At 36.8% G+C, this 72,089-nt stretch overlaps 2 protein-coding genes across 3 annotated transcripts; one reads left to right on the top strand and one right to left on the bottom strand.

The window, feature by feature from the left end:
- Positions 1-12,897: 12,897 nt before the first annotated feature.
- On the bottom strand, positions 12,898-34,185 carry LOC139141547 (neuralized-like protein 4). Its single transcript, XM_070711140.1, has 5 exons — positions 32,120-34,185; positions 18,822-18,966; positions 16,522-16,640; positions 13,755-13,896; positions 12,898-13,162 (listed from the first exon to the last, which is right to left on the bottom strand). Exons 1-5 carry the CDS (start codon positions 32,181-32,183, stop codon positions 12,898-12,900), a joined length of 735 nt encoding a protein of 244 aa, XP_070567241.1. The 5' UTR covers positions 32,184-34,185.
- Positions 34,186-37,641: 3,456 nt separating this feature from the next.
- On the top strand, positions 37,642-40,719 carry LOC139142234 (neuralized-like protein 4). 2 transcript variants are annotated; one of them, XM_070712114.1, is made up of 3 exons: positions 37,642-37,744; positions 39,369-39,481; positions 40,416-40,719. In XM_070712114.1, exons 1-3 carry the CDS (start codon positions 37,671-37,673, stop codon positions 40,568-40,570), a joined length of 342 nt encoding a protein of 113 aa, XP_070568215.1. In that variant the 5' UTR covers positions 37,642-37,670; the 3' UTR covers positions 40,571-40,719. The 2 variants fall into 2 exon arrangements, with proteins under 2 accessions (XP_070568215.1, XP_070568214.1); XM_070712113.1 differs by having other exon boundaries at positions 37,642-37,783; positions 40,416-40,710.
- Positions 40,720-72,089: the final 31,370 nt, after the last annotated feature.

Raw genomic sequence — 72,089 nt, 5'->3', positions numbered from 1 at the left:
CTTGTCAAATCAGTCTTACACTACTTACCGTGGTAAAAGATAAATCTCAACCTATTATTAGCTCACGTGTGTAAACACGTGGGCTATTGTCATAGCGATGTCTGTCTGTCTGTCCGTGTGTGTGTGTGTGTGTGTGTGTGTGTCTGTCTGTCTGTCTGTCTGTTTACACGATAACTCAAAAACGCCTGAACGAATTCAAGTCAGATTTGGTACACAGGTACCATGTGCTACTTGCAAGAACTGATTAGATTTTGGTTAGTGTGGCTTGCATATTAATGAAGTTATGCAATATCGTTTTTTTTCCATACAATGGTTTCCCTATGGAGACGGTAATGACAGTGTAGACATATATCAAGAAATACTGCACAAAATTTCATGTAACTTTTCACAGATGACAATCTAAGAACATTATGATGATACTGTGAGTGTCATGTCAATTATCTTCTCATTTGCATATTTAATGAACTTTTGTTATTAGTGAGATAACTCTGAAATTCCTACACCAAACGTGATGATACTTGCAACAAATATTGATCTGATATATATCTCATTATACTTGGAAGCATTAGGCAGTGTGAAGTTAATAAATAGCTCATTTGCATATTTTATGAAGGTTTGTAATTAGTCATATAACTCCGATATAACTTCACCAAATGTGATGCAATCTGCTGCAGATACTGATCCGACTGATATCTAACTGTAGTGTAAAGCATTAAGTAGTGTGAAATTAATTAAGGGTTCATTTGCATATTTAATAAACTTTGTAATTAGTGATATTACTCCAAAATTACAGCGTTAAATTTGATGAAACTTGCTACAGATGTGGATCTGATAAATATCCAATTGTACTGAGAAGCATTGAGCAGTGTCAAGTTAATAATTAGCTCATTTGCATATTCCATGAAGTCTTATATTTAGTCATATAACTCCGAAATAACTGCATCAAATGTGATGAAAACTGCTGCACATACTGATGTAAAGAATTTAGTAGTATAAAGTTAATTAAGGGTTCATTTGCATATTTAATAAACTTTGTAATTAGGTATATAACTCTGAAATTTCGGCACTAAAATTTGGTGAAACGTGCTACAGATATTGATTTGATAAATATTTAGTTGTGCTATGAATCACTGAACAGTGTCAAGTTAATGTAGGGTTATTTGCATATTTAATGAACTTTCTAATAAGTGACATTACTCTAAAATTACAGCATTAAATAAAATAAAACGTGCTACAAATATTGATATGATGGATATCTAATTGTCCCATAAAGCATTGAGCAGTGTCAAGTTAATTGACAGCTCATTTGCATATCAAATAAAGTTTTGTAATTAGTGATTAAACTCTGAGAGTACTGTGCGAAGTTTAAAAAAGCCTGCTACATATAGTGATAACATATATCTCATGGTTCTGTGAAGCGTACTACTATTAATTAACCTGTTGTAAAACACGTGAGCATATTCAGTTCATATCTGGTTCAAGTTGGCAATACACAAGAACAGGAAACAACGCTGTTTGCAAGAAAAGAGCAATTGAGTCATCGTCCGGTAAACACGGCTTGGTTAGGTCGGTTAAGGTAATATGCACCTCGAAAGTGAAAGACTTAAACTTTTGCTCAAACTTTCCCCAATGAAACTTTCAACCATTCTCTTACCAAATCAAGAATAAAAATCACGGGTCACCGTGCAAACTTCTGTACTAGAGAGACAAATAACTTGCGATTTCTCGATATTTGAAATCCAAAATGGCCGCCATCCCTGTGTTAACTCTATGAGAAAAATAAAATTTTCGATCTTCGAAAAACTAAGACGGTGAAAACTTTTTTTTCGCCGAGAGCTTCAAAATGAGCCCCCACAAGTGGTAGGTCAGAAGAAAATTGATAAAATTTGAAGGCCTGAATTTCTGTCCCCGAGGTGCGTTCTACCGTAAGAGGGAAGGTCTGTATTCAAGTAAACACCCTTGGCCAAGCGAAGAAAAGAGAAAGGATTTTCAAATATTAGCAGTACGTCTATGACAAACAGATCTCACTTTCCAATCAAAAGTTTACGTCAGTACAAAATAACTTGGGTAGCAAGAACACGCGCTAGTTGAAAGTTCTACAGGAGAGAGATGTTAGTGGCACAAACAGCTGAGACATCGTAAGGTTTCCTGGTACTGCAAAGTATATCCTGTTTACCCTTCATTGCTACCAATCCGAAACACTTTCACTATGCACTTGTTTACAGTCATGCCGTCGAAATGCACGCACTGCCATCTTTGTGTCAGTGGGCAATATTTATTACTAATACAAAATCGCTGACTTGTACTGGTTGATAAGCCATTGACTTCCGTAACAAGCCACTTTAATTGTAGTTGACGTCACCTGGCAGAAATTGACCCATTGCAATTATTTCGAAGGATCCCGATTACGTCCTGCTTACTTCAAAAGAATCACAATCTCTGCTTATTTGTATAATGACCTACATGTGTGTACCTTTGGTAGCAATGACAATCAACAACAAGAAGCGTACCGGTGACAACCTCCGGTCAGAAATGCAAAAGAAGACTTAAAGAAATTTCTTATGTGACTGGATATAAACAACAGTTTTCAGTACAACTTAAAGACATGCCACGTCGGGATAGTGAGAGGTACGTCGTGAGCTAGTTTCAATGACATCGAAACCTGCCATATCAGGACAGCAGTATGCATGAATAACAAACATACCGAGTTTGAATAGTTAAGGTTTCAGGACAACAGAAAGGTAAATCGTGACCTGCCATATCAGGACAGTAAAAGGAGGACAATGAAACAGGACAATAAGGTTCCGGGTACTGCAATTTTAGGCAGTTAGCCGAACGTCTTTTCTATTACACGGGGTTACAATAACCCCAAAGTACGAACAACAACTACTCTCTAACGTCAATGACCTAATATTAAAACCGACAGTGAAATTGCGAGCTGCCATATCAGGACACCAATATGCATGAGGAGCAGACAAAGTTGTTGACAACCAAAAAGCACTATTTTTCTTGTATTTGCGAAAGGGTAAAATGAATCTGAAGCAGTCAATCAATTAGGGCGGTTGCAAATGCAAAAATCAATTGTGTGACAAAAAAAGCGCAGTTTGGAAAGATGGAGGCCGAATGACTTGATTTAAGGGAGGAACGAAAAGGAAAAACACACTTTCATGTACTTTCGAGACACGGTTACTCTAGAGTAACCGTGATCGAGAGGACCATAGCGAAAATTGTCATTTTTCCTTATTTCACTTAAGTCCCAGATAACTTAAATAGTGTACACAAACACCTATGCTTTAAATATCAGCAATTTTGCTGCACAATAATTCCCGTGAATTAGGTGGAACTTTGTCGCATACACACTGGATGTTGTAGATTTTCCGGGTATTGCGTGGTAAATCATTCAGCCGAAACATCTTTCACTTCTAACTGGTTTACACCTATGCACTAGCCCCAGCCCCCAGTGAGATGCGCCGATGCTCATTGTAGGTCGGCGTGTACCGATTAGGCGAACACGTCATCGATGAATGGGTAACTGTTCATCCCACACCATGACAACGACAGGACGGATAATGGTAATATCAACTTCAAGTATAGATTTCGCACTTCCTTGACGAAAACTACTGTAGGAGCAATTCCTGATGTTTGATGTATTCATAGCTGCTTACAGACAGGTCCTTAAGAAATTGCCTCTCTCGTATTTGGATGTGACGAATATGACGTGCCTCTTTAAGCATGCAAACAGATTTAACGGAAAAAAGAGTTAAATTTACCAATTTTAAGGGACAGGATACAGAGACCGATTCATTTTGATACAACTGTGGTTACGCAAAGAATATCTCTCAGTAAGACATGCTGCTGGGTATCGTTTGGAGAAATGGACCATTTTATAGCGTGAGGGGGTATCTGACCCGAAAGATCGTTTTTTGGCAGGCACTTTTTGATTATTTTGCTACCCGACGGAATCCATATTTCCAAACCCGGAAATATTTCAAGGATTCACTTTCCAGCCTTCGACATGTGGTGGATGACTGTTATTTAAAAACACGTATACTGTAGTAGTGCGTCGATCTGTAAGTGATTCCCCTACACTCGGCTGACTAACAGTCTCTTCAAAACCTTGGTAGACTCGGAGACTGGTTGAGGTACGCATAGGGTAGAATTTGGTCGCAGAAACTTATGCATAGTCTATTCATTTGTTGGCCAGGACAACCTTGCCCTCGAGTAAGTTTGAAAGTATATGCTACAAAGCTTTGCCCTTTTATCGACATGAATCAGCAATTTGCATTTGTTTTCTTCGTAATTCAATGCATTTAATTGGCCAATTTTGCTAATGCCGCCATTCAATTAAGGTTCCAAGACAAGAAATTGACCATTTTAAACTAACAATTCTCTAGTGTTTAATAAGCTCAGAACCCCCGCAAATCATATATTTTCAGAATGCGTAGATATAGGGGAACATTTTGAGTACCATAGTGTCACCATTGTTGACATAGCTATCACGTGACAGGTAATTTGCATAACCTTTCAAAAATCGGTTTTCCCTATGTTTTGTTTCAATGCTTTGAGGTATGTGACTGAAATTTGTGTGAGCGCAAGCTGTCCTAAGGGTCTTCAAAAGTTTGTCTTAGAATTTATTTAAACCTTCTTAAAAAAATTTTATGCCAGAAAAACTTCCAGAGCGGTGAATTTAACCGTAGTTGATTTCTTTAAAATTGTGCTCCAAAAAAAGTAAGAAAGATATAAAAAAATCTGAGACACACTTTGGAAGAGCGTTGTGACAGCCTGCATTCCGACAAATTTGAGTCAGATATTTTGAAGTATTAAGACAAAAACCGATTTTTGAAAGGTTATGCAAATTACCTGCCACGTGATAGTTATGTTATCAATGGTGACACGGAGGTTACCAGAATGTTCACTTTATCTAGGCTTTCAGAAAAGGTATACTTAACGGGTGTCCTGAGCTTATTTATCATTAGAAAGTTGTTAGATTAGAAAGGCGAAAATTCTTGTCTTGGAACCTCAAGCCAGCAACAGCGTCGAGACATAATGCTCAGCAATGAAATTAGGACGTTTTAAATGCCGTTTGCGGGCGAAATTGTTGATTTGGCCAAAAAAAAAACCAATAGGTTTGTTTCTGGTCATGGACATGTGGTAAAAATGATGCGTTGACGCGATTTTTTTCAGTCTTTTTTGTGGAATTTGATACATTTTTCCTTTTAGCTATAGTGGCAAATGAAAATTGGGGGAAAAAACAGTTGACGCGCACACTTTGAAGTGACGCGGGCGGTGACCAGAAACAAATCATTTCACTTATCAGACGATTAAGAGAACTAAGAAAAGATATGGGATTGCAATCGTTGTGATGAAGGACATCGCTTGCGTTTGATATGGTAAGCCAAGTGTTGCAGAATTCGTGAATTTTATTTTTATGTTCATAAAAAGCATTTTTGTGTTCATTAAAACCATGCTTATATTCATGAAAACAATTTTTTATGTTCATAAAAAACATTTTTGTGTTCATGAAACACATTTTTGTGTTCATGAATTTTATGTTTATGTTTATAAAAACCATTTTTATGTTGATGAAAACCATGTATATGTCCATGAATTTCATGTTTATGTTCATAAATTTCATGTTTATGTTCATAAATTTCATGTTTATGTTCATAAAAAACATTTTTGTGTATAAAAAACCATTTTTGAGTTCATGAATATATGTTTTTGTTCATAAAATCCGTTTTTGTGTTCATAAAATTTTTGTGTTCTTGAAATTATGTTTATGTTCATAATGTTTATGTTTATGTTCATGAAAACATTTTTGTGTTCTTGAATTTTATGTTTATTTTCAAGGAACCCATTTTTGTGTCTATGAACCATATTTTTGTGTTAATAGTTTGTTTTTATGTTCTTAAAATCTCATGTTTGTGTTCATGAAAACAAATTTTTTTCAGGAATTCGATGTTTATGTTCAGTGAAAAACATTCATTTGTTCATAGATGTTATGTTTTTGTTCATGAAAAACAAATTGTGGTTGTAGATTTCACGTTTACGTGTATGAACCATATGTTTTTTCGTAAAATCATGTTTGCATTCTAAAAAAACATGTTTATATGCATGCACTTTTTCAGCGCTAGGTGGCGCTCTGCAGTTCTCAGAGGTGGCCATATTATGACAGACTGTTTGTGGCCGCGGTGTTTTACCCTTCAACCCCGAACACCCAGCCCACAACACCGTCCGCGCAGCATATCCCAAAATCCTAAAACGACTCGATCATGAACCATTTTCTCTAGAGCAGATCCGTCTTAAGGCGGAAATCGCACCCTTGGCATACAATGTACAAAAAACTCTCTTGGAGTGTGCATCCGCCCATTGATCCTCGAGAAAAACTGGGGTCTATGATCCGCCATGGTAAGACAACCATTGATCATCGCGGTTAGAGACAAACTTGGACTTTGCTTAGCCTACAGGTTGTACCGCCTGTTTCTGGGCATGTCTGGCGAATTTGAGGGCCCGACAGTGTAAATTACTTCAGTGTGCACAATCCCCTTTCACGAGTCCCAATCCACTTTGGCCAATTCAATTCAAATGAGAGATTGCATTAAATCGGGTAGGAACCTTACGGTTTACATAAGTTTCCTGGATGAAATACAAGGGAAGTGTAATAAGCTCAAGCTGCGCATGGAATTTATCATCGGCCTTATCCTTCTCAAACAAAAACTCTCTTTGTTGCACTTTGCTATTTCTGGTGGCATTTTCGACAGAGACTGAAATTCGCAACTGACAGTGCGTTTCTGTGTCATAGTTTTATATATCTGCGAGCACAGGTCGCGCGCTGATTGCCCGGCTGCCAGGTTTATTCGTCCGGTTTTGCTGTGCTAGTCTCGTATCACCAAGATACCGCGGAGATTACAGGTGCAGCCAACGGAGCTTTTCGTCGTAAAAGGTATTCCGGAAGCATTTTTGAGGGCCGGGGAAGGCAGGGGACATATTTTTAGGTGGCAGTGGAGCAAATTTTATGAACATAAACGTGGATTTCATGAACACAAAAATAGCTTTTATGAACACAAAATGGTTTTGATGAACATAAACATAAAATTCATGAACACAAAAATAATTTTTATGAACACAAAAATAGTTTTCATGAACATAAAAATGGTTTTGATGAACATAAACATAAAATTCATGAACAAAAAATGGTTTTCATGAACATAAGTATGGAATTCATGAACACAAAAATGATTTTCATGAACACAAAAATAGTTTTCATGAACATAAAAATGGTTTTGATGAAAATAAACAAAATTCATGAACACAAAATTGATTTTCATGAACATAAACATGGAATTCATGAACAAAAAATGATTTTTATGAACATAAACATAATATTCATGAACACAAAAATGGTTTTGATGAACATAAACTTCAAATTCATGAACACAAAAATGGTTTTAATGAACATAAACATGGAATTCATGAACACAAAAATGATTTTTATGAACACAAAAATAGTTTTCATGAACATAAAAATGGTTTTGATGAACATAAACATAAAATTCATGAACACAAAAATGTGGTTTTTTTTATGAACATAAAAATAGTTGTCACGAGTTTTGCAACACTTGGCTTGCCATAGTTCGACGCTGAAAGCTCATTTGAGTTTAAATATTTCAAATCCCGCAATCTGAGATTATGTCCGGCATCTGCGCCCCATGAACAACCACAGATCCTAGTACTGAACTTCGCAAGTAAAAGTTTGATTTTAGTTATGTTAGATAAGCCATACTCAGAAGACGAACGATGGTCATTGGTATCACACGATGAATCACTCAGTTTGTGTTTATAAGTTGAGAGGTCACCGATCACGTCACTGTAGTGACGTGCTGCATTGAGCCTTGACCAACAGTTTTACGCTAGAAAAATGGCGGTCTCAGCGTAGTCATGTCTGGTAAAGCTTGAAAAAAGGTGGGTGAATTTTGAGCGGATTCCTGGTCATGGTGAGTCCCTAATATCCAAACTGTAAATGAGTGTTGGTACTTTGTAATTTGGATAGACACTTTTCGAAATATCATCGAACAAACTTGTGCAAAGGGTGCTTGCGGGAGGATTTGGGCATTAGTCTATAGAATTCGAAGTTCCCATAACTGTGGTGTCGGGGTTAAAATTCAATAAAGTGAAAACGAGTCAGTCAAAGGCAGGAATTCCGTTTGTACCCACCATAGCTATGGACCCACTACTAGTACTCAATCGAAATTAACATTTTTATCGGTCCTAATCCTGTTCGTAGCAATACAAAATGATTTACCATTATTTTGCCTTTATTGCTTTTGATATAACTCAACGTGAATAAATTCAATATGTCTTAACCTAAAAGTCGCCTGTACTTCACGATAACCAACATGGTATAACATTAATTAAAATGTTAATCTCTTCCTCCTAGGCCCCAGTTTTGAGACTGTTAATGGTGGAGTGTTTGATTGTTCAAGCATTGTTACAGAAATATAAAAATGCACACTTCAAAGGGACTACCGAATTTATTATACAGATATACATGTAGATTTTTACAACATATTTCATGCATTATTTTGTATACTTTTTCAATGCAATGTCACTTTTGTCAGTGAGTTAGTATCCAGGGAGATTTTCAATACAACAAATATTTCGTTGAAATTTATTATAGAAAACTACATTGACAATCTGAATACTGGAGTTTTTTCATTAAAAAATCAATTAGGGAATACAAGAAACTAGTTACAGCACAGATGAAAAATATTGAAAAAATCATGTGATAATGTTAGAGCCTTATTCACTTTTCGTTATACATATTATTGTAAACTTTCAATAGAAACAGCAATATTTCTATCAAAATTACTTTTCGTGATTTTGTAAAATTATCTTGAATAAAAAGTAAGTACTTCCCCATATATTTCTTGGTAGGATTTGTTCTTTTGAGTGTAATGGTGATGTTTGAGGGTGATACTGGTGCACCTCTAACCAATCCAAATGCTACTGTGCACCTGTGTGTTCTGCCGGGGCTTTAAAGGTGCACATATAACCAACCTGCAACTTTTACGGGTGCACCCAGGTGGTGGCGAAATCAAGGTACTCACGGATAGGTTGCGTGTGATTTTTAGGGTTGTTACAGGTGCACCTATAACCTACATGCAATTTTCGGGTGCGCCTAGGGGATGGCGAAATCATGATACTTTCGAGCGGGTTGCAGGTACACCAAAACTGTGACAAAGAAGTCCTTGCCCGTTACCTAATATACACCCGGTTCAGGTGAAAGGGACAAAGTCAGCCATCTTCTGCAATTTTTCGATGACTAAAATTCCCTGTCAAATCAATAGGCGAGCCAAATGGTGGCCATAGATGAAGTAAAGGATATATAAAACCACGTTATTGCTCTTTACGGCAATTTCAATATTTGTGAGAGCGTCTGCGTGATTTGATTTAACCACCATGTTTAAAATCAGCAGATAACAAATATTACGGTATATACTGCTTTACGACAATGTAGAGCTAGCGCATGAGCGGCCTGTGGCCTGAATACCAATGTCAGCACAATGAATATCGAGGAGAACACGCATAAACAAATGCACGTCTTGCAAACTACTGTAAAATAGTAAAACTAAACAGGACATTTGCTTGTAAGATTGATTCCACTATCTAATGACACGGACTGTGAAACTGAAATAAAACCATAAACCCAATGGGTCTATGAAATTAAAACGATGTAAGTTTCTGTGGTGATTGTGAAACAGGTACAGAGTAATTCATTGTCTTTGTATTTTATAGTGAGTAAATCCTGATTTACCTAAATCTTTCGTCGACTTTTGACATTTTTAGGGCACTTTTCTCGCTATTCCTCTGTTTTCAAACATGAGGTGATCACTTGTTGAACTTAGAAACAACCCACTCATACGGTAGCGTAAGTGACATGACATCATCTTGATACCTTGTCAGGTACTGCTGCAGGTTGTGATTGTTAGTTACCTCTCACAAGATCTGTTTGGAGGTTATTGAACGGGGAATTTCTCTGTGCATTGTGTAATTATTTGAATCAGTAGAATGGCATTTCGAACCAAAAATTAGTACATCGCAATGATGGTGACTTGAGACGGCAGCAGTCGCCTTTGTCTTCCTGTCACTCGTATGGCATTCTTTGCTAACTGACAGTGCTTAATCAAAGTCCAATACTGCTAAACAAACACGAACAACGATTACAGGAAATCAGCCGTGATCAATGATTGCCGTGAAAACTTTAGAATTCATGTCATGGACTCGAACATATCGTTTATCTGTACTATTTGTGTTCGTACGGTTGAAAATACAAAACTGTACATTTCCTGAGACATGCACCCTACTGGCATTGCTGAACATTTTTGTTTGAACGAAGCCCGAGTTTAGATATATACCCTGGAGTGAAACACATATCTGTGGGCGAAGTTCCCTGTCTCACCGTTGTTCCATTTAGATATGCTTTAGAACAAATAAGAAAATCTTAGAGTGGAAGTGATGTCTCTGGGACGAAACAGTATCGTAGGACTTCTTCACGCTGTTCTGATTCTGAGTAGAGTACCGTGCCAGTCGATTAAAAACTTTGCAACCTGATATCATTTCTGTTCAACGGTGAATGTCTGCGAATATATTTATCTGACCAGCACTCTTTCAGACTCATACATGCTTTTGTACCAATAGAGTGACTTGCGATAGACCACGCATACATACCGGACAATGGATGTGAGACTATGTGCATGTAACCATAGACAATTTTTATTTTTTTATTTTCTTTTCTGATTGTATATATATACTGTATACAGGTACTATAAGTACCTACCTAATACGAATGAGTAACCTGTTAGCGAGAGTGGGTACAGCGCCACTAGTGTCAGACTTTCACTGCTGAGAATCTCGCGATATCTGACGAGATTCATTAAAGAGTTTGACTTGCAGACAACTGCACATTTTCTGTGTCTGCCTCATCGATATTTCTTTTCAAGCTTTTGACAGCAGTGAACGTTGTGGTCGAGTAAACTGTAGATGTATACTCTCCTTTATTTTAACAGGTATGTTTGGTATAATTTCAGTGATTTTGCCGAGTTTTGCTCAGTTGAAAGTTTGGATGAGATCGCCGCCCATGAGGAGACGCGCCATGTGTTTCATGAGCTATTTTTAGCCACTGTGCAAGTGAACTGATGATGTGTCGATCGATGCGTCTAAAAGACATATATAGTTCTCAGTCATTGAAACGGGACAAGTGGCTCCGGCGATAGATGTAAACAAATCGTCTCCAGTGTTGTTAAAGTATCATAGCTCATTTCTGCTAGTTATTGAGAAAAGGCCTTGTAGTTTAGTGTAGTAGTGAACGTCGATTCTGATCAGCTGTTTAGTTTTTCATGCATGTGTTGAAACAGTACGCCAAAGTTTTCATGGCGTTGCCTTGTTGTAAGAGATCGTTGATTTTCGAGATTCATTAAAGAGTTTGACTTGCAGACAACTGCACATTTTCTGTGTCTGCCTCATCGATATTTCTTTTCAAGCTTTTGACAGCAGTGAACGTTGTGGTCGAGTAAACTGTAGATGTATACTCTCCTTTATTTTAACAGGTATGTTTGGTATAATATTTCAGTGATTTTGCCGAGTTTTGCTCAGTTGAAAGTTTGGGATGAGATCGCCGCCCATGAGGAGACGCGCCATGTGTTTCATGAGCTATTTTTAGCCACTGTGCAAGTGAACTGATGATGTGTCGATCGATGCGTCTAAAAGACATATATAGTTCTCAGTCATTGAAACGGGACAAGTGGCTCCGGCGATAGATGTAAACAAATCGTCTCCAGTGTTGTTAAAGTATCATAGCTCATTTCTGCTCGTTATTGAGAAAAGGCCTTGTAGTTTAGTGTAGTATAGTGAGCGTCGATTCTGATCAGCTGTTCAGTTTTTCATGCATGTGTTGAAACAGTACGCCAAAGTTTTCATGGCGTTGCCTTGTTGTAAGAGATCATTTATTTTCGAGATTCATTAAAGAGTTTGACTTGCAGACAACTGCACATTTTCTGTGTCTGCCTCATCGATATTTCTTTTCAAGCTTTTGACAGCAGTGAACGTTGTGGTCGAGTAAACTGTAGATGTATACTCTCCTTTATTTTAACAGGGTTTCCCCTTACACTGGCTACGTGCACGTTGGGCTTTTTTCGGGCGTACGCAGCATGCAGTTACTGGTGTTCACTCTATAATGTTCGAGTCTGTCGCCAAAGTATATTGCTTTCGCGATCACTTCAACACTAACGTAACAGACTGCTGAAGTTTATTCCTTCATTTTACTGTTTTGATATCCTTGCTCACAGACTTTGGACTAGTCTACATGGCGGTACAAACCAGACGAAATCAAGTTTGGCATTAAGCCCTGGGTACTGTCGCCTGCTCCGCGACTGTTGCATCTTGTAAGCATTCGAAATGCCCTACTTACGAAAATATGTCCTTTTGCAGCAAAGACTGGGACATAAGAGAACAAAATTGGTCGTCGAAGTCTGCATGCAAAGCTGACCGTGAAAATGTAACTGGAGCAAACGTCATCGGTAGTAGAGAGTCCCGAAACTCCAACGCTGCGTTCACGAGCTACAGCCACATAATTATATGCATGACCTTTCACCTTTGTGTTTTTTTTACAGATGGGTGCTTACTGCGGTAGGCAGTCAAATTAATGATACAGACCTTTAAACCATTTCTTTCAATGTTTTCGTATTTTGTCCAAAACTAGAAGTTATGCATTTTCACCTATTAATTCAGTATCTTTCAAATTAAAAAACGATATAAACAGTACTTCGAATCAAATAAAATTAATCAAAAAATGCCAAAAATGACCGACTTTGTCCTTTTCAAACAGGTAGGTCACGATTTTTATGTGAACCAAAATAAGTGAAATTTTGGTAAGAACCTGGACCAGTGTTTTTGTTTACTATCAAGTTTGATCAGGAGGCCGTAAAGTACTGTGGCTGGCCTTTCTTTGGTAAACCATTCCAAAGAATCGTTGCGGAAGTATTCATCGATTCTTTCTGAGCCAGCCTCGAGAGTTTGGCCATGAATCTCGTAGGAGCCTGGTCGTATCCACACTTCAAAAGCCACCTTTGCATCGTACTCCGTTGATGTGTGCTCGTCTATCCAACTGGAAAAAGAAAGAATTTAATTATGCGTAAGATGGTTCAAGTATGGTTATCAGGCTTAAGTAAAACTTAAAAACCCGATAAATAATCGACGACGAGATGCTACAGTACATGACAAGACATGAGTTGTTCTTTTCAAGGGAAGATCACGTCATTATCTGATAATCTTGATAAATGTTATGAGCATGGTGACATGGCGATGATGTCCAACCTTTAAATATCTACCCTTCCAAGTCATATTGTCGAAATTTAAAGGTATGCAAGTATACAGCAATTAGACTTGTAATCAAACGCACTCATCTATGACACTAATTTCTTAATTAGGAAGAGGATCACCTGACCAGAGCCCAGGCCATAACCACGTAATTTTCCGTTTTATGTCCGTAAAATTAACGCCGACATTAGTAATTGAGAGAGACATAGCATCTCGCTATTGAGAGAGACATTGACATTTCTTTTCGGAATGCGACAGTGTTTAGGGCATTCATTTCAAGCAGTTCAATGCGAATCGAAACTAACGAGCATTCTCTATCACAATCTGACACTGTAATACCTCAGCATTGAATACTTCACAGCCCTAGTAGAAATATTTACCTTACGCTTTTAGCGTACGACTTTTGTTCAACATACTTAATGCTTGGTGATACAAATATGTTTTTTGGGTCAAACTTTTCGTCGTGTTCTTCCGTGTGTTCTTTCCTTTGTTCCAATTTATCTCCTCCAAGTACTATGTCACCTGAGAGAATATCAACAAACATATTACTTAGTGAGATTACAGGAATCTTAAATACATTTTATAAACCGCTTTGATGTAATTCTTCCTTTTAGGCTATTATAGTTCACTATGAACTTAAATTCACACTTTTATACCTGCTGGCGTGTGCCTGTCATGGAATCCGATACATACGGAAACTTTAATCTTAGTAAGCAGAACCATGCCTTTATGTTCATTGCTATCATGTGTAATTTTCTTCATACATGCTATCATGTGTAATTTTCTTCATAGCAATGCATTTTGCCATCGACTGTTAAGTGGGCATATCCATCTACAAGTCCATTTGAAAGTAAAAAAAAATTTCAAAATAAATATATATTTCAAAATATATGTCCAAATACCAAATATTCGACTGGACAAAGACAGCCTCGATTTGTAGACAGCAATACAATAGTGCCCAAACAAGGAACTATGTGCCCCAGAGTAGTTAACATTTAACTCGACGTCAGGAGGGCAAACAGTCTCCTGCCTCGAGGGCAGGCCTACATCGTCCCTTGTTTGTATCAAATGTGTTTTTTTATCACATGCCCCTCTTACATATTTCACTCCAAGCTTTTAGATTCACTTGCATAAGACAATCATATGTGGAATGATTTGTAATCATCAAATGCCGCATTGATTCAAATAACTGATATGTGGTTTATCGAATCGTCTTGAAAATATTGGCCGTGTTGTGACTGAGGCAAAAACGTGCACGTGGTTTTACTCTGGAGACCTTGTTTCACCACGTTTGACCTCAAACCGCAGCCGATATATTCAAGACAATGCGAGTAACCTGTTCGTCGGCGTGATTTTCGAGAAGATCGTTGAATGTTTGATCCAACAAGGTATACGAAAGTGTAATTCTGAATATCTTGTGTGAGCGCACGATCAAAGTAAATATTTAGAAAAGCTGTAATTAATTTTGTCACAAGCCTCAATCTTGTGCACATCACTTAAAAACTTCCCTTTATAGGCAATGTATATTTTTTAAAAACACCATCCATAAATCTTGTTACTTCTGTCACAAGGCCAAATCCTATGCAACTGAGCGTATCGAATACCAGCAAGAAGTATTACTTCAAAACAGTACCTTTGTAGGGGAGGTATTTAAAAACACTGCTTCCTTGTTAACTCTGTACCGTGGCCGTATCTTGTATTTTTGTTTCGGAATTTGAAAAATAAAATAGCAGTAATAAATATGACTTCAAAAATGTCCATATGACCACAAATGTTTCCCCTAATTTTATGGTAGGTATATGCTTTGAAAAACACTAGACCAACCCTAATTAATTCTGTCCAAGGCCATAATCTTGTATTTTTAATCAAGTTTCAGAAGTAAATAGCAGCAACTAGTATGACTATTTACATGTTCTTGTCTTCAACAGCATCTCTTTATAGGATAGGTAATATTTGCAAAAACATAAGGCATCCTCTTTGTCGATTCTAATTTGTTGATCCAATAACTTATCTCGTATTTTCTATTCCAAACTTAACTATTTTATAAAAGCAATCAGTATTTCATTCGTGTCCCTTGATTTTTGTGTTGGTAGATATTGAAAAACACAAGCCCCCCTGCATTAATCCTCTTCCAAGCCCTACCTGATATGGTATTCCTGAATCCAACTTCAAAAATTAAATAGCAGTAACGAGTATAACTTTAAAACATCGATATGACTTCAAATGTTTCCCTCCATTTATGATAGCTATATTTTTTAAAAACCCTCTGGCCCTCGCCCTTAATTATTCCGTTTATAGCCCTTTTCTTGTATTTTTATATCTAACTTAAGATGTCAAACAGGAGCAAGTATTATGGCTTTCTAAAATGTCTATATCACTTCAAAAGCGCCCCATTGTAGGGTAGGTAATATCAAACTTGTGTGCAACGTCTTAACTTACTGCACTTTTAACACCGGGACCTGTTTTAGGTAAGGAACACTTTTGAGGTCTAATATTTTTATACTGAATTTTCGCTCTTGTATAAATTCAGTTGTTGACTAGAACAATGTGTTTTACGATTAAACGGAGAACAAGGAAAACAGGTTACAAAAGTAAAATATTCTTTCACTAAGTAATGGCGACTGCTTAACAAACCTCAGTTAATGGTCGCTCTTTTTACATGCCCCCGAGGATTCAATGGTAACTCGACGATAACGTTGCGGGCCGCATTGCCATCATTTGACTGAAAGTGAACCGGAATCATTTTCAACTGACAACTTCGGGATTTAAAAATTATAAAATTTAATGTTTTATAGTATAAAATACAGTGTTTTTTAGAAAATTCAGTATGAAATGAAACCGATAAACCGCATAACAGTGATTTAAATATAACAACGCGCTATTCAACGACGAAAATAGTTAAAAAAATATTTTTCACAGTAAAGATTTTCGCTTGGCTTGGAAATAAGCATATAATTGTTATATCCAAATTAAACAAACATTTTGAGTGAAAAATATGTACGAGGGGCATGCAAAATACATTATAGCCAAAACAAGGGATTTATCATCGGGGTAGGAGACTATTTGCCTTCCCAGCTTCGGGCAAGTGGTCACCTTCCCTTTGGCACATAGTTTCTTGTTTGGGTTATCTTATACGAAACTACTTACCCGGAAGAAGAAGCATGTTTGCGTCAAGTATTGGTTTGACTGTGTCAGCTTCTGTGCCGTGGAAGGCAACGTGCCACTTTTGGTGTATCTTCATATACACAATTTTATGATCGTGAACACTGAAAGAAAGTATTTTAGCGATTATAAAAAAGAGGACAAATTTATTTTATGTCCGTTAGAAGTTGTCAATTTAAAAAAACAGAGTGCGCAGTTAGGTCAGTAGCTCCTTAAGCTTATAACTGTTTTTCTCTTAGTACCCTTTGTGTTCCTGAACCTTTTTAATGTGATAACATGTAATAGAGGTAATGTATCTTGAATGCCAGGCCCTGATTGTAATACAACAACGTCGTAATATACTGTCTGCAACTTAAGACGTAAAACGTATTTCCGTTAACAATCTCTCAGAAAATAAGGTAGGTTGTTGGAACTTTTTATTTATCTTTCATTTTTATTTCTGTGTGACCCATAAAAACAGCAAATTCGGATTTTTCGACAAATGAGAAAAAAGCGTTGATCAGAGGGTTTTCTATAGAGTAGGTCGAGTTACCGGAAACGCACATATTTATTGGCCTTATCAAAATGACATATAGATATATTGTTTTCCTTTACTTTTGTTTAGATATTGTTGGATGGTATCGTCTGTGCAAACATTGTATTGCTCCCGTGCATTTTTATCCATCGTAGATACTGAGAAAAATTCAGCTCTGCGCGTAGTGTTGTCGTCTGCATAAGTAATGAGGTCACGCGCTGTTCCGTTCGTGAAGAAATAGCATATAAGGCCAATCACAGGTACAATTACATCAAGGGGGATATTGGAAAAGATGTTTGAGGAAAATTGGATGACATTTATAAGCAAAAATTACATCAAAAGCGCATAGCTTGTACATTGTAATACCCGGTTCTATCGCTTTTTCTTGTTATGACACACAAAAATAACAAACAGGTTTGTCTGAGCGACAGCTCGCTTTTTCGACTTTAGATCTAAAGTTAATAACAGTTTTTTGCAAGTTAAAGTGCGTTTCAATTCGGTACCACAACTCAGTGTATGGGACGGACACATTGCATGTACAGAACAGACGGTTAGCTTTGGTTTCACGACACATTTCATAGTCACTGACTCATTGATTCACAACAGTAAACCAGCATGGGGCAGCCTGAGAGATGGTAAAACAGTCGATTACACGTAATCTACAATGTTACAGTTTCGGCTTAGACTTGAAGAGCTAAAGAGGTTTCCTCAGCTTAAAATAAAATACCACACATTTTCCTGTTTAAGCTTTAAAGGCCTGTACTGGCGTCAGATTGTCTCACAGGGAAATCTTCTTATTAGATTACAATTTCAATGGAAAATAAAGGGCTATGACACGCCATAATCCTCTTATAGACTAAAACAAACTTTATCCCGGGGATCAAGTCGCTGGCCTTTAAATGTAACTGTAAAAACCTTTCTACTAGGCTATATGACAAGAGAGACGATTTCAACTTTAGTATTATCAGTTGTCCACTCCTCATCAGTAATATTCCACTCTCACCAGCTTATGGAGTATACATTTCCCAGCTTATTCGATACGCAAGAGCATGCAGTTCATATGGTGATTTTGTAGAGAGACATAGCCATCTCTCTTACAAACTGTTAAATCAAGGTTACACCAGAGAAGGACTTGTCTCTACATTCAAACGTTTTTTTTTGGCAGGTATCACAAGCTGGTATAAATACAGCATCTCTCTTCAACAAATGATCGCTGATGGCATCTCTGACATTGGGCCTTAGTTGGTGACCACCACCTTTTTGACTTTACAGATTGATATGAGGCAGATGCCACATGTGGCAGGATGCGCTATTTTCGAAATACCTGACATCACTTCTTGGCCTTTTTGGCCAGAGGTCCATGTGCTTTACTGTCTGCTCTGTGCTGTTTTGTGTCCATGTTTATAACTAGTGTATTACGAATTTTGACGTAGTGTTATGGATTACGGATGGGCATGATTGTCTAATGTATTTAATCATTATGTGATACCCAAGCTAATCCTTGATATCGTAGTGTCCGTCTCACATACCGAGTTGAGCTTTTGGGCCCGAAATGAAAGTGTAGTGGCAATTGTCAATGGTGATAAAATATTAATAGAAACACGTCGGTATTCTCGATATCATCGGACCTGGAGAGTTAGTCATTATGGTCGATAACATAGGCTTCAAACATCTCCTACATTGCTATTTAAAGTGAAGTTTGGCGAACAAATATCACGTGCAATCGTACACGCGAAATTTTGCATGATGAATTCATAATACGTTTACATACTCCAGCTCAAAGCGGGCCCATCCGATTTGATGGACGGCATTTTGCTCAGGATTGCCTGTTCTATAAGCATTGGGACGACCACTTCGTTCATGACAGTCTTTACAAAAACACTCATCGTATTTGTTCTCTTCAGAGAATACGGTACCTGAAAGAAAAAAAGAAATGTAGAATTGTGATTATGTGGAAAGAAGTCATAGTCACATAATACTTGCACATAATTGATATTCTTTAAAACATTGTCATTTTAATAGACAGAAAATGGACATGAAGTTGATACTGAAAATTTTGTTATCAGTGCAATTCACAGCCATAGTTTCAAAACAATCGCTACCATGTAATATGTACTGTAAGGGTGATTTCCCTGAAAGTGAAAGTGACAATAGTATTAATGTAACAATAATCTGTGATTTCCATATTAAACACCATAGGCAGAAACGATTACCAGACCTAATAATCTCAATATTTTAGATTACGCGATAATATAATCGAGATGACGAGGATACGTTTTTGGTTTTCTTTGATTTGGCCAAGATTTTTTTTTGTTTTACTAAGACAAAGTATACTTACATATCAACACTGGTGAGAGTGTACTCCCTTAGAAACTTGGGTATTTGCCGCCAAAAATAAGTCACTTTTCACAAAAAAATCCATAAACATAGATCAAATTTACTCGACGTAAACCAAAACATATGTTGATAACATATGAAGAAAGGTAGATGACCTGTAAATATTCCCGAAAGTTGTCAAGAACCCCGGTCGATGTGATATGCATGACGTCATTCAACTCTAGCTAATTTGTGACCCAGATGATCGGAGGTGACCCCGCTGAATAGCCACAGATTCGAGGTGTGATTTTCACTAGAAATCGCTTACAACGGGTCAAGTTTTTGAGAATGCGGGGCTGTTTTCTGCTCGGTCGCACGTGTATGAAAATATCAAAAGTACCACCCCTCTCCTCCAGGCTGAGGCATATAAAAATGTAACGACTAAAATCATTTAAATCAATTTAAAGTCACATACCTTTCAACAAAATACGGCTTTATACAATACTTCTCTTTCACAACTTATACAGCACAGAAAGAACAGTGTCTTCAAGATTACAGATGTAATGATATTTATGTTTAGCTATGACCCTGGTCCTCGATTCAAAATTATTTATGAAACCCTCTCATCACGTTAGAAACATTTCATTTGCAAGATAGTCATCATTAGTTCGTTGGAGAAACTCTATTTTGGGTGATATCTGAATACATTCCCAAAATCTATGTTTGAAAGTATAATGGACTTTGCAACTGTCGTTTACAAAAGATTGCAATTGCTTTGGATGTCTAACAGTTAGAAATTTCCTGAAGAATATGAACTACAAATATTGCAGCTGCAGACTACTGATGTGTACATAAATTAGAGACCGAGCACAATTAACGGCAGGGGGCCGGAAGAGAAAATGGGGGGGGGGGGGGGCATGAAAAAAATGAGTGTTCTTGGGGTGGGCCATGAAATTTCCAGGGAAGGTAAGGGGTGGGCCACCAAAATTTTTACACCATGACAGACAGAGAATATTTTTCAGCAATTTTTTCCTTGTTGAAGCTGGAGTTCCTTGTCAAACTTCTTGTTGCATGATGAAATACCAAGTCTTAAACCTCACAATGCAGTTGTTGTGTGTAAAATGAGCAATATTATTATTGAAAATTAACTTCATTTGTCAACAATAATAATGGTTGGTAATGATACAAAGGCTAGGTTGAAACTTATTATTTCACCATGCTATAGGAAGAACTAGAATACGTGATGGACACGCAGGAAAAAATACTAAAAAAGGAGAAAAAATGGCATTAATGGGTCTTTTATAGTTAGCCCTTGAAGGACTATTCCATGGCAGACTTTCATTACAGTGGAGTAACATTGACTATCTTGGGTAGTCATAGAAAGGCAGACACTGGGTTATGGAAAGTGCATTGAAATCACAATGGTCATGTTATACATTTTTCCCCAACATCTTTGTACTTGGTATCTGCTTTTATGCGGTGTACTATGGTGTCCAATCCATGCCAAAATTACTACTTTGATTTTACAACACAACATGCATTCCGAATTCTATTTTACAATTCAACATGCTATTTCACAACACAACATGCCATTCCGAATTCTATTTTACAATTCAACATGCTATTTCACAACACAACATGCCATTCCGAATTCTATTTTACAATTCAACATGCTCTTCTGAATTTCATTTGACAACACAACATGCTCTTCCGAATTTCATTTGACAACACAACATGCCATTCCAAATCCTATTTTACAACTCAACATGCTCTTCCGAATTTCATTTGACAACACATCATGCCATTCCAAATCCTATTTTACAACTCAACATGCTCTTCCGAATTTCATTTGACAACACAACATGCCATTCCAAATCCCTTTTTACAACACAACATGCTCTTCCGAATTTCATTGACACACAACATGCCATTTCAAATCCTATTTTACAACTCAACATTCTCTTCTGAATTTCACTTGAAAACACATCATGCCATTCCAAATCCTATTTCACAATTCAACATCCCATTCTAAACCTAGCTCTGCGGAGCAGGGCAGTGTTACTGGCTATCGAACAAGATTCAAAATGGCGGACGTGAAATGGTCCCCTCGCACAGAGAGAGAAAATAATGCGAACTTTGCACAAGTCTAAAAACGCAGCTTAGCACATTGTGTATCTAAACAAGATGAGCGTACTCGAAAACTAGGATCGATCACGATTTTAAATTACAAATTGGCTGTTTTGGAAAAGAAACTGCGCGCTGCAATCAGCAGTTTTGTCTATTGTGCACCGTGCGTGGGAGGCTTATCGTGAAAGACCGAGATTTACTATATGGCGCATCTGATACGGATATGGTACCATCGCATAGAGCACAGGCGTACAGAACGTTTCCTAGATCGTCGTCGGATGGGAAGTGACGGACACTGCACTGTGAGGCCGGAGGCCGAACCTCGGTACTGTATAACAATACAGTACCGAGGTTCGGCCTTCGGCCTCACAGTGTCAGTCACTTCCCATCCGACGACGATCTAGGAAACGTTCCGTACGCCTGTGGCATAGAGAGATGAAAGTGGACTTTGTGTAAGTTCAAAAGCACAGCTTAGCTCATCGTGCATCTAGACAAGTTGAGCGTGCTCAAAATAGGAGATCGATCACGATTTTGGGTGAAAAAAAAACGATTGTTTTCGGTGAAGAAACTGCGCGTAGCAACCAGTGGTTGGTTTTGCCTATGGCGGTCAGCAGGGCTGTGGTGGGAGGCCTTTAGCCGGCAAGGGGTGGACCATTGGGGAGTGGAAAATTTTCGAAAAAAAAAAATTCCCCCCAAATTTCAATAAAATAATCAGCCAAAGAAACTTGAGAAAAACAGATGACGCACTTAGGTAAAAGAAAAAAAACCGTCAAAAGTTACTTTCTGAAACATTTTTATTTTAGTCTGCATCAGATATACTATGATTCTTTGGCCAAGGGGGGGGGGGCGAGGGGAGATCTGAAGGGTATAATCGTTTCCAGTAAATGAAGTAACTTTTTTATTTTATAACTTTTTGTTCTGTTTATCATATTTTTTCTTTCACTGAAGTTTGGCATCGTAAAGTAATTCGAGCTATAAGATAATATAAAAATCATATCTGTGATATCGATTGTTAACAACTGTATTGTGGGTCTTTACACTATGATTAATTAACAAGAATTCAACAATTTAGGCAGCTTGCATCGGTACATAAAATGGAAAATATTCGCCAACCATATGACAAACAATCAGTTTCTTTGTATTTCGCTATTCAACGAAACTGATTTCCATTGTAATGTTCTAAACTTTATTTTACAATTAAACATTACAAATCTGTATTTTTCTTTTCAAAATTTCATCAGCTGGGAAATTAACTCGCTGAGAGGTAACACAAAATGCTAATACACAGAGGCGTCGTAGGTTGAAGTGGACTGTGTTTATTGCAAACGCTGTCAGCTTGACCGACCAGAAAGTCATGCTCTTATTTCTCAAAACTTCACACTAAATAGACAATTTTTCAGGGCGTAACCTGAACATGTAAAATACATTACAGGAAGTGACTGTACATTGGCTAAAAAGTATTAAAGAAACTTGATGGGTAAAAGATAAAAATACAAGTACTTGATTGGAAAGAAGTTTCTAAAATATTCAGAATTATTCTGCTGAGTTGGCATCTCAACTAACGCTTTTTAATATTTATAATGTTCTTTTGACAAATGCCGACTTCTAAAAATAATAGTAACTACCGCTCCATGGTCAAGACTTGTGGAGCCAGAATTTGATTATGTATGTATGAGCCATTGTTTCATGCCGAAGTCAATTAAATGATGACCACCGCGATGTAGCCACATCGGTGTCATACTTCATTGTTTTAGCTTAATTGTCCGTTCGAGTACCAGTATCAATGTCAATGTCAGTAAACATCTTTTGTTCGTATTCATCTGACCGGTAGTGGCATTGTTCGTTAATTAACACCTTGGCAATGATACTTGAGGTAATAAAAGAACTACCAGTAATAATACTCCAGTAAACAAAAGAAAAGACCCTCCACGTTGTACCGTGTGACATTGTTTATCTCCGTGAACGTTCGTTATGAGTTCAACAAAATTGTACATATTTCCTATAATACTTTTACTTTAAAAATTACAATCGTAACACTCCCCTTCTTTAAAGAAATCGTCCCGATTTTCAATAACCACTTCAAGTTTTTTTGTTTTGTTGTGTTTTTTTTGTATGTTTTTTTTTTCATTTGTGAAAATGAAAGAAAATAATGAAATAAAAAGCTTAAAGTGAATGTAAAATACAATAAAACGAAATAATAAAATGCTTAGCTAAAAACCCATACTAACTGTAAAATACAATAAAGTGGACGTAAAATGTCAAAATACACTCAAAAGCTTTAACTACTCCATTGCCAAAATACAGTAAATTCAAAACAACTGTAACTCTATAACTTTTCAAAACTGAAAATGCGAAGTCTGTAAAAATTGCGGAATGATAAAAGTGTGAGCTATACCTTTAAAACCCTCCAAAAATACCATCACACAAATAAAACACTCCCCTCTTCTTATGGGGTAGTACCATAATGCATAAAACTCGTACTCTTCATGAAAGGTATCTATGTTACCACTTTGTAAATCTTCATTCTTATTACGGCCTACAGTGGCCTTCATCAACATATTATCATCTTCGATAGCGCTATCGTTTACTATTTCTCCTTTCTCTATTTCAATATCTATTATTATTTGTCCTTTCTCTATTTCAATATCTCAATATCTTTTATTATTTTTCCTTACTCTATTTCAATATCTCTTATATCATCATTCACAAACAGACGTATCGTCTTTGGATTTGCTGACTTTGATAAAGTCTTAGGCTTAACTGCAGTATCCTTTAAATCTAACTCCTTTATTTTCACTTATAAATCTAACTTTATTCTCTTCAAGCTTATTACCCTTTATTCCACACACGGAATATTGATTTGCCCCAATTGATTACATTCGAGCACCTTTGTGGATTCTTTCTATTTACTTAGACTTTGAAAATTAAGGACCCGAACGAGGAAGGGCGGAACATCATAATCTACCGAAGTTCTCACAGGAGAGGGGGAACGTCATAATCTCCGATAGTTTATTGAAGAGGGGAAAGGAACTAATCGTACCTCAATTAAGTAAATCACTTAATTAAGTGATTATGAATCAGGCTAAATTTGAATCAAATTAATCAACAATTCTCTATTCACATCAACACTCACACACACTTACATTGTACCGGTACTTCCTCACACTCTTCACATTCACACATGCATTAGACACTAAAACATTAAATATTGAATTGTTGGTTAACTTGATGCAACAAATTATTATATTGATTATTATATTATGCAAGGCTTTTAGGAGACTGTCTCCCAATTATTCGCACTGGATTTTTCTTTAAATATTCTTTAGCTACTTCATTTAAATTATCTTCATCCTCCCAGGTGTTATGTTTGCTAGCAAAGTTTTTCCACTTTACCAAGAATTGTAATTTTCCATTTCTATAGCGCCCTTTAAGAATTTTTTCTACCTCATAATATTCATTTGTGTCTGATTCACCTCCGCTTGTTTCATCAGTCTGATTAGTCAGAGTCGTCCTAGGAGTAAAAGATTTTGAGTTCGAACTATTTTCTGTCAGTCTATGGTATGAACTCTCAGGTCGATTATCACCGGAATTTTCGGAATTTTGGGGATCTACATTTTGGTCTACATCAGGGCTGGTATTAGCCGTTTCATCTTCATTGACAGTTGTATGTTCATCATTCATTAATTCATTTTCATTATTCGATTCAGAGGTGTTAGAATCGAATTCAGATGGCCGTAAATGAGCTCTCTTAAGCCGGTTAAAATGAACAATCCTTTTGTAGTTCCTATCACTATTGTAAAATCGGAGCTTATAATTAACTGGGCCTATTCTCTCTGTGACAATGTATGGGCCGGTCCATTTATGTACAAATTTCCGATTAACTCCAGGTTTAATTGATGGTTTATACAGATAAACTGGGTCGCCAACCTCGAAATTCTGTTTTGCAGTGGCTCTCCGATCATATCTTTTCTTCATTGCTTTCTGATTCTGAGTAATATTTTTCTTAGCTATCTAAATGCTATATTACATTTTGCTGCCATTACTTTCAAATGAGTATCAATATTACGTGTTCTACCTTCTACAGGCTGAATTTCAACATCTAAAGGGAGCACTGCTTCTCTGCCAAAGAGTAAAAAGTATGGACTGTACCCAGTTGATTCCTGGGGACTCACTCTATATGCAAATAATACTGAAGTTATGAATCTATCCCAATCTTTCTGTTTTTCGTCAACAAACATTGATAACATGTTAACTAACGTTCCATAAACTTTTCAGTGAGGCCCGACGTCTGAGCCTGTACGGACTGCTTGTTCTTCTTTCAACATTAAAATATCGACAAGTTTCTTGAACAACTTGAGATAAGAAATTAGATCCCATGTCGCTCATTAAGACCCTGGGACTCCCATACACGGCTATGACCTCATCAAATAGTATCCTCGCTACTGTTTCAGCTCTAGCATTTCTTAATGGATAAGCAAGGGGAAACTTAGAAAAGTAATCAGTAAAAACCAGTATAAATTTGTGCCCATCATAAGTACGAGGAAGTGGCCCAACTATGTCACAACCAACTCTTTCCCATGGTCCCGATACTGCAATTGGCAACAACTTCGCTTTCATGGCGATGTTTGGACGTTTACGGGTGTGACAATGAGCGCAAGTTTTAACATATGTATTTACATCCCTAGCCATTCTTTCCCAATAATACCTTGCTCGTAAAACTCCTAAAGTTTTAGAATATCCTAAATGACCTCCTAAAACACAGTCATGTGCCCTTTTAATTACATAATTCCTTAAAGATTTAGGAATTACTACTTGTCTTACACAATCTCCTTTAAATGTAGCTTTCCCAGTTGGTTTCCAAAAATGAAATAAAATCCCATCGACTATGTCAAAGTTTGGAGCTATACTGGTAATTTTACGCGCTAATTTAGTGTCATCTGGTATATTTCCATGCTCTAGGTAATTAAACAATTTAATTAAATAAGCGTCTTGTCTTTGTTTCTCACCAATATTATTTATAACAGTCTCATCTATCTCAACATTACTATTATCGTTACTTTCATTTTCAGTATTACTAATAAAACTTTCATCGTTAGTCTCAACAGAATTATTTTCCTGTGTCTCACTTTGAATAGATTGACTATCTGTGCTCGGCTGATTGACATTACCTTCAGAGAGTAAATTGGGCTCAATTAACATAACATCTCATTAACATCTGTATTGACTGATTTGTCAATTAAGGTCTCCCTATTGTTTAACGTTTTACTCATTTCAGGGGTATTGTCTAAGTCAGTAACATCAGACTTGTGTCCCTGACATGATAAATAGGGGCATCTAGACAAAGCGTCGGCATTCATGTGTTTCCTTCCCTGTCGATATACAATTTCATAATCATATTGTTGTAAAGTCATTATCCATCTCCCAATGCGTCCCTTTGGTATTTTCTGTTTAAACATGAATGTCAAGTTTGAATGATCAGTAATTATTGTTATGTGATTAGATCTAACATGATGATCGCAACTTCGTATAGCATGTATTACGGCAAGAGCTTCTAATTCCGTGACAGTGTAATTTCGTTCGTGACAATTTAAACTTGTCCCCCATACATAATCACTCGTTCTTTCCCATTCTGAATTTGTGCCAAAACAAAGCCTAAAGCGTAAGTAGAACTGTCAGTGTATATAATAAAATCCTTGGACAGGTCCGGAAAACCCAAAATAGGGGCCTCGCATAATAATTGTTTAATTCTATTAAAGGCTTCTTCACATCTATCTGTCCAAAGAAATCGACAATTCTTCCCTAACAATTTGTGTAATGGCCTCGCTATTTTCGAGAAATCCTTAACAAATTTGCGATAATAGTTAGCCAATCCTAGGAATGATTTCAACTGGGTTACTGTTACTGGTCTGGGGTATTCTTTTACAGCAGTGACTTTAGTTTCGTCAGTAGCAATTCCATCTTTAGAAATTATGAGTCCCAGAAATTTCACACTTTTACGAACAAATTGACATTTACTGGGCTTCAATTTTAGTCCCGCCTGTTTCAATTGTTCTAGAATAATATTCAGGTGAGCTAAATGATCTTCGAAAGTATTACTATAAATAATTATATCATCAATATAACATAAAGCAAATTCCCACAAGATATTACGTAAAACAAATTGCATGGTTCGCTGAAAGCAACTTGGTGAATTCCTCAAACCCTGTGCCAGCCGTCGATATTGAAACAACCCCTGATGTGTAACAAATGCAGTCTTAGGTCGACTTTCTTCATCTAACTCTAATTGGAAGAATCCTGATTGTAAGTCTAGTGTTGAAAAATACTGCGGTTTATTCCTACCAAGCATTTCTAGGGACTCATCGGTTCGTGGCAATGGAAATGAGTCGGGCTCTGTTATATTATTCAAAAATCTAAAATCTGTGCAGAATCTCCAACTTTGATCTGGCTTTTTTACGAGAACCACAGGGCTAGCGAAGGGTGACACCGAAGGTTCGATTACACCTTGTCTCTGTAAGTCATCAACCTGTCTCTTTATTTCCTCCCTCTTCTCGGGGTTACCCTATACGGTGCTCTACGAAATGGAATCGCTCCATCTTTTAACTTAATTTGGTGTTTAATTAAATCACAATGGCCTAATTGACCACAATAAGAATCCACAAAGGCATCAAAATGTTGTACCAATACCTGCTGTAATTGACTCTTTTCTTTGTTATTCAAATCAAGCTCATTGATCTTTAGTTGCTCAATTAAATAGTTTTCTTGTTCAACTTAGGACTGTAATTTGGAGTTTGACTACCCGACAACTCAGATAAATTTAAAATATGACAATCATTCGATAGAGGAGAAAATGCACCTATAGTTGTATTTCGCCTAATTTTAACTTCAGAATCTAAAGTATTAGCTATTCTCATCGGTATTATTTTACGGTTAGAATGTACTAACCCCTCGCTACCAAGATACCAGGTGTTACCCGTGATTTCCTTTGATTAGTACAGCCAACAATACCCTCTGGATAATTATACGGCACTCTAACTGGAGCGATAAATTCACATTTTGGTGGCACTGTTATATCCTTAGCTACTCTTAAAGTTACCTCACCTCGCAATTTTATCCTCCGAGAGCTGAAATCAATTACTACTTGATATCGTTTCAAGAAATCCATACCCAATATCAAATTTCTTTGTAAACCCTTAACAATATAAATACGCAATGCAACTTGACATATTTATCAGCAATAAGCGCTGGTACCTCCAATACCCCAATTACGTCTAATTTTTCATTCCCCGCTGTTAAAATTTTAGACACCTCCGATTTCTGAAATTTTGCTCTATGTAATTCAGGAATCAAATTAAATAATTCCTCTGACCTGACAGTTAAATGAGCCCCTGTGTCAATCAACCCCTGCACTTTTCGATCATGGATAGACACTGAAATAATATTATTATCAATTAATTCGTCATTTGAAGAACCCAAAATTTCTACAGTGTCTTGTTTTCCGTAATTATTCCCATATTGTTGAGCCTTAAATAATATTTTGTCACCATTCATTTTGCCCTTGCCGTAATGTGGCTCTCTTACAAAATTACGACTCGGCCTTAGGCGTTTAAATTAGGCCTTTGATTGCCACGTATATTCCTACAATTTCGTGCTATATGACCTATACGGCCGCATGAATAACAAGTTCGTTCATCAACTCTTTGAGTTCGTACAGTTCGACAATTAGCGGCACTATGGCCAATTCTAAAACATCTAGTACACTGTACCTTTGCATCCTGAACTGTTCTTCCTCCATAGACTGGTGGGGGCCTTCGAGTAGTGTCTTTGCCTTGTTTTCCTGATTCTTTTAGAGTTCTCAGTTCCTTGTTCATGGCGACCATCTGCTCTGTCAGAGTCGCTATATTGTCCTTTAAAGCTCGGTTACTTGCCTCCATAGCCTCGTTGTTATCAGGTGTAATTCGGGAAACCACTTCTGCCGTCTTTGCATGATGGTAAGCAGAAGTATAGTCCTGTGGGGACCTACTCACGACAAAAGTTTTAATCGGTGGCAAGAGCCCATTGATGAAAAACGAAAGCAGTTCCTTTTCATTTCGGCTGGCCTTCTCTCCGAGTTCTTTCAACGAAATTGCGTACTGCTCCACGGTCTGGCCCACTTGTTGCCGATGATTATGCAACATTTGATCATGGAGCCACAAAGGTCCCGTCTTCCCAAACCGCTCAATGAACTTTTTCTCAAATACCTTCAGGTCTTGGCGAGTGTCCCCTTCTTTCGGTTGGTTTTGAAACCATCTTTCTGCCTCCCCCGTCAGATACAAGCTAACGCCTCTTACCTGACGTTCTTGGTTCCATTTCTTGAAGTCGGCGAAGTCTTTGTATCGCCGCCACCATCGATGAGCGTTTTCGTTCTCGCGGCCGGAAAATTTTCCCGGCCCGATACCATTGGTGCCAGTTTCGTCCTTGACCTCCTCGTTGAGTTGTTTCAATTTTTCTAAGACGCTCAAAGTGGACTCCAACTGGAGGTCCACTTTCCTTTGCCACTCTTGGTCGGCGTTTTGTTGAGGTGATCCTGCTGGGTAACCATCGGGAACCTCTTCTAATTGCAGTTCTGGCATGTCGTCCTCGACGACAGGTACTTCAGGATGATCGTACACTTGCTCTTCAGCCATTGGATTATATCTCTGTCCACTTCTCGTTGTCATACAAGTTGCTACGGTGCTTGTGTAGTGCCCGGTCGTTCTCCACCACGTGTTGCCGGCTATTTTAACGGTTGAAGACTTCAGCTGGGAAATTAACTCGCTGAGAGGTAACACAAAATGCTACTACACAGAGGCGTCGTAGGTTGAAGTGGACGATGTTTATTGCAAACGCTGTCAGCTTGACCGACCAGAAAGTCATGCTCTTATTTCTCAAAACTTCACATTAAATAGACAATTTTTCAGGGCGTAACCTGAACATGTAAAATACATTACAGGAAGTGACTGTACATTGGCTAAAAAGTATTAAAGAAACTTGATTGGGTAAAGATAAAATACAAGTACTTGATTGGAAAGAAGTTTCTAAAATATTCAGAATTATTCTGCTGAGTTGGCATCTCAACTAACGCTTTTTAATATTTATAATGTTCTTTTGACAAATGCCGACTTCTAAAAATAATAGTAACTACCGCTCCATGGTCAAGACTTGTGGAGCCAGAATTTGATTATGTATGTATGAGCCATTGTTTCATGCCGAAGTCAATTAAACGATGACCACCGCGATGTAGCCACATCGGTGTCATACTTCATTGTTTTAGCTTAATTGTCCGTTCGTGTACCAGTATCAATGTCAATGTCAGTAAACATCTTTTGTTCGTGTTCATCTGACCGGTAGCGGCATTGTTCGTTAATTAACACCTTGGCAATGATACTTGAGGTAATAAAAGAACTACCAGTAATAATACTCCAGTAAACAAAAGAAAAGACCCTCCACGTTGTACCGTGTGACATTGTTTATCTCCGTGAACGTTCGTTATGAGTTCAACAAAATTGTACATATTTCCTATAATAGTTTTACTTTAAAAATTACAATCGTAACAACATCATGTCGTCCACTAAGTAATTTCATGTCCCAGGCTTTGGTAGTCCATGTGGGCTACCATTTTATGGTTTTGGTAACCCCAGGGAAAAGTTGGTAGTCTGTGGACGCGGGACTACCACTAATTTCGAGCCCTGGAAGAGCATGTTGTGTTGTCAAATGAAATTCAGAAGAGCATGTTGAATTGTAAAATAGAATTCGGAATGGCATGTTGTGTTGTGAAATAGCATGTTGAATTGTAAAATAGAATTCGGTATGGCATGTTGTGTTGTAAAATCAAAGTAGTAATTTTGGCATGGATTGGACACCATAGGTGTACCTCTTCCAGACCATTTATGTTTATATTTGCTTTCATGACAAATGTTGCTCTTTTTGTTCAAAGTGTGTTCTATTTTGATCTCCTGCCTTGGAGTATGCATCATTTGGAAAGGTATTGAGGGTCAGTAGCTGTACATAATTTGGCTATTTTTAGTATTTTGTGTTCTGTGTGTTTCACTAAAAGTTCTTATTTTACTCAGAGTATGATGAAATGCACAATATTGAGCTTGTTAGACTAACTTGGAGATGTGCAGTGAACACTGTCTTCATTAAAAATAATTCATGTCTAAATCAATGCTTCAACTATAATAACTATAACAGCACTGAATGAACTTGTAGATAGTTTATGAGGTATTTGGTAATTTCATCATTCTTTGAGATTAAAATAGCACAACACAATACTGAAAAGTAGCTGTAGGTGTTACAAGTAGTAAAGCTTGAACATATGTTATTTTGTTTGTTTTATTTAATATATTTATATATATTAAGAATGCAGAATGTTGTTTTCACTAAAGCATATATTAAAAGTTATAAGGATTATATATATGTGTACAACTTTGTACCTATGTAATCTTTCTTTTTTGGGGAGGGGGCCACAAAAAAGTTTTTGCTGGTGATAGGGGGCCACTAAAATTTTGCTGGTGTTAGGGGGCGGGGGCCTGTAAAAAATGCACCACATATTTTCTCTTCCAGCCCCCCCCGCCGTTAATTGTGCTCGTTCCCCAATTGAGTACCCACCTAAGAGATTTAATTTTGCCTTGATAAAGCGGCGACATCGTTCGTAATATTCGCAGCCCGTCATTATACGAGCTGAAAACAAAATAAATGCCAACAGGATATCAATACGCCGATTTTTTCGGTGAATGAAATAGCTTTCAAGATTAACAGAAAATATAACCTTTGAACGACCCTTATCTGACTATCCATTAACCAGTCATTGATGAGCTATCAACGCCATACCATACAAGCCACTGGTACTCCACACAAATCCAGCAAGTCGTTCACTTTGACGGAAGAAGTGCGGGGAAGTGGATAGAAGACTCTTGTTATTACTTGTGTAGGCCATTGGTGTCAATCTCAAGCAATACTTGAGCAAAGTAATTCCAGTAAATATAACGCGGACTCAGAAGCGCAGTAACAGTCAAGTCAACATTAATTCGTCACTATATTACGCACACTACTTCCACTACACCAGTAGGTTCAAGAAATACCCGCCAGTCACACTGAACATGTGCATATGCCATTTATTACAGGGCAAAAGCATAAGTTAGTAAAAGCTTCTCGATACAGAGAGCTCTAAACAGCTTAGTACACCGTCGCGATACTTCCCCGTTTGACTTTAATGCAGATAGAGTGACATAAATACAAACATTAAACCAGGCTTGCAAATTTTGAAGTCCTGTATATAATTGTGTTGCACACTTATGGAGTTGATAAGAATGAGATGCAAATACCAGGTCATAGACAATGCCGCTTCACTGCTCTCGAACAATAGCTCAATGTGTATGTTTGGCAGAGCCCTATAATCAGAATATACGTGCACTTCTTCCATGTCCACGGAAATTTTGAATTTGTACGGCTTTGATACAGAAAGGGATCATCGGAAATGGTCTACCGTCCGGCATAGCTTTAAATGGGACCAAGCCGAGCGATGAATGCCCATGTAGACATTTTATGAGATTACATACTGGTTCTTGACTCATTCTGTGATTGCTAATACATTATTATTACTATTTAAGTTAACAAATTCGTAGACTATTGTCTATATAAAACATTTTTACTTCGGGAATTCGGGAATTATAAAACGCATAGATTGTATCGATTAGTTCACTCACCGTAGGTTTTGCTCCACTTCTCTTCAATATTGTGGTCGACTTGTAGTTTCTGTAGAATTCTGATGTCATCAAATCACATGTTCATGCATCTTATTATCTTGTGACCTAAGGAGCTGAAGGGGCCTTGGTTTATTTACTTTTTGTTTTTCGCATATGTGATTACACTAATGCACCAATTCACATACATGTTTGAATACGTCGTCAGGTTGAGCATGTATGCCTGTCATTTCATGTAGCATTTAAAGGATTCGGAAAAATTACCATGAGATGCCCTCAGTTGACATCGCACCCAGCCAGACATACTTACATATATACATACATAATATAAACGAGGAAGTATCAACAAACTCGAGTAGCTCACCGAGTACCCGAACAATGAAGCCTCGTTCTGAACCTTTTCGACGAAAATCGTGATCATCAGTTTTATTGAATGTCCCTTTTGATCTCAACTATTTGCTATTTGATCCGAACAAATGTTTCGCTAAACTCCACACAAGGAAATAGGGCTCAAGCTCAAGAGACATCGAAAACGATCAATGCCTGCAGGGAGACGAATATGTTCAGCTTTTGGGTTAGTGTGTATTCCGCCTATTCATTATATACATAGATTTTATGTGAGTGTTTCATTTTCATACTCGGTTATCATGACATCGTCCGAAATGTGGGAAATGTGGTTGATGGTTTATTGCCGTTTACTGAATGTGATAATCCTGGAGAGCATTGTCCGACTATGAGAAGAAAGAACAAGGGATATTTTCTTCTTTTAAACAACGCTCACTACCGCTTGTTTGCCAAGTAAACAGCTATGCTCATTGTATCAGAGATTGCTGAGCAGCCAATGGAGGGACAACCATTTGATTTGTGGGGGAATGGGAAAAATGGGTTTGTAAACATTTTTCCTGTCACTGTGACATCATTTTTTTTCTATTGCAAGTCCTGCATCAAATTCGTTTTCCTTATGCAGAAGCAATGTACCTTTTTACGAGGCGACAAATGTAAAAATTACAATCACGCTTATTTCACAGATAGAACAGGTGGAAAATGTATACAGAGAGGAATTATATCTATCTATCTATCTATCTACATACATACATACATACATACATACATACATACATACATACATACATACATACATACATACATACATACATAATTATTACATACATACCAACATTGGCAACACATATATATGCATACATATACATACACATAAACATACACGCACTAGCCTTGTGTATTTATTCATATTGTAACGTGGCTTGTTTGTGTGGCGGCTAGTTACAGTCGGTTTTGATACGTACACGCCGGGGTAAAACGCCAGATTATAAGAGATGGAAACAGGTACACAGAAATACTCTAGAAGTCGTAGTACTTTATTCAGCTGAGTAACAGAAGTTACACTGTAAATTTCTATGACCTAAATTAGTCTAACCATATATTAGTCGGGTCACGGTCGAGCGTCGTCTAAGGGCGTCGCTGGCATTCTTCCAAAGTTCTCCTAAAAGGATGTCTGTCGTTCTCCGTCTAACATACACCCCGCACAGTTTATACTGAGTCAGAATCTGCAAAGTCATGCGTCTATAATTAACTACGAACAATCGGCAGGTAAAACCGCTCTTGGCTGAGCACAATGTCAATCTGCCTGAGGGATAAAGGTCGTCCAGGCATTGATAATGACTTCAGGAGTTGAAATCTCAGATCGGCTATCTAAAAGGTCACAAAAATGAGCACAGGGGTTACTGTCGGTCGTTACAGTTAAATTCACAGGTTAAATTCTAAGCAATCGGCAATCGTCAAGCTATGTCACAATATATATAGAATACATACATACACGCACATCATACGTACGCAGTTACATACTCACATACATGAATGATACTTTGTTGTATCCTTTGAGTAAACGCACTGTGCAACGAAGTCGTCGGTTTATCTGCTCTGCTCAAAAACGGTCAAATTTTGACTCATTTCAGTCCAATTTTGATCTAAGTCACTTACAATATCTAAAACGTTCATTCGATCCAGCGTTTGCATGTATGAGAATGCAATTTATTGTGACGATAGCTCAAGTTGAGCCGTCGACGGAATGGCACAAGCTCCTAAAAGGCGTTTACTGTGCAATTCATCTAAATCAGACTTTTGTATCATAAATACTGGCAGAAACGTATGACTTGCTGACAAATATTGAATCAGATTTTCAAAACTTGCTGATTTCCCCATGGTGGCGACAAAATATTTTATTTCTGTCGGTTTGAACATTTTTTCCTCAAGCCATTAAAGGATCTCATAATTTTTTTCTCTCTCACCTTCCGACAATTATTCCCAAATATTCCTTCACTCCCCGGAAATCAAAATGTCCTCCCTTTACCTTCTCTCGCATTTCAGACCTCGAACCTGCGTCTGCGCTTTATTGTTTGGAGCATGAATAGCGCCACAAGCGGCCAAGCCCCGGAGCTGTGAGTAACCGCTCGACCATGTGCTCATACACATATGCACATGATGCAAGAGGAAATTAAGACAGAGCATGACGCACTCCTCACAATAAATCAGTTTAAACTGTAGTACATGTACTACGTGTTGTATAGAAAGACACGGAGGCCTCTGTTCACACCAGTCTCAAGTATGAGGAGAGTCTACTTTATCCTGCACATGCGCACTACAATAATACGTCACTACATGGGTATATTAGCATATATCATACAGACATTCAATTCATATCATGCATATACAGATATTCTAGACTAACATAACTATATTCTGACAAAGAGTGACGTCAAAACCAAGTTACGTCATCGAAATTAATTGATAAGAAATGACATGAAGTCAAAGGTCAAATTGATCAAAAACGGGTTGAGAATCTTACTCTCACCAACAATTACAAATCTTCTTTATTCAGTCGTCTTTATTCAATAGCAATAGTAAGCAATTCAGTACATGGTTTAAAGTAGAAGATATTTCACAGAGGACTATACAGAAAGTATTGCCAAGGTTACACCATCGATCCCAAATATTTGAGGGGAAAAACTGGTTGTAAAAACTGAGAAAAACAGTATTACAGGGATCATACACAGAGTGAACAATAAACTTGTTTCAGTTAGTCAATAATGCGCTTAAATAGCCACTTAAAACAGTGCATGCTGTGTCAACTTTGAAAAAAAAACGTATGTATTAAACAAAATGTGAACTTTGACATGTCCAGGGTTTCAATTCCAGGATATATTATCTGCACTATTGTACACTGCATTGTGAAAATGCAAATAGCAGAAACATAACATCTACATATGAATTCATGTTATGGATCATGTTCAATAAATGTTGTGAAATGTTCCTCGGGTTTGTTTCTTTTTCTGGCAGCCATTTTACTTTATGGCAGCCAAGTTTGAATTCCCCAGACAGGGAAATTGGTGGATTTTTATCCCCTGCCCCCCAAATTAACATGTCCGCACAATTTTTTGAACCGCTGAAAGATGACAAACATTTTTTGGCCTAATTTACATGAAAATGTTACCTAAGTGAAGTATTCTGTTTCTCATAATACGTTGCCTTTCATTTCCTATGCCCAGCCTTGGACGACCGCGCATCGAACGAATACTGATTGTCCCTACCATAAGCATTGCAGACGATTTTTAAGGTCAGAAGTAGGCGTTCCAGGTAAGCACATATCTTCTTCAATTTTAAAATCAAATACGCGGGACACATAGCACTTCCATTTAAAATAGTAATAAAAGAGGGCAAATTCAGGCAGCCTCCTGCAATTTTCAGAGACTGTACGTTGTTACCTTTGCGAAGAATTTGGACAAAGGTTATGCCACTTTTTTTGTTCCTTTCATCTCCAAATGACCCATCTTGAAATTTTCATAACAAAGCAATCGAGAAAAAACATATTTATTAAACCCCTAAATAATAATAATAAATAGTTTTCAAGGAAACATATAGCCTAAAATGGACAAAAATTGATTATTTGCCCTAAGAAAACCGTTTTGTAAAGTTTTCGTAACAATTCAAGCTATTTTCAATTGACGTGGGGAAAATTGCACTTTAGACCCAAAAGTGATTGCCATGGAAACATGGGTCATCAAAACGGACATTACTTTTGAATATTTGAACCTAATATATCCACAAAAGAGTTTAGAGGAAAATCAAAGTTCTTATTTTTCGGATTATGATTTTCATATAATTCTTTAAAATTCTCATCATTATCATCATCATCATCACGTGAGGCACTCGAAACGTCACTTCCTGTGATACAAATGCATTTGTTGATTTCTCTCTCTCTCTCTCTCTCTCTCTCTCTCTCTCTCTCTCTCCCCCCGTGTCACTGAGCCAATAAAATGCACATCATTACATGTATACAATAACGTGACGATTCAATTTTTGGCGAGAATCGGCCAACCGGTATTTCATTTTTCATCATTGCATAAGATGCTGCACTTCGTGACGACTTTATATTTGACATGTGCTACTGTGAAAAATGTCACAAACATCGTGGTGACAAAGAAGTTTACCCACGTGGTATACCTCCTACCAAGTATGTTCTACCGCTGGGCTGGGCACGATTTAGTCTTCGGTAAGTAGAGGTGATACTTTCCTTGATTGGCTTTTAAGTTTAACATTCGTCGTCCCTGCCAGCTTGGGCAAAAATGAGCTAAACAATCTTCGTTTAGGACAAGTTTAGAAATTTTACCTGACTTGATATTTTAAAACTACAGTTTAGGCTGCATTCACGAATACCTTGGTGGGGTGGGGGAGATTCCAAAAACAATTCTAAGGTTTTTGAAATACCCTCTAACTCACAATTTGTTCAAGTCTTTCCCCTTTCTGACTTGCTATAATTATAAAGTCCCCCAACGGAAGGAAAAATGTGGCCGATACGATAGTGCTTCGTCCAAAAATATCAAATCATAATACATGAGAGTCTACTGGGCAAACTATTAACATCTTTTCCATTAAAACAAGCTATATCTCTATATTAATATGTGTGTGATAATTCAAGTAAAATGTACTTTGCTTGAAGTGACAGGTAAAAAGTCTATGTGTGAACAAAAAATTGACTTTTGGATTTCATCAATGTTGATTCACTATATATGGTAGTCTATGAGAAAACTATGAAGGTATATTTTCCAATATAAAAAGCTACCAATTTCCGTTGATCTATAGAGATATGATAGTGATATAATTGTACTTGACTAGCATTGGGTGGCTTCATGTGCATGTGTGTACAAGAAATTTGATTTTTGAATTTCGCCCAAAATGTTGATCCACTATAAATTGTAGTCTGTGAGGAAACTCTGAATATTTTTTACAGTACAAAAATTGCTAAATCCGTGCGTGTATTTATAGACATTTGATAACTAATATTAATGTACTTGAATAAAATAAGGTTGTTACGTGTGCATGTTGTCATTTTCCCCCACACTCATCATAACCTGAGTTTAATTAGTCTAGAACATTCTCAAGGTCACTGTCCTTCACGACCTCATGACCTTGAATTCAATTAGTCATGTTTGGAATGTTCTGGAAATTTAATTAGTTGTGTATAATTTAAGATCAGTAATTAGCATACCAATAGGAGTTCTAGATTGTTCTTATATTCCCTTATATAACCACTTGCACAGCTTGCAGTCAGACATTTGAGATCGTGTCTCGGAAATGACAGGTATTGAAATTTAAGAGGAATTTGATATTCGATCCGATCCCCATGTTATAACATTTTTCAAGTCTCCCCTTAAATTCCCATCCAGAGGTGTTTGTGAATGCCGCCTTAGCGAAGTTTTCATTATAAAATTGCCAATATCATTGTGAAAAAAGGTATTTTGCTCTACAATGTGACCAGCTGCGCACAATCAGAAATGTTTCATTACAAATTTATATGTAGATACCCCCTTTTTTGGCAGTATTTTCATTTTCTCGAGACAACACACTCTGCATACGAGAACAGGTTTTCGTAAGACGTCAGCAGCTTTATACTCGTAACTTTACAGAACTTTATGTGGCATATTTTAATCTTTGCTCCATCGTACATGCATCATCTTTTCCCTTCACGTGGGAAAGTCTAAGGCACTGATACAGCCAACGAAACACACAATTATGCTTGAAACATCGTTACTTGTTGTTCTACCAGAATAAAAGGTCGACACTTTCTTTCTCTCCAGAATTTTGAAACACAAACTTTACAGCCTTGCAAATGATTGGCACGTTGCCTTCCACGGAACGCTGGTAGAAAATGTAATGCCTATACTGGATGCTGGAATGCTTCTCTGCCCAGGTGAGTGTTTTTTCATTTGGGCTAATCGATTAATTTGATAAGGTCAAATATACTCTCAAAATTTTAAAAATATAGTTTTGGCCTGCCATGCACTTGTTGAGGCTCATTTTGAAGCTCATGGAGTTAAAAAAGGTTTTTGCCGGCCTTTTTGCTGGAAATCGAGAATTTTATCTCCCGCATATAGACTTAAAAGCACAGGGATGGTGGCCATTTTAAATTTCAAAAATCGGTAAATAACGAGTAACCTGTCTCCCTCGTACCAAAGTTGTGCAAACTTTGGTACGAGACGAGGGCGTCACCTTGCACGGACGAGGTGACGCCCAATAGTTATAATGAAAGAGAATCATGATTATGGGTTTGCTTGACGAAAGTTTGAACAAAAGTTTAAGTCTTTCAATATAGAAGCGCGAACTACCGTAATAGTGACAAATTATTTTGGAATAAATTGAAATAGCCTGTTGAACTTTTGTCCGTCGACATTCTTTTTCCGATGACACAGCAATGCGAACGTAAGCTGTATTCGCACATAAGTTATCTCAACTTCCACAACAGTGTACCAGAAGCCCTAAGGATTAAATTTGTAACATTTGATGAACAATTTAAGTGATCCATCACGATATCTTAAGTTGACATGATCACGTTAATCCGTCAAAGAACAAGCCTGGAAGTAGATATATGTTTTTAATTGCTTCTGTACACAGCTTTACGTTTAAATGTTGTTTTAAGAGTATCGTTTAACATCTATTTTTTTTCTTATTTTGTAAATTTCTTCACGTGTAATAAAAATGACAAAAAATAGGGGAAAGTTGACGTACAAAATATTTTTGGGTTCAGTTCACTTTGAAGAAGATTACTGTGAAATTAGTGGCATTCCCTAGCAAGTGTTGTGGTGAAACAGCATAATTAAGTTCTTTATTGTTGTTTCATCTTTTAGAAGACGTCATTCTTGGAGGGGACGCATTATCACAGAGACCCGGACACTTCGACGAACACAGAAAACCATCAAGCGACTTCGACACTCTACAGATCTTTGTATCTCCCAGCATCAAATACGTCGAAAGTCGTGCATATGCTTCACCAATTCAGTAAGATGCAGTTTGTGCTATAACAGACAAAAACACATATATTCTCGGATGGGTGTAAAACTAGTATGCCAATATCTGTGTTTATTACATGCCTCATATTGGTAACTTGTTGATGATGTAGCGGGCAGCAAAGTCATCATTTGATGATTGAAAGTGAACCGGAACTATTTTCAACTTGGCAACTTCGGGATTTATAAAATAATAAAATTACATGTTGTACAAATGCCGTTTTTTACAAAATTTGCGAAAAAATCAATAAACCGAATAACAATGATTTAAATATATCAATGCGTTTTATTTTTTTCAACAGATATCCGCCTAACATGGAAATAAAGCATAAGATTATCATTTGTATATAAACCAAAAATTTGGAGTGAAAACTATGTAAGAGAAGCCTGTAATAAAAACATTATAGCCCAACAAAATGAGACTATGTACCCTCGAGACCATTTACCTGACGTATAAAGGAGGGCAACTGGTCACCTACCCTCAAGCCAATAGTCACATGTTTGATCAATAATATGTAACATACATGCAGATTTTGTTCCATTTGAGTACATTGCTCTTTGCAAAAATACAAATGAGACTCAATTGAAAAATAAATTACTTCAAATATAAAGAAACGATATTCATACACCAATTTACGCATTGAAGAGATTGTCAGATGTTGATGGTCAGCCTGTGAATAAAACTTAAGTTGAGTACTCGTTATCATTTACGCCTGTTACATTCATTTTAGGTGTTTTTAGATAATGTTTGATGAATCCAGAATAACAAACAAAATTTTGCATTTCTATAACAAGAACAAGTACCATGGTGAAACGACAACAAAATCGTGTAAGCTCAAGAGAATTATCGACCTAGATCTTGGAGCAAATGTAGAATGATGACACCAATTCAGATTTATTTAAATAACCAATTATCATTATCATGCATTTCACACACAATTTCATGATATCATACTTCAAGTGTGATATGCTTCAGAGTGATTTGTTACAGGTAAGATGTACTAAGCATGGACATTGCATACAGATGATCTCGCTCTCACGGCATTTATATCTTTTCAAGGTGGAATGATGGCGGTACGCAATACGAGGCAAGGGTTGCTTTTCAAGTATGGGTTCGACCAGGGTCATACAAAGTTGGACCACAGACACTTGGGGCGACTGACCCAATAGATCCAGAGTTCGACAACGACAAGCTGGAGTGGTTCACCAAGGAAAGACCAGCAGTTGTTTTGTACGGATTGTTGGTAAAACTGGATCAAACGTAATGTTCATATATTGTACCAGCATACTATACACAAGGTAGTCGTCTCACGAAGCTGTACTCAGCTAATATTACAGAGGCTGACCAGTTACATCGGCACTTTATCTATCAAAGAAGAATTATTTAGCCATTCGAATTTAATTGTGAAGACAATTACTTTCGATCCTCATGATCTCACGGTTTTTATGAGGATAAGTCAAATGATACTGCAATAATAATGATAAATAGACGAAATTGAGCTTTCAGAACGTAAAAACAATGTCAAGTAAAAGTTCATCTTCTCAAAACAGTGTGTCCAGAATTGAAAGCTGGTTGTTGCGGCATTGAAAGATTTTGGAACACGCGAACCTAGTTTTCAGTGTAGAGATATGAACTATTTTGATTGGTATGGATTTCTACACTAAAAGTATATAGAAAAGAAATATAAAAAAACTTTGAAAATGGGAAAATCGGTGACGAAACTTTTCACAAACATTTTCCACAGTTTTTAAAAGTTATAAGGATTATAGAAGTGGTACGAATTACAGATTTATTTCAATTTTGTTTCGTATTACGAGGGTGATGTAAAAACCATCTTCATAGTATTTTTACGATATTTTGTCAGGTAAAGGTATGCTTCATACACATGGTCAAATTTCGGGAAAGAACCATTCTTGTAAAAACTGCCTTATCACGTATACGTTATGACATTTTAGAGCATGAATAGATTGGTGTCGTTTTGGCGCCTTCTTCATAATCGTCTGAGGCGTTTCATCCAACTGACCATTGTGTTCTCTCCATGAGAGACTCATTGCATGGACGACCAAGGAAATATTTATACGGGTTCAAATCGTCCAGTTCTGATACTGTTCAAAAATCATTTGTTTCATCGGAAAAATCTCTAATTTCAAAAAGTAAACGTTTATAATGAAGTACAACAAGGATCAATACGTGATCGTCTGTTCGTGTTTTTACTACATGTACTATCAATATAACAATTTCCTTGTCGTGTAGTCTCCTTAGACACTATGTTGATTATTATATTTTAACGATTTTAACGTCTCATGTTCAAGTTGATTATTCGATTTAGAGAGGGCATAGCCGTTGGCTGAAAAGCAATGGCGTAGTAAATCGATGAAACAAGACCAACGATAGGTTCGGCAGCCTGAATACGATTGGAGCTAATTAGGGATAATTGGATCTTTATATTTTTCATATTCAAAATATGCACAAATATAACACAAAAGTGTTAGGTGATCTATACCTTAATGTTGCGATATTACAAATTACTCATAAAAACGAGCGAGTAACTTAAAAAGAAAAGCAGATGAGGTTACATTATTGCATATTTAATTGACACTTCTTCCCCATCCAATTATCCCAAATTATCAGGTTTCTTCGTAAAGTTAAAGCTGCCGACGTCCTAGGGGAAATACCTCAACCATGCCAACGAGTGAGGGTGCGAGCCGCATCACACTCGTCTTCGACTCGTGTGATGCGGCGCGCACCCTCACGAGTGGCAATACGTCCCAACCAAGCGCTGATATCGTGGGTAACCGATTTATCATATGCCCATGATCGTATATTTATGTAAAAGGTAATTAGAAATAAAAAAAAATTATTAGTTTTTGTCAGTCTTTCGAAGGGACTATCTTTTTATATTCTGCCGCTGGTCTGAGCGCATTGATACATGTTTGTTTACGACAGCTGATCAAGTCGTCGATCGCATCGTGTCGAGTGTATACAGTCTAAACAGGATTATTTTAGCGCCATTTACCGCAGTTCAGAAAAGGAATGGAGCCAATTTACTTATTCTGGTCACCGTCCCGGTGTTCTGGTGGATAATTATTACACGGACAATATTGTAAGTTTAAATTCACTTTAATAACTCTTGCTGAAACATGGCTGACGTGAACAGGAACGACGAAGTAGCGCGAAATACAACAGATTGTAAACATCAACTTTTAATTTTCTACAACAACCTGTCATGTAACTCTCTTTAGATCTGAAATAAAGGAACGTTAAATTCATATGTACTAGTAATAAATATGTTTCGTTTTATATTGGTAAATTTTTATTGAAGCATTACGGAAAGGCTACGCTAATTCAAAGCACCTTCCAAACCCGACCGGCTCCTTTATGAAGTCGGGTCGTAAATATTGACATTCCATCTACTAATCTGTGTACACTTGATCAGTCCTAATCAAGATTTTGTGTGATACGAACTCACGTCTGTGACTAGTCACTCATGCAAAAGCTTGCACAGAGAACTATATACCCGGGGTTGGACAGAAAATTGGTCTAAATGATATAAAAATAAGTCATCTTTCTTAAAATGTTTGTGTATTATCAATCTATGGCAACTATTGTGAATATACCATGATAATTTTGAAGTTTGATAATCTCACATTCTGGCGATCGACCTCTTCACTGCGGACTGACTACCGTATGCATATGTGACCTTTGACCATAAGGGCATGCGGCAAGTGACCACCTGTGTCTTAACAGAAGGCACACTCACTGAGTCTTCCTTACAACACATGTACTGCTAGTGTTTTCGTCGACTTTATCAATATCACGTTTCCCAGTTGGAGCAACAAGTTCAACCTGGTGCTTTCTCCAGACAACCATTATTTCCAACAGTAAGTAGATATTTCTGTATTTTTTGTATTTTCGTGTTGATTTATCAATGGACTGCTACCTCCATGATTTATCTGACACCATACCAACATGCGGATAGGGCATTCACTTGACCCCAGCTGACTCTAGCTGACCCTGACAATAGTATTAGTAGCCTGCTTTGTGACTGTGTAATCACATCAAACCTTGCATGGTAGGATTGTGCATATTCTTAATCCCGAGCTTGTTTGTAAATTTAGTAAGTATTGAAATGCAAAATTGACTCCATTTATCGCCTCGTGTGTCGATCCTATTAATGTTGGACTAGTTATGTAATCGGTGTGGCAATGTTGAATATTGCGCCTGACCATATGGCATTGGCCTGACTCAGTGGTTGCAGTTTGCCTTTCAAAAATGAGTTTGTAACTCATATACTGGTTATTTTAGTCACGGTATTCTTGGCCTAAGTGGAAAACCTTCATTCCCTAACTGACTGCCGTAAGTGTAGTGACCCCGGATAGTGACAATGTAAAGAACGTGTTGGCAGTCTTATTTATTCAATGGTAGTTTGACATTCAACAGCTGGTTAGTACTATTTTCTTAGAGGGGTGGAGGTGGTTGAAATTTCTGGTGGGGATGTGTTTAATTTCACATAAGCTTATTTCTAACTGGTATGATTCAATTTACTATAAATTACTTTGAGTTACCTCTTTGGGGGGGTCGTTATTATTGCATAATTAGTCATTCTCATCAAACATTACAATTATTACATCATATATTTTTACCTATATGCTATACCTATATATCTTAGTGGAACTGCACCAGCCCTTACTAAGTTGAACTGAAAACTTTTTTCTTGATGAAACAAACATGTACACTAACTGTATACATGAAGAGCATACTTGAATGTATACTGGTTGAAAGTCTTTCAGACCCGAGTACTGAGTAGAGAACTAGACTTGCTTGTTTATAGAATGACCCAGAACATCACTTCATGTTAATCTCTGTGTTTGATATGTATGAAAATAAACACCTATATTACTCGCAATACTGGCTTACATACTGTATGACTGTACAATTCTAATTGTTTATGATCAATAAGTTGAATAACAATTTCTGTACACTTTACAATTTGCAGTGGCTGCAGAGCAACTGACCCAAAAGAAAGTGCTGATGTTTTCCCTGGCAAGCACAGGGCTGTATGCAACAACATTGCAAATCAGTCTCCTAGGGTCACAGAGGTCGTCCAAGATGGTCTACCCTTAGAGGCAGTAATCAGTGAAAATGGCACAGTGACCAAGTGTGGCAAGCTCTACACTACGGTAGGAATTACATTTTTTATGTAATAGTATCAAGACCAGGCAAGATGACCCTTCCTGTTCTGGGTAAAGGACACCATCACAACTCCAATGTCAACAGTTGCTTTATCATCGTACAATCCTGCTAACAACATAAAGAATATTGCTGTGGAAATCAAGAAAGATGCATCGAAGAATTTAATGACAGCTTTGCAAGTAGAAACTGATAAAAACTACTCCACATTTGTTAGGAGTTCACGCATCTTAAAAAAGTACAATATGGATCGCTCTCCAATGTACAAGAAAAACATTTCAAATATAAGGTTTGAATGATTGAGTGGTATGATAGCAAAAAAGAAACAATTCAGTTATGGTAGCATCATGGAAGCTCACACCTTTTCAAAATTCGACAATTTTATCACGCCCATGTTTCTGTACAATATAAAAGACATATACTTTGTGTGCTTACCAGTTGTTGCCTACACTGTTTTAACTGATAGCACTAAGTAATGTAGCGAGATAGAACTGTACTACGCTGTCTGCTTCTATTTCAAAGTATTATTTACTCTTTTTTATGCAATTTATCTCAGGTTTAAATCTCAGGTTTTGTTTTTTCGTTCATTGTTCAGTGTGCTTTTTGGGAATGCTACAGGGTGTGTTGTATTTTATAACACTGCATTATTTTTCATATCCATTTTAGAATGTATTTTCAATATTATTTGTTGAACATTATCAACATTGTCATTACTATTTTGTCTAACACACGTTGGCATTGTATTTCTACATCATCATCACCAAACATGTTCTTACATTTATTTTCCTGATTTTAATTTTGATACCCAAAGCTAAGACTGCTGTAATTTTGCTTAATTTTCAGCAGTTCTGATGTAGGTGTAGATTGGTTGAATTTTAGTGGCTTTTGTAGTCTAGAAGTTAGTTATATTTTCCTTATATTGTCAAAGTTCCAATTTTTTAACTTTATCACCGTCTTCTGCGTAAAATTTACAGATTTTGAATGAACAATTAAAGTGATTCACATTCACAGCTTACCGTAATGGCTGATACACTACCTCAATTTTGTACTCAGCATTTTCAGTGCTTAACAATAAGCTACCTCTTTCTTAACTCATAATTTTCAATACTTGACTCAAAAATGCCTCCCTTTTTAACTCAGCAAATTTAATATGTAACAACTGATATGCTGTCTTTGAACTCGTCTTTTTCAGTACTTAACAGGCAATAACCTGTTCCTTTGTTTAACTGAAGATTTTCAGTAGTTAACATAAATAATTACCTTTTACTCAGCATTTTCAGTATTTAACAACCGATAAACTGCCATTTTTTGTACTCTGAATATTCAGTATTTAACAACCAAAAATCTATCGCTTTTTTGAATTCAGGATTTTCAGTACTCTACATTAAAAAACCACCACTTTTTTATTCAGCATTTTTAATGCTCTACAACTGAACTGCCTCTTTTGCACTCAGCATTTTTATAGATAAACCTTTTTTTAGTTTGTTTTTAAATTTTGCAACATTTTCAAAGTTGCATGTTTTAATGAATTGAAATAAACATGGCTTAAAATGAAGCACATGCTTGGTCTTTTGTTGCGCGGAGAATGTGTTGATTGGTATTCTCACTGTGAAAGGAGAACCTAAGCAGTAGTTTTTTGTCATACTGAAAAGATTGATTCAGGAGATCACCGTCCCTCCACTACATCTCTAGTGACACAATGGCACACCAGTGTACAGGATGTGAGTGAGTCACAGATAATCACCTTGAAAATAGTCCGGTGCTTGAGAGAACTGTGTACTCTATAGATAGTGTAGATGACCACTATCAAGATATGAGATATAATCCCCTGATAATTTGCTGATATCTGAGTGCTGAAAAGCAGGCACAGTTTTTAATGTAGCCTTTCCGTCATGGTGAAAAAGATAGATTTGATCGTTAAATGCAAGATGAACATCATAACATCAAAATCGGAAATAAACAACAATTGATGACGTATAACGTGCCGTATCAGACTGATGTTTTACGTTCCACGTCACGACGCGTCAGAGGAGACACGGATACGGTCATGGGCCCGTATATGATAATTAGAGATTATTGGTCAGACGCCGTCATTATTTACGGCCTGGGCGGTCGGAGGAATTTCATCGGGAAATACTTAAATTTCGAGTAACCCCCTGCACACCATGATGAATTTGAGTAATCCCTGTCTCTAACACTGAAATTTTGACTGCCCCCCCCAACTTAGAAAAGTCAAATATCAATATCTGTATTTGTAAAATTTACATAAATACAGCAAAAGTGCAGACCTTTCAATTCCTTTAAATCCTGCTAGATTACCATTGGTTATCTCATGACGGTTGAAAAAGGTGAAACCAACAAAATGAAATTCAAAGTGACAACAAAATGTAGATATAAAAGGTCATGCTATAACCAGTATCCAGTCATATAGTGTTATTTAATTTGGATTGGTATCATGACAGGGCTTTCACTAGGATATCTGACAGGGCAGAATTTGATAGTACAGGGGAAAACCCGTGAGAGGTTTAAGGGGAAAATGACAGAGAAATTAATGTGTGTAATGATGCAGTCTGGTGCAATCTGAGAGGTGTTTTCAATTTGTTTTTATACTACTTACATGTAAAACTGTTATAATACCGAAAGGGGGAGAGTACGAGAGGGGGATGTTGCCCCTCGCATTGAAAATTTTGTGAAATTGATGTGTGCAAAGGTGCAGTCTGAGAGGTGTTTCAATTTACTTTGCATTGAAAATTGAGTAACCTCATTCTTTCTCTCCAAATTTTGAGCAGCCCCTCGTAGCTTTCAATTTTTAGTGCCCCCTCAGATTCCTTCGACGCACGGGCCGTAAATAATGACTGAGTGTTCCCGTATCTTGGTACATCGGCAATACACATTATGAATAGTACCTGGTTATCCGTTATTATTCAGAACTAAGTCTGTTATCCTATATGTTCAGGTAGTTTTTATGGTGTCAACATTTTTGATCATCGCTTGATTTTTACATTGATAATTGAGCGGTTCAGATATGACACCTTTTTACGTGGAATATTTCAAAGTTCTCATTTTCTTGATTAATTTCCATTTCAATATCAACAATATAAGGATCAAAAACATTGTACTTGTATCTAAAATATGGTTGTCATTGTGGTGTACCTGTTTGTTGTTTATGTCGTGTTAAAATCGAGCAAACTCTACCTGATAATCAACGCATATACTTATTTCACTCTACCAGACAATTTTACAATTAAAAATTTGCATTGTTCATCACTATCTACATGTATTGCAGTGTTTGGTGTTTGCATTTATGTGCATAAATCAGTATTGAAATGTACAATGTTCATAAGTACGCTTCAATGTGTTCGATTTACTGCCCTTTCATATTGTTGTTGCTTATTAAAGTAACGTTTAAAAATTATTTTTGAAAAATGCTTGTGTCACAACCAGACGAGTTCATCATTATTACTTGACTACCACTGATCTCTCTCTCTCTCTCTCTCTCTCCTCTCTCTCTCTCTCTCTATATATATATTTCTCTCTCTCTCTCTCTCTCTCTCTCTCTCTCTCTCTCTCTCTCTCTCTATATATTTGTGTGGGTGCGTCTGTCTGTTTGTCGTCTGTCTGTCTGCGTCTCTATGTGTATTGTTTGCACGAGGATATCTGACAGATGGAGAATCGGAAAGTACAGGGGAGAACGCGTCGAAATTGATTTGTGCAATTGTGCAATCTGGTGCAATCTTAGAGGTCTTTCAACTTGTTTTGCGTTAGATAAAACTGTTTTAAAATAACATCGAACACCGATATGTTCATGACATTTTTCGCATGATTGGTGTTTGGGTCACAATTGTCAACAATCCAAAATTGACAACATATTTTTACCTGGTAAATACAAAAGCTCCCAGTTTGCCAGAGATTGCTGATCAAAGAATTTTCAGAAATGACAAATGAAAAAAAATAGAAAAAATCAATCGTCAAACTCACCAAAAATATTCGTTACATAATTCACCTCCACTTTATGAAGAACACTACAGTACTCTACCGCTCATTCAGGTTAAATATTAATGTCACTGTTTGTATAGTCATAATATAACTTTAATACATTCATTATCATCATAGTTATCTAACACTGATAATTATTTTACATCGATTTTAACACGACATAAACAACAAACAATTATTATCTTGTTTAATTTCCATTTAAATATCAACAATATCAAGATAAAAAAACATTGTACTTGTATCTAAAATATAGATGTATACAATTTACATAAATACGGAGAAGCAAAATAATTCATTCGTTCTAAACGTTACTTTAATCAGCAACAATAATATGAAGAGGGCAGTAAATCGAACACATTGAAGCGTACTTACGAAAATTTTACATTTCAATACTGATTTATGCACATAAATGCAAACACCAAACACTGCAATAGATGTTGATGAACAATGCAAATTTTTAATTTTAAAATTGTCTGGTAGTGTGAAATAAGTATATGCGTGGATTATCAGGTAGAGTTTTCTCGATTTTAACACGACATAAGCAACAAACAGGTACATCACAATGACAACCATATATATATCCAAAATAGCTTTATAGAACACATACAGTAGTATATATAGTTGTTATTTTCACAATGTATCACGATAAAAGCAGATGACTTATGCTTCTTGATGAGAGATGAAAACCTTGATCAAAATATAATGGAAAATGTCCTTATCATTTGAATGTCGTGGATGATGAGTCAAGACTAGGAAATTAAATACCTTTACAGTAAAACTCCCCCATTTTTTTGACCAAACCTGAGTCTTAAAATTGATATAAGGCCTGCAGTCAGAAAATATGCACAACAAATTAAGAAGCGATGCACAATATCCCATCCCGAATAGTGTGGTTATAACTTGCAGTTCCAGCTATGTGGAAAGAAATATACATCCACGTGCCTATGCCATCCTTTGATAACTGATCATGGAGCAGTCTACGCAAGAGCATTGGTCAGTCCCATCGGATGGTAAAAAAGATGGAACACGGAAGCCTAAAAGATGAAGATCTCACAAAGAATGTTTCAGCCGTATATGCCACTAGCAAAACCTTGCCATGCGAGCATGTTCAGCACTTTCGAAGCATGCCATTTAAAGAGTTGCGGACAATTACTGACAATATTTATGTTTCCGGTCAAAGTATGAGGGGATTGGTACTGAAGTTCACCAAGCCAACAACAATACATGATGGTCACTTTTGAAAATAGCTAATTGAAAAATATCCTTTTCTAAGAGATCGGAGAAATATCGTGCAAAGTTGGGTAGAGCTACTTCTCAATATGATAATTAACAGTTCAACTAATAGCAGAAAGTCAGAGTTCTTCTCATGGCTGTTAATTGGGCAACACGTTGAGTAGTTCAAATATATCATTTTCATCTCGTTGACATTTCAAATCGACAAGGCATATTATGAGAAGTCTGTCAACATTGAGAAGAGCCTAATTATTATACGCGAAAGCGAAATTGTAAAATGAACAAAATGTCCGCTGGAAAATGTGCGAAATTTGGGTATCTTAGAGTTGATGTATGTGATTTTTCCAATAAAAGCTATGTATTGTCTACCAATGGTCTCCTCTCTCTTCACTTCAGACTAACATTGGATTCCCTGATCATTTGATTACACCTAATTAGTATATTAATACTTGCATGATCAGCTCACACACTGACCGTATCAGTAGATTAAATTTGTCAGTCAATATCTTGTAATATACCGAAGCCATCAAAGAATGATCATTCTGTAAGGTCATATCGCATGATGTGTTGCTGATAATAACTAATCTATCTAGGGTCTTCTGTATTGTCCTTTTGCAATCAAAGTGTCATGACATTACATACATATGGAAGTAAAATAAGAGAGATATAACAATAACAAATTAGTAAAGGATGTGCGATGTTTGCGTATTCCATTAGTATGAATCGAATATAATTGCAGACATGGCTTAAGGTTTCCTTTGCGAGATTGCTCCGTCAAGTTAAAGAGAATATAATGAATATAATTGAAAATTAGGTCGTCTGGTTGAAGGGAACATAACAGATATATTCTACAAAAAATCTTAACACAGCAAAATTCACGACGTAATCAACACAATCGCTGATCGGTAAATAACGAATTGGACTGACTTGACGATATGTTACAATAGAATGCGAGACAGATACTCGGAATGCAATAGCTTTCCTCTGGAGGGGTTTCGGAAAATGTGTTATGATTACTACCACGGCAATCGTAGCTAAAAGTAAAACAACTAATTTCATAAGATCAATTAGAGAAAGTGCCACTTTTTGGGGTATTCGTGTAATCCATGTTGTTCCTTTAGGAGTCCTCTTATACATGATTTCCACGTGCTCCTCTTTCTTCTTTCCAGAAGAAGAATCTTCATCTGTGTTTCCAGGCATATTTGTATTCTTTAACAGAGGAGAAAGATTACAGAAGTATATAGCGTAAATTATTCAATATTTGTCACTCGTGGCTGATCGGTATGACTGCAAAAAATATACTAGGTGCAGTATTTGCTAGCAAAGGGGAGGTTGATATATACATATAATGAAAAAAAGCTGTTATTTGGCTCTTAGCCATCAAGTTGATAATAATAAAGTTTAAGATGGCCAACAACAAAAACATCCGAGCAGCCGAGGAGCACGGAAAACAACAGAGGGCCCAAAGGTTGTCATTTCTACATCCGATTCATGATTGAATTTTCTTCCCCTATGTAATCACAAGTTGATCTAATGATGCAATGCATTACAAATTAGTATGTCAGTAACAAATATAATAAACATTAACCAAGTCCAAATCTTCAAGAATCACATCGTACAAAGTTATATATTTTCGTGACTTAAGGGATGTAAGTAAAGAAACTCGCCCACGTGTGAAGTTCCTCCTATAGGTATTGATTTATATCTTACTGATAACATTTTAAGAACAAGATAGTGGATGAAAATGATTATGAATCAGACCTTCTGGCAAGAGAAGGATGGACAGAATTGACTAGATTGGTATATTGCATTCTACGCAAACTAAAGAGAGAATATAGGGAACACATCTAATGCTGCTGATCAACTGACTGAGGTGGAAGAAAACATGTCGATTGAGAAGGGATCATTTTGATGATCAGCAGGCGAGGTGATAAGTGCAGGAGCTAGTTTGAAATACCATATGAAATACGGATAGTTTTCAATCGGATTCGAACCCACAACATACGGCATCAGTCGCCTAGCTGAGAGGCCTGAGACAGAACCAGTCGGCTAAATCTCCACTCCCAAAAAAGAGTGGTTCAATAGCCGGCTAAGTTGTTACATTTTTATGAAAAGTATTCAATATAAATTTTAATGGCGAAATATTCAGCTAAAATTGAGAAATGAAATGTCACCAAGAAAGTGTATTTATACAAAGTTCACATTATTTTCATCATATTTCATGAAATCATCTTAAGGCATCGACAAATCAAATTTGAGCATGATGTTTTTAATATTTTCGGGAAAAGAAGTTCTTTTACTGACAATGCAAACATTGCACACGTCCAATTACAAGTGTATACCTTCATAGGAAAAAACACAAAAGCTATCAAACAAATATTATACTTTTAACTTGTAAATTGAAAATATAACCTGTAAATATGATTTTGATAAAAGCAGCATTTAAGCAGTAACTTTAACGTAGCATCAGTCGGGTTTGACTTTAAATAATCTTTTTGGGTTTCCTAATAGGCACCTCCCAACCATGCGACTTTTATGGTTTCAATAATAAAAGGAAAAAGGTCTGCTCGGACATTGCACCCATCAGATGGCTACAACTTATATTATATAAAGATAACTCTCTCTCTGGCTTCTCAGGAGATGTACTTGAACTGGATGTTTGCCAACAGTCTAAATACCCTCTCAAGTTTTTCTTTTATATTAAGTGATTGACATCGAATTATGTACAACAGTAGTTCTGGAAATCTGGTCATACAGGGAAAGTGTGACATACATTCACAGCTCATTCAAAACACTGCATTCGTTCTTCAAAATTTAAAGATAAAAGTTCTATTCTACAACTCACATTTTAACAATTTCATAGAAACAGAATGAGTGAATAACTAAAATATAACGGCTCGAAGTTGTTCCGCAAAACCCACCCTCCCAAAAAAGTAAAATATACCATAGGAGAAAAACATACCGTAGGATAATATGTGTATGAATTAGAAGTGCTTCTCAATTGTCCCTTATATCGACATTAACATTAACATGAGGTAGCAATGACAATTCGACGGAATGGATGCCGATGACGACCACCATTTGGCGACATCACAGAGCACATAAATAAATTTCGTATTTGACTTTGACTCATATTGGATTTGAAAAGCAGAATTTTCAGTAAAACAAAAAAGTAAATCATGACTAGCCATACAGGAAATTAGATTAGGTATAGACATTGAGAAGTCGATGAAACAAAATTGAAAATATGTTCCATGTAGTGGAAGGTAGATTTCGCCTAGTTTTAGAGCAATTATTCAAGCTTCTTTTGTATTGGATTTGTTTATTATAAACTATTGAAAAACACTTTAATCTTGTAAAAGCAGTGTTGCTCTACTTACCTTCGTAAAAGATAAAATCGGAACCAATTATTCAAGATAGCAATACACACGAGCAGGAAACAATACTGTTTGAGAGAAAAATAGCTACTGAGTCATCATCCGGTCCGCACGGCTTGGTTAGGTCGGTTAGCAGGGATGGTCTTTCCCCGAGTAAACATCCTTGGCCAGCGAAATTGTGGCTGAGTTAGTATTATTTTGTTTGTATTGGGAGACAGGCAAGTTTTGTTTCGTTGTTGAACAGGCATTTTTACAGACTTTTCGTTAGAAGCCCAGTCAACTTACTTGACACGTTGCAATCATGTTCGGACGTCCAGAGTAGGTTATGTTGCTTTAAAAACTACACCATCACTGAATTTGAATGATTGAGACTTTAGGAAAACAAGGAATGTAAATCGCGACTTGCCATGTCGTGACAATAACAAGTACGAAGACAATGAAACATGACAATAAGGTTCCACGTACTGCAAGGTAAATTCCGCTTCAGTTTGAAGTAGTTAGGCAAACTTATCTCACACCACACTGCATGTTTACAATTATCTATTAGTACGATTGACAACAATGATAACGTCGATAACATAATATTCAAACAAAAAGGTTAATCGCAACCTGCCATATCAGGACAGCAATACAAACGAACAGCAGACAAAGTTGTCGATGACGAGAAAAGATGTTCTCACATTCCTGGCCGCTGGGAGTTGGGGATCGACAGTGTGGGAAAAATCGATCCCACACTCTCAGAAGCCGTCCCACACTCTGCAGTAAATATTACACGAGCACTGATTGGATGATAAACAGTCTGTTTTGTTCCACGCGCAAAATGTTATCCAATGGCACGACGAGTAACACACGGACCAGAACTACAAAGTAAGCAGGTCAAAGTACAGTGGCAGACGACAGAGTTGTCACGATTTTTGATAATGTTGTACGTGTCCAATGTGAATTTAACGCATTTTGTGGTCATGTGAGAAAAAGAATCTCAGACACCAAGGACCTAGCTGGGATCCAATTTCTCACACTCGTTGGTGATATTGTGTCTAACACTCGCCTGTGGCTCGTGTGAGACAAAATATCCCCAACTCGTGTGAGAAATCTGATGCCAGGTTCCTTGGGGGTGTGAGATTCTATTATTCTCACGTCCCCAGTGCGCTGGGAGTGTGAGTACACCAGTGTGAGATCAATTTGTTCTCACACTCTGTATTATTGCGCTAACGAACACCTCGTATTTGACACGCATGTTGATTGGTCAATTCTGCTCAGCGCCCAGTTCTCTGTACGAATTATTGGCACACAGTCCATGTAGCCGACAATGAGATGCAAATGATATGCGGTAAAGGTCTCCTCGACTAACTTTCAGCTGGTTGCTCACTTTCTACTATTTTTATAGTTTTTTATACAAAGGCACAGACTTATTCTACCTTCAACTTAAAACTGATAGCGATTTTGTAGCTCGTTCTTTACTATTTTTCATACTTTTTGGTAGCCGGTAACAGACACTTCGTGTTCGTGTCGGCTACATGGACGATCTGCCGAATTATTTGACGAATAGAACATCGCGTAATGTACAACTGGCACTACAGCAGACAGACGACTGAACCGCAGAATGAACAGGTTGTTCTCGATTTGAGTATGGTCAGCGTCGGCAACAAATACACGGAGGATGGCCCCCTTTTTTGTCGTAAAGGGAGAATTCAGGACATTACAATCCTATCGGCTGTTTACGCTCGTCGACATATTTCTTGAGAAGAACCGACTTGACAGCGATACAGTTAGCGAAAGACTTCGATGAGCGAGCCATATGCACACGAGGCTGTAGCAGACGACAGCGTTCACGCAATGTCATCAACAGATGGCCACCAGAGAGCTGTTTCGCAACATTTTCCTCAGATGACCTAATTGTATTGGATTTGTTTATAAATTATTGAAAAACACTTCAATCTTGTAAAAACAGTCTTACCTATAATTCAAGATAGCAATACACATTAATAGGAAACAATGATGTTTGTGAGAAAATAGCTACTGAGTTATCTTCCGATTATCATTAGGAGGGAGGATTTCTTCCCGAGTAAACACCCTTTGCCATCGAAATTGTGGCCGAGTTAGTTTTTTTGTATTAGAGGAAGGGCAAGTTTTATTTCTTTGTTGAACGGGCAACTAAACAGATTTACGATAGAAGCCCAGTCCACTAATATTGTACTGAACGTCGTCTAGCAGACACTTGACCCAATGCAATCATATTGAGGGGTCCAGATCAGATTATGCTGACTTTAAAAGAACCAACCATCTCTATTTTATTAGCTCACGTGTGTAAACACGTGGGCTATTGTCATAGCGATGTCTGTCTGTCTGTCCGTGTGTGTGTGTGTGTGTGTGTGTGTGTGTGTGTGTGTGTTAGTGTGTGTGTGTGTGTGTGTGTGTGTGTGTGTGTGTGTGTATCTGTCTGTTTACACGATAACTAAAAAACGCCTGAACGGATTCAAGTCAGATTTGGTACACAGGTACCATATGCTACTTGCAAGAACTGATTAGATTTTGGTTAGTGTGGCTTGCATATTAATGAAGTTATGCAATATCGTTTTTTTTCCGTACAATGGTTTCCCTATGGAGACGGTAATGACAGTGTAGACAAATATCAAGAAATACTGCACAAAATTTCATGAAACTTTTCACAGATGACAATCTCAGAACATTATGATGATACTGTGAGTGTCATGTCAATTATCTTCTCATTTGCATATTTAATGAACTTTTGTTATTAGTGAGATAACTCTGAAATTCCTGCACCAAACTTGATGATACTTGCAACAAATATTGATCTGATATATATCTAATTTTACTTAGAAGCATTGGACAGTGTCAAGTTAATAATAGGTCATTTGCATATTTTATGAAGTTTTGTAATTAGTCATATAACTTCGATATACTTGCACCAAATGTGATGAAATCTGCTGCAGATACTGATCCGACTGATATCTAACTGTAGTGTAAAGTATTCAGTAGTGTGAAATTAATTATAGGGTTCATTTGCATATTTAATGAACTTTGTAATTAGGTATATAACTCTGAAATTACGGCACCCAAGTCTTTGAAATTGGGTACAGATATTGTTTTGATAAATATCTAATTGTACTGAGAAGCATTTGGCAGTGTCAAGTTAACAAATAGGTCATTTGCATATTTTATGAAGTTTTGTAATTAGTGATATAACTCAAAAATAACTGCACCAAATGTTATGAAATCTGCTGCAGATACTGATTCGACAGATATCTAATTGTGGTGTAGAGCATTTACTTGTGTGAAGTTAATTAAGGGTTTATTTGCATATTTAATGAACTTTGTAATTAGTGATATTACTCCAAAATTACAGCGTCAAATTTGATGAAACTTGCTACAGATGTTGATCTGATAAATATCCAATTGTACTGAAAAGCATTGAACAGTGTCAAGTTAATAATTAGCTCATTTGCATATTTCATGAAGTTTTATAAGTAGTCATATAACTCCGAAATAACTGCATCAAATGTGATGAAAACTGCTGCATATACTGATCTGACAGATATCTAACTGTGTTGTAAAGCATTTAGTAGTGTAAAGTTAATAAAGGGTTCATTTGCATATTTAATAAACTTTGTAATTAGGTATATACCGGTAACTCTGAAATTACGGCACCAAATTTTGTGAAACGTGCTACAGATATTGATTTGATAAATATTTAATTGTGCTATGAATCATTGAACAGTGTCAAGTTAATATAGGGATTATTTGCATATTTAATGAACTTTGTAATTAGTGACATTACTCTAAAAATACTGCATTAAATAAAACATGCTACAAATGTTGATCTGATGGATATCTATTTGTCCCATGAAGCATTGAGCAGTGTCCAGTTAATTAACAGCTCATTTGCATATTAAATGAAGTTTTTTTGTAATTAGTGATTAAAATCTGACAGTACTGTGCGATATTGAAAAAAACCTGCTTCATTAGTGATAACATATATCTTATTGTTCTGTGAAGCGTACTACTATTAATGGACCTGTTGTAAAACACGTGAGCATATTCAGTTCATATCTGGTTGTATATTGACCTGCGTTGTGGTCCTGGGATAGTAACGTCCATCTATAGCAACACGCATACCGATGACAACCTCCGGAGTGGGTCAGCAAAGAATACTTGAAGAAACTTCTGATATGACTTTGATTCATCCTCGATTTGAACCACAGTTTTCAGTAAAACTTAAAGATTTGCCTTGTAAGAATATTGAGAGTTGGTCAGTGACCGCTTTTCATCGATATTGAAATCTGTCATATCAGAACAGAATAACCAATACATCTGAATTTGAATGGTTGAGGCTTTAGGAAAACAAAATGTAAATCGTGACCTGCCATGTCGTGACAGTAACAAGTACGAAGACATGAAACATGACAATAAGGTTCCAGGTACTGCAAGGTAAATTCCGCTTCAGTTTAAAGTAGTTAGGCAAACTTATCTCACAGCACACTGCATGTTTACAATTATCTATTTAGTACGATTGACAACAATGATAACGTCGATAACCTAATATTCAAACAAATAGGTTAATCGCAACCTGCCATATCAGGACAGCAATAAAACGAACAGCAGACAAATGTTTTCAAACTGAGCGCAATTTTTCTGTCGAATTCGAGGAAGGGCATATTCTATCAAGGAGTAGCAGACCATCAATTAGGGAAAAAACAAAATTAATATAAAAGGCAATTACATGATATACACGGGTAGTTGGGCACTGTAAGGAGGCACGAGGTGGGGGCATATGGAGTTTGCTTGCAGGGATAAGGAAAAACACTCGAAAACGGAAAGTATAAAAAACTTTTACATAGTGTTGAGCGAGAGGAGAAGGGCGAACAACTTTCACTGTGTGTCAAGTATCATTTTAGGCCAAAATAAATTTAGTAGAGTAATTAAACACATGTGCTTTCAAGTCGGCAATCTGGCTGCTTATAGTTCCTGTGAATTAGGTATTCCTTGGGACCTTTAATGAATACACACCTTGGATATTGTAGAGTTTCCAGGTATTGCACAGTAAATCGTCCAGTTGACCAGAAGTGGGATGACTGTAACATGTGCAGTGTGTGTGTGCAGAGTTGCATCTGATAAACTTTCGTCGCAGTTTCCGGGGCTAGGAGTCATACTATTATTTTGAACTTCCTGGTCTACATCTTTGAAATACCCTGGTCTGTTATAGCCAACACATGTACATTGGTAAAGAACATCTGATATACCGTTACTTTTAGGACGTGACAACTTATTCGTGTATAAGCGAATACTTGCTTCATTTTAAACTTCGGTTTATAAAAGTACATAATGTGTCGCGTCTTGACTCCCACTGAATCAAGAAAAGTGCACGGTGCGCTGTTGCCAATGATTTGTGTACATCATACCCAAGTGAGCTACTTCGGAGATTTCTTTCATCATTTACTCATTTTCATCAAGAGGTGAGTTACAGACCCATACTTTATCTGTGTATCGAAATTCGGACTGTAGTCTTTGAAACAAAGCCGACCGTTTCAGACTACTATGAAATGCGCCGACTTGGAAATATTCGAATATGCTGGTTTAGGGGCTCGTTTAAGCACATAACAGGTACCTGACCGAAGGGTCCGATAACGTTGAAGATTGACATGTATAGGGAAATGAATATCGTTAGATTATTTCTTTGTATTTCGAATTGTTCCAGGTAGATCAAGCCAAGGCCACATTGTCGACAAGTGTCCTACCTCAGTAGAGTGAACAGGTCACCGTGACCTGCCACATCAGGATATTGATAGATATTCATTGGAAGTGTGACGTCACTTATTCAAGATACTGTAGTTTCTAGGTAAAAGAAACGATTTTTGTTTCTTTGTTCATGACTTCTACCTAACATCTCACAGTTCACCGTAAGTTGCAATGACCATTTAGAGAGAGAGTTTCTTTCATATTAGGGTGCTTTCTTTTACACAACTCCAAGATACCGTTAACACTTACTGTTTTGGTCGTATCCTAACTTGATCAGTGCAGTGTCAGACGATTGTTATTTTATATTTTCCAGCCACTGGGGAGATGGTCCTAGATCGCAAAATTATCATAGTTGAAATAAAATTAAGTTTACTCGGACGTGACTTGTGATGCACTCACGTCTACGTCTGAGCACATTTTCTAAACTTTGCCATGTCACTCACCATGGCAAGGAAAACTTAGTCTAGTGTTTTTCAATGCACCAGTCAATCTGAATCTTGAAAATGCAGAGACAGAACACTTTATACCTTTATACTCCTTTTTGATTACAACTAGAGTAAAACGTACAACAAATGAGATCTGATTTAAATACGTCTCTCAAAGGGACGGGCTCGTCGGAACTGCTCTTAAAGGTCGCCGTTATGCGACCGTTGTCAACACTGTATCGAAGGTACGTTGGTGACTGATGAAAAATAAACATTATCGGGCCATTTAAAGAAAATTCTTTGTTTGCCGTCCTTAGATTTTGAAAACTTACCAGCCAGACAACAACAAACAGAGACAAAAAAACATAATATATTAACATAAGCTGAATTTTTATTTGGTTTCCTTCGGAAAATAATATATTTATTTATAATGGTGTTAACATTGTGTTAGTTTTCTGAATTTTCTCTGAAAACCTACCATCACGCGGACGGCAAACAAACAATTTTATTTAAAGCGCCTATTGTATATTGTTAACTTAAAATGTTACAGCTATTTTGACGTGATGCAAATTTAGATATCGCGCATGAAATATATTGTTTTCAAACACAAATATTACACAGGTGCAGTTCCGGCGACCCCTTCCTCTATAGCAAAGCCGCTCGTATTGAAATTGTAATTTTGCCCATGGACAATAAAAAACTTTACACTACGTTCACACGCACGCACGCACGTACGTACGATGCTTTCGCCCTGTAAACAGGGCAAAAGCTAGTCACCGTGAAAGTTATTTTGTTGTGTCTTGTTGAGACCATCCTAACTTCCCATTTATGTATGTATGTATGTATGTATGTATGTATGTATGTATGTATGTATGTATGTATGTATGTATGTATATATGTATGTATGTATGTATGTATGTATGTATGTATGTATGTATGTATGTATGTATGTATGTATGTATGTATGTATGTATGTATGTATGTATGTATGTATGTATGTATGTATGTATGTATGTATGTATGTATGTATGTATGTATGTATGTATCTCATTTTCTCAAAACGTACATGCCTTATAGCCTTGAAATTCGTTATTTATGTTCATAGGGATGGTCCGATAACTTTGAAGAGTGGCATGTATAGGAAATGAATATCGTTTGATTATTTCTTTGCATTTCGAATTGTTCCAGGTAGCTAAAGCCATGGTCACATTGTCGGCGAGTGTCCTACTTTAGTGCGGTGAACAGGTCACGGTGACCTGCTACATCAGGATAATTATAGGTATTCATTGGAAGTGTGACGTCACTTATTCAATATATAGTAGTTTTTAGGTAAAAGAAACGATTTTTGTTTCTTTGTTCATGACTTCTACCTAACATCTCACAGTTCACCGTAAGTTGCAATGACCATTTAGAGAGAGAGTTTCTTTCATATTAGGGTGCTTTCTTTTACACAACTCCAAGATACCGTTAACACTTACTGTTTGGGTTGTATCTCAACTTGATCAGAATGGGTATTGGCATAAAGACTGATAATATGGGTAAAATTGTAGCAAGCATTCTGTCACTTATTTTAAATTCATTGTTTGCTGAAGATGTTGTCTTTCTTTGTAACATTGCTGTGAAACTCGGCAACAGCAGTTGCACTTTTTGTTCTAACGTAGGATTCAAGGAGGCAAACTGTATGAGAATCAACATAAATTTTACATTTGATAAGCTTTCTAATGACTGAAAAAATGAAGCATCAGTCATAAGTTAATGGTTCAAAGAGAAATTATACGCAACAACTTAAAATGTTCTGAAAATTAAACTTTAATACACTTCTATATACAATGCCGCCATAAATAGGTTTTACTTTTTTAAATTCAAGGGATCGAAAGTAAAATACATAACCTTGGCTGATTACGGTAAGCCAAATTAACGGTCTTCTTAAAAATAAGTGGAAAGAGGCATCATATTACAGTGAAAATGACTACTTCAGATTTTCTATGATATTTAGTTACAATAGTGTTGAGGTCTTTTCAACAGTTTGTCAATTTGCCATTCAAATTTAGTGGTTCAAGATGATGCAGATAAAACTACACAGTAGAGCAACGATGGTCAACCCAAAGCGTCTGTAGTAAACAATCTCAACAAATATCCAAGTGGTCATTTTGTGGTTCAGAAAGGATTGAAAGGAAAGCTTTGAATTATTGTGCAAATTAACAGAAAAGTAGTTGGATACAATTGGCAACAGTAAATTTTAGTTCTTGATGCCTGGATAGTCATAATTGCCCTAAGCTATTATGATATAACGCCACTAATTGTGGAAAGTAGGAGGGATTTTTATCTCAATCATTGATTCGCACCGTGAACAAATTCACAATATCTAAATTATTGAAAACCCAAAATACATATGCGACTCTCTTTTTGATAAAAAAATATTTTGAGTTCTCACTCAACCTGTCTCTTTATAATGCAATAAATATGGTTGTCTGATGTCAAATTTATGCACATCCATAGTTGTCGTTTCACACACTATAAAGTCATATAACAATTGATCAACTTAGTATTCACTAGTATTACTACGCTTTGAATACGCGTACGCTCCGGCAACTGCAGCGACAGCCGCAGCTCCACATGCAGCAATTGCAACTTCTTTGGGCATACCTGCCGATATCACTGTTGTCTCTTCAGAAGTTGTCCTCTCATATCTGAGAGAGACATCTGGCTCCTTGTAATATTGCCCCTCTTGCTTCTTTTCAGAAGAGGAATCTTTATCTCTGTTTCCAGACATAATTGTAATCTCTAACAGGAAGACAAAATATTATAGTACTGTTACAGCATAACTTCCATTTCAATAGAATGATGATGCTAATGCATGGTTTGTTGATCGGTGTGACCACAGAAATATACTAGGTACAGTATTTATAAACCTGGAGGAGAGGTCACGTGAGACAGAAAATTGATACACTTCGTACATAGCTCTTGTCATGATTTTAATAACACAACCAGATATGAACTGAATATGCTCACGTGTTTTACAACAGGTTCATTAATAATAGTACGCTTCACAGAACAATGAGATATATGTTATCACTATATGTAGCAGATTTTTTAAAACTTCGCACAGTACTCTCAGAGTTTAATCACTAATTACAAAACTTTATTTAATATGCGAATGAGCTGTCAATTAACTTGACACTGCTCAATGCTTTATGGGTAATTAGATATCCATCAGGTCAACATTTGGAGCACGTTTTATTTAATTAAATGCTGTAATTTTAGAGTGATGTCACTTATTACAAAGTTCATTAAATATGCAAATAAACCCTACATTAACTTGACACTGTTCAATGATTCATAGCACAATTAAATATTTATCAAATCAATATCTGTAGCAAGTTTCACAAAATTTTAGTGCCGAAATTTCAGAGTTACATACCTAATTACAAAGTTTATTAAATATGCAATGAACCCTTCATGAACTTTAAACTACTAAATGCTTTACAACACAGTTAGATATCTGTCGTATCAGTATGTGCAGCAGTTTCATCACATTTGATGCAGTTATTTCGGAGTTATATGACTAATTATAAGACTTCATGGAATATGCAAATGAGCTAATTATTAACTTTACACTGCTCAATGCTTCTCAGTACAATTGGATATTTATCAGATCAACATCTGTAGCAAGTTTCATCAAATTTAATGCTTTAATTTTGGAGTAATATCACTAATTACAAAGTTCATTAAATATGCAAATGAACCCTTAATTAACTTCACACAACTAAATGCTCTACACCACAATTAGATATCTGTCGGATCAGTATCTGCAGCAGATTTCATAACATTTGGTGCAGTTATTTTGGAGTTATATCACTAATTACTAAACTTCATAAAATATGCAAATGACCTATTTGTTAACTTGACACTGCCAAATGCTTCTCAGTACGATTAGATATTTATCAAAACAATATCTGTACCCAATTTCACTGACTTGGGTGCCGTAATTTCAGAGTTATATACCTAATTACAAAGTTCATTAAATATGCAAATGAACCCTTAATTAATTTCACACTACTAAATGCTTTACACTACAGTTAGATATCAGTCGGATCAGTATCTGCAGCAGATTTCATCACATTTGGTGAAGTTATATCGGAGTTATATGACTAATTACAAACCTTCATAAAATATGCAAATGAGCTATTTATTAACTTGACACTGCCCAATGCTTCTAAGTATAATTAGATATATATCAGATCAATATTTGTTGCAAGTATCATCAAGTTTGGTGCAGGAATTTCAGAGTTATGTCACTAATAACAAAAGTTCATTAAATATGCAAATGAGCAGATAATTGACATTACACTCACAGTATCATTATAATGTTCTGAGATTGTCATCTGTGAAAAGTTTCATGAAATTTTGTGCAGTATTTCTTGATATATGTCTACACTGTCATTACCGTCTCCATAGGGAAACCATTGTACTGAAAAAAACGATATTGCATAACTTCATTAATATGCAAGCCACACTAACCAAAATCTAGTCAGTTCTTGCAAGTAGCATATGGTACCTGTGTACCAAATCTGACTTGAATCCGTTCAGGCGTTTTTGAGTTATCGTGTAAACAGACAGACAGACACACACACACACACGGACAGACAGACAGACATCGCTATGACATTAGCCCACGTGTTTACACACGTGAGCTAATGAGAAAGAAGTAGCATACATTAATGTTGTGGTGTAAAGCTAACATAAGTGCATAACGCAAGATATCAATTGGTGTCTTGATCTAGCCATGACAGCCTTTCTGACCGCAATGTTTAATGAAAACAGTACTTAGATGTAAAGTGGTAATAGTCGCGCCAGCGGCTTACTGACTACGCATGCGCTTATTCATAATATACTATGCGAGTAACCGGAAGTGTACCCTTCTTTCTTGGGCGCCGCCATGTTTTTTTTTGAGTACTCGTAAATAAACAAATACGAAACAAATTACAATGATATAACATGCCTTTTATAAAATATACCTCTTTTATTAGCCAGTAAATGTTATTATACACCTTGTCGCTGATACAAAGTATCGTTGATATAGATAAACGGAGAAAACTGTCGTGCATATGAACGGGGGCATACGCAAAGAATGCTGGGATTGAATTATAGAAGAGCGCCCCCTGTGTCAATAATTAGATTCAAAAATTGCAAGTTTTTAGACGGAACGCTATAGTTTTCAGCTTGCAAGTGGAAGGTGGGCAGTGCGGTTACCATTGCAATGATAATTATTGCATAATACGTCCCTTGTTTAACGCAATAGGCTGTTATCATCGTAAAAATTGCCAATTTTTGTCCAAAATTTTTACACGCTACAGAAAATCTATACCTGCCCTGCTGCAGGGTTTGACGTCGTGTAAGTACTTGAACTGCTTTCATCAGAGGGAAACTGGGCATAGTTGTCATATAAACGTTTATGAAGTAACAATTACAGTTTATCATGAATCAATACAAATAACATTGCCAATCTTAACCCGGCGCGACACCAAGGGCTGAGCCCTATATAATATTAACTTATAGAGAGATGTCTACTTAAGTCGTTTACTCGCCTCCTTGATTAAAAAAAATGTTTACAGATTCTTTCGTTTATGATTACAGAAACGCTGCTATTTGGCTCTAAGCCATCAAGTTGACTATAGTAAAGTTTAAGATGACCATACACGACAAGAGCCGAGGAGCACGGAAAAGACAGCGGCCTGAAGGTTGTCATTTCTACATCCTATTCATGAAGTAAAATATCTTCCTACAAATCCCAATAAACACAAGTTAATCTAGTAATGCATCACATATCAGTATGTGCATTTTCGTGACTTAAGAGCTTTAAGAACAGAACTCGTCCATATGTGAAGTTCCTCCGCAACGTATGGATTTATATCTTGCTGATAACATTTTCAGAACAAGATAGTGGATGGAAATGATTATGAAACCCAACATTCTGACAAGAGAATGATGAACAGAATTGACTAGATCGGTATACTGCAGGATATACCAATATTTCCTCACTGGGGACCTGATTGTAATAAAATCCAGTGACATAAGTACATTATGGCCAGTCAAACTAAAGAGGGCCTAGGTAACACACCTAATGCTGCTGATCAACGGATGAGGCGGAAGAAGAACTGTTGGTGGAGACAGGATCAATTTGACGATCAACACGTAAAGTTATCAGTACAAGAGCAAGTTTGAAATACCATATGAAAACTACTCGACAAGAAGTTTCAATGGTGAAATATTTCAGCTAAAATGAAAGATATCACCAAGAAAATGTATTTATGCAAATTTCACAATATTTTACTCACATCTGAATGAAATCATCTTGAGGCACCGACAAACCAATTTGAGCATAATGTTATCAATATTTTGGGGAATAGAAGTTCTGTTTGCTATCTCGTTACTGTGTATCCTATGTGTATGTATGACACTATCTAATAGGCCTGTCGTGTTTCTTGGGTCAAGCCTGTGTCCTCTTTGTTAACCCTGTTTCATTTAACCCTTCTGAAAAAAGGTTACTTTAAATTTCCTCCTCTAGCTGTCTTAGGGACTGGTCAGTTTCTTCAGCCAGCCTGGGGGACCGGTGGATCCATTGGATCACCCTGGTCTTGACATTTGTAATGGGGGTCATCGTGTTTTTGAAATGCTCGAAGGGGGCGGGTACAGTGTGTTTTTGTACGAGTCGGGCTCATACTTGCATAAAATGCATCGTACCAGCCGAGAATTTCATCATTCAGTTGCACGTAACCTAGGTATCGGGATGTTTGCAAATGGAAAGTTTACTTAGCAAAGCATATCAGCCACGAATCGCATCATTCAGTTACAGTTTTCGGCGCTCCCTTCAGGCGCATAACTTTATATCAGAGATACATATCAGAGATATCTGGATGTTTGCAAATTGGAAGTCTGTGGAAAGCATCATATCAGCCACGACTTGTATCATTCAGTTAGTTTTCGGCGCGCCTTTCGGACGCCCAACTTTGATATGTCAGAGGTATAAATCAGAGATATCTGGATGTTTTCAAATCACAAGTCCGTTTTGCAAATTGTACTAATTATAATGAAATCTGCGGTTCATATGAAAAGCATTGTAAGATCCTGATCCTATTCTGTTTTTTCTAGGAGAATTCAGTATGAGAAAGCAACATGCACTAATATTTCAAAATACATTGATATAGTGACATATTTTAGAAAGAGGAAAATGACAAGATATGTTTCATTCTCATGATGCAACAATTTTCCTTCCTGTCAAAGGTTTTCAAATATAGGGTGATTTTTTCATGAGTAAAATTATAGTTAATAAAAGGCAGTTTTATCATTACAGCTGTTCTCTTATGGTTTCAACAATAAAAGAAATGGTCCTCTCAGACATTGTACACCTCAGATGTAGCTACAACTTATCAAGATAAATCTCTAGGGCTTCTCAGGAGGTGTAATTGGATGGCTGGCAATAGTCTAAAGAGTGCCCACTAAAGATTTTCATTTTCTGTTGTTCTCTTTTTGATAATAGCGATTGACATCCATTTATGTACAACAGTTCGGTACATCTGGTTATGCACAGGAAGTGTGACATACATTCACAGCTCATTCAAAACATTGCATTCACACTTTAAAATTTAAACTTTAACATTTCTATACTACAACTGATATTTCAACAATTTCACCAAAATAGAATGACTGAATTCTTAAAATATAACGGCTCGAAGTAACTGATGACGAACATAATAATATACACTTAAAGGATCGATAAGGCAAGATAACCTCTTACCTGTCAAACGTATCTTTCATGTGCTATTTGTTTGTGCGCAGGTGTTGTTGGGTTAGCTGTTGCTCTGACACGGCAGCTTAATCAGACCAGCCCACTCTTCAGTATTATCCACAACAGCTAACCTGCCATGTCAGAACAATATCAGTATTAATAAGATTTGTGTTTCAAAGACATCGATGGACGCTAATTTTCGAAAATTGTTATCATTAATTAACAGTCAATTTATGTCAACATTTATACGAGTAAAGTACTGCGTTAATGACTGAATGCGGCGATCTTTTTGCACAATTTTGGGTTTCATTTTGAAAATTCGTTTGACCATTCGCATTAGCGACGCAGAACAACTTTAAACCACTTCACAAGGTCTTTTAAATTCAGAAATGGTAGTCAGCCCGTGTCTGACTGTTATTTACAGTAGTCTCGTCAATTAAGTACATTCACAAGAGCAAATGGATAAAACTATGGCAAACTGAGCGTCTCATAACTCAGATCGCTTTGTAAATATTATTTTTAATGTCAATTTTACTTTGAATTTGAGGCAGACATCAATTACAAAAAAAACGATGACAATTGTATTTAGAAGATTAATACAGAGTAAAATACCAACCTGACAGTTCTCTCCTTTCATCACGCTTCTTGTTCGTAGGTAGAGTTATTCTTGTAATGACGATACGTTCCTCTGATATATTATTTCATCGACCGTCGTAGGTCACAAGCCAATCATATTAGCCTGCAATCAATGCGAGAATAGTAGTAAAGTGAACGGTAATTGGACAGTTTTCCTCCAGATATGTGCAAATTACTATCTCGCCGAAGCCAAAGCTCTAATTGGTGTGTGCCCGCGTCGCATTGGCGACGATTGTTTGCAAAGAGGTAATCCTTATCAGAAAGGTAAATCGTGACCTGCCACATCAGAACACTGAAATGTAGGTCACTGAAAGGTAAATCATGTCCTGCAATATTAGGACAGCAGTAGCCACGAGTATTCATCACTTTAAACAAACTGTGAACTCCCATATTTTTTAGGTCGATGAGTCAGATAAGGTTCCAGGTACTGCAAGGTAAATCCCGCCTCAGTTTAAAGTAGTTCGACAAACTTTTTTCACATCACACTGGTTAACAATTAACCTACTAACAACAACAAAATCTTTTGCGTCGATGACCTTATATTCAAACCGAAAGTTAATTAATTTAGCCTTCCATACAACCATAATGAGAGAAATATGCAAGAACAACAGACAAAGTTGTTGATGACCAAGAAAGATGTTCTCAAAGAGGACGTGAACACTATTTTTCTCTCATATTCGACACAGGGCTTATTCAAAACAAAGAGTAGCAGACGACTAATGCGGGCGAATGCGAAATTAATATAAAAGCAATCGTGTGACAGGGACAGGGCAGTTCGGGAGTGTTGCACCAAGAGAATGGCTAGGGGCATAAGGGGTTCGTTTGAAGGCATGACGAAAAAATAAAAAATCTCGAAAACGAAAATCAAAAGCTTCTATAGGGTCCGGAGGGCAATGGGGAGCAACGTTCCTTTTTTTGTCACGTCCCACTTTTGTCGAAAATAACTTAAAATAGTGTACGCAAACACCGCTGCTCTCAATTTGGCTGCTTAATAATTCCCGTGAATTGGGTGTTTCCTGGGATCTTTGTGGTATAATCATCTGTGGTATTGTAGTTTCCAGGTATTGCACAGTAAATTGTTCAGATGACCTTTAAATCTACGAACCACAAAATCTTTCACTTCTAACTTGTTTACAACTATAGTCTACACTAGTACCTGTCAATACGGGTAGGCCTGTACAGAATAGTTGAACTAGTCATTGATAAACTAGGTAATTGATGTTTATCCCACACCATGGCAACTGCAGGACGGATCAGATGAAGTTATTACCGAAAATGCTGCAAAGGATACACGATGACATTGGCCCAGTGTTTGCATAGGGCGATGCGCACGGGCGCGGTTGTGGGCTTGGTAGTGTGCTTGATAGATAGATCGTCTGCTGGATCTATCGATCGCGTACTCATTGGTTTGCCCTGCACCGCAACCAACATGCACCCTCTTGGGCCGGGTAGTCTGCTTGCACGTTTGGCCTCAAAAACACAGTCGTTTTCTTCAAGGCGACGCGACTAACCGTGATTTTCGAGGAGATGATTAAATTTGTGATCCAACAACTTAAGGTATACGACATTGTAATTCGGAATTTTTTTGTGTGAGTGCATTGCCATTTAAAAAATCGGGTCGCGTGTAGATTGATTGTTTTTCGTCCCCTCGGACGACGTCCGAGGGGACTTATGGTTTTGGTTCCGTCGGTCCAAGCAGATATTTCGGACATGTCTGAGCCAATTCCTTTCAAACTTGGTACAAGGATAATACACTATGGCATACATACGCACGTCCATTGTTTTGGGTGTGGCACGCATAATTAGTGCTAATTTGCATAATTAGTGATTTTGAAAAAAACTTGTTTCTTAAGAGACTGCACCAAGTTTGATGAAACTTTGTACATATGATGGTCACACATAGCTCTAATAGCACATAAAGACATTTGTCAGTATTGTGTCAATTAATTGCTAATTTGCACAAATTATGAATTTTCATACTTTGACTAATAATTCGATAAATAGTGACTCAAATTTAATGAGAATTCTTACAGATGTATACAAACCAGACACTAATAATATCATGTCAATTAATTGCATATTTGCATATCTGTGACTGATGCCCTTATTGTATTGGATTGTAAACCAGTAGCGGCATAGGGTTATGTCCTTCTACCAAGTTTGACAAATTTAAGTATATCATGCCCTGGCTTTTTAAATGTCAAAATTCAAATTATATGCAAGAAACTGGTCCCGGCAAGTCTGTGTAATGGGTCTTGATATAAAAAATTCAGATGCCAGATGTGAACCAAAAATGTCCTCATGTTCAGTAAAGAAGAGACTTCCTCTAAATAGCTATTAATACTGCTAAAATTAAAACGACTTTCTTGACTGGTAATCTTTGTATGATTAACATCTGCAGCAAGTGTCATCAGATTTAGTGCAGTCATTCAGAATATAGATCTCTCATTACAAACATTGTTTCCCTATTCAGCCAATCTGGGTACCGGTGCCACCCTATAGTCACAAAAGGTCATTAAAGAAGTCAATAAGTACTTTATCACAGGATGTCACTATTCAGTTTTACAGTGCTGGAAGATTAAAATCTGATCCATGTTTCATAAAATTTGACGCAGGATTTCTGGAATTATCACACAAATAAGGAAAAGTCATAAGATATGCAAATTAGAAATTAATTGACATGATACTGATGAATGTCCTTATACACAATTAAAACAAGATGAGCTCAACATCTATACAAATAAAAGCAGAAATATTTCTTGACGTATCAACCTAATTATGAAAATTCATTAAATATGCAAATATGCAATAAATTGACATGATATTATTAGTGTCTGGTTTGTATACATCTGTAAGAATTCTCATTAAATTTGAGTCACTATTTATCGAATTATTAGTCAAATTATGAAAATTCATAATTTGTGCAAATTAGCAATTAATTGACACAAAACTGACAAATGTCTTTATGTGCTATTAGAGCTATGTGTGACCATGATGTGGCTTAATGTGTTAACATTTAAAAATATTGTTATTCAAAAGGGGAAAATATTTGTTTAAGTATAAATATGAAAATATTTCAGTGAAGTAAATTTCAATATCTTTTTTTATATT

Source organism: Ptychodera flava, chromosome 10 (assembly GCF_041260155.1).
Source record: "Ptychodera flava strain L36383 chromosome 10, AS_Pfla_20210202, whole genome shotgun sequence".
Classification (NCBI taxonomy): domain Eukaryota; kingdom Metazoa; phylum Hemichordata; class Enteropneusta; family Ptychoderidae; genus Ptychodera; species Ptychodera flava.
Note: the sequence above shows the minus strand (reverse complement) of the source record. Positions and strands in the feature narration are given on the sequence as shown.

Excerpts from the sequence above, each read along its gene's own strand:
- LOC139141547 (XM_070711140.1), bottom strand. The coding sequence starts at position 32,183 with ATGACGGGCTGCGAATATTACGAACGATGTCGCCGCTTTATCAAGGCA. Across the intron at positions 18,967-32,119 it reads GGCAAAATTAAATCTCTTAG|GTACCGTATTCTCTGAAGAG; the intron begins GTGGGTACTCAA and ends TTTTTCTTTCAG. Across the intron at positions 16,641-18,821 it reads TGGGCCCGCTTTGAGCTGGA|TGTTCACGATCATAAAATTG; the intron begins GTATGTAAACGT and ends ACTTTCTTTCAG.
- LOC139142234 (XM_070712113.1), top strand. The coding sequence starts at position 37,671 with ATGTGCTACTGTGAAAAATGTCACAAACATCGTGGTGACAAAGAAGTT. Across the intron at positions 37,784-39,368 it reads TGGGCACGATTTAGTCTTCG|AATTTTGAAACACAAACTTT; the intron begins GTAAGTAGAGGT and ends CTTTCTCTCCAG. Across the intron at positions 39,482-40,415 it reads TGGAATGCTTCTCTGCCCAG|AAGACGTCATTCTTGGAGGG; the intron begins GTGAGTGTTTTT and ends TTCATCTTTTAG.